This window comes from Procambarus clarkii, chromosome 25 (assembly GCF_040958095.1).
Source record: "Procambarus clarkii isolate CNS0578487 chromosome 25, FALCON_Pclarkii_2.0, whole genome shotgun sequence".
Taxonomy (NCBI): domain Eukaryota; kingdom Metazoa; phylum Arthropoda; class Malacostraca; order Decapoda; family Cambaridae; genus Procambarus; species Procambarus clarkii.
In genome coordinates, this window is record NC_091174.1 from 9,525,117 (window position 1) to 9,586,635 (window position 61,519).

The 61,519-nt window shown below is 38.3% G+C and overlaps 6 protein-coding genes across 8 annotated transcripts in view; 3 read left to right on the top strand and 3 right to left on the bottom strand.

Moving 5' to 3' along the window:
• LOC123756459 (uncharacterized) overlaps nt 1-3,506 on the top strand; it is a 5,836-nt gene extending 2,330 nt beyond the window's left edge. Inside the window, exons 1-2 of the mRNA XM_045739633.2 lie at nt 1-59; nt 581-3,506. The exon at nt 1-59 is cut by the window's left edge and continues 2,330 nt beyond it. Of these exons, the coding sequence (XP_045595589.2) occupies nt 1-59; nt 581-2,591 (2,070 nt within the window). The 3' untranslated portion in view covers nt 2,592-3,506. The remainder of the gene's footprint in view (nt 60-580) is intronic.
• Nucleotides 3,507-6,141: 2,635 nt separating this feature from the next.
• LOC123756458 (uncharacterized) lies at nt 6,142-10,854 on the top strand. The gene is made up of 2 exons (XM_045739632.2): nt 6,142-7,750; nt 8,300-10,854. The coding sequence occupies exons 1-2, from the start codon at nt 6,912-6,914 to the stop codon at nt 10,308-10,310; spliced, it is 2,850 nt and encodes a 949-aa protein (XP_045595588.2). The 5' UTR covers nt 6,142-6,911; the 3' UTR covers nt 10,311-10,854.
• A 1,786-nt stretch (nt 10,855-12,640) lies between these two features.
• Nucleotides 12,641-19,555, bottom strand: LOC123756457 (uncharacterized). Of its 2 annotated transcripts, XM_045739628.2 has the most exons (5): nt 18,198-19,555; nt 17,372-17,446; nt 15,438-15,745; nt 14,257-14,413; nt 12,641-13,815 (listed from the first exon to the last, which is right to left on the bottom strand). In XM_045739628.2, exons 1-5 carry the CDS (start codon nt 18,226-18,228, stop codon nt 13,193-13,195), a joined length of 1,194 nt encoding a protein of 397 aa, XP_045595584.2. In that variant the 5' UTR covers nt 18,229-19,555; the 3' UTR covers nt 12,641-13,192. The 2 variants fall into 2 exon arrangements, with proteins under 2 accessions (XP_045595584.2, XP_045595585.2); XM_045739629.2 differs by lacking the exon at nt 17,372-17,446 and having other exon boundaries at nt 18,198-19,553.
• Nucleotides 19,556-20,166: 611 nt separating this feature from the next.
• LOC123756456 (uncharacterized) lies at nt 20,167-29,715 on the bottom strand. 2 transcript variants are annotated; one of them, XM_045739627.2, is made up of 4 exons: nt 29,418-29,715; nt 29,113-29,295; nt 22,308-22,619; nt 20,167-21,782 (listed from the first exon to the last, which is right to left on the bottom strand). In XM_045739627.2, the coding sequence occupies exons 2-4, from the start codon at nt 29,222-29,224 to the stop codon at nt 21,610-21,612; spliced, it is 597 nt and encodes a 198-aa protein (XP_045595583.1). In that variant the 5' UTR covers nt 29,225-29,295; nt 29,418-29,715; the 3' UTR covers nt 20,167-21,609. The 2 variants fall into 2 exon arrangements, with proteins under 2 accessions (XP_045595583.1, XP_069187367.1); XM_069331266.1 differs by adding an exon at nt 28,352-28,614 and having other exon boundaries at nt 29,113-29,715.
• Nucleotides 29,716-34,357: 4,642 nt separating this feature from the next.
• Nucleotides 34,358-47,096, top strand: LOC138368632 (probable pyruvate dehydrogenase E1 component subunit alpha, mitochondrial). The gene is given in 9 exon segments (XM_069331264.1): nt 34,358-34,605; nt 38,291-38,359; nt 40,371-40,580; nt 42,025-42,166; nt 42,429-42,634; nt 43,528-43,588; nt 43,591-43,682; nt 44,831-45,079; nt 46,732-47,096. Coding segments are annotated over 9 exon segments (1,251 nt in total). The 5' UTR covers nt 34,358-34,554; the 3' UTR covers nt 46,903-47,096.
• A 2,420-nt stretch (nt 47,097-49,516) lies between these two features.
• On the bottom strand, nt 49,517-59,029 carry LOC138368360 (small nuclear ribonucleoprotein F-like). The gene is given in 4 exon segments (XM_069330888.1): nt 49,517-49,978; nt 51,571-51,668; nt 51,671-51,707; nt 58,856-59,029. Coding segments are annotated over 4 exon segments (444 nt in total). The 3' UTR covers nt 49,517-49,843.
• Between the last annotated feature and the right edge of the window lie 2,490 nt (nt 59,030-61,519).

The following is a 61,519-nucleotide window of genomic DNA, read 5'->3' on the forward strand; positions in this document are numbered from 1 at the left end:
GTGCCAGAGATCATTGTGGTGCAAGGCGACATTGGTGCAGGCAAGACCTTCCTCTCTCAGTAAGTGGCCATGAAACACAGTCACAGAATGCTTTAAGTATAAATCTATATTCATTTATTGTCAAACAGGAAAAAGACATTAACGTAATGAATCTTGTGAACACAGTTTGTAACAATATGCATAACACTTCAACTAGCAGTGAATTATTTGTATTAAATATGTCAAGAACTGTACAGACATTTGCGCATTTAGGTTGAATTTGTTTTCTCGTACCATAATGTGATTAATTAATTTATGTGTCACATATATATTTCTATTCCTGTCATTCAGTCATTATATCCATTATAATATTTGGGCACATGAGGTTGACAAGGTACACCCAGATACATGAAGCCGACACAGGTACACCCAGGTACATGAGGCTGGTATAGGAGCACCTGAGTACATGTGACTGACACAGCTATCTATAAAAAGTATTGTTTACACTTTTAAGTTTCCAACGCCACATTCCGTTATGAATGTAATATTTTATATATCTAGCTAGATAGTTATGATACAGTAACTGAATATTTTTTTCCAGACAAGTAATGGACTCGTGGTTGAAGAATGACAACAGGATTGATGACCTTGCTGGGTGTGACCTGGTGGTGCTAATCCAGTGTCATGATGTGTTCACTCGCGACCTGGTGCGACTTCTGCAGGATAATTTACTGCCTCAGACTATCCAGTGCTGTGAGGCTACTGAAGTAATGGGCATTCTTAACTCTTTAAGGATCCTGTGGATTATAGATGGTTTTGAAGATGCCTCAGCTGATGCTAAAGGATTATTAACTCGTCTCTTCAGCTTGGCAGGGCCAGAGCAGACCTTCATTGTGACATCTCGACCGGAATATACTCTTGCGTTAACCAACATCATTCCCAAAGGTAAAAATATTTGTGAAGTAACACTTAGTGGCCTTAGTAGTGGCGGAAGGAACGCTCTTCTGAAAGAATTAATACAGAAAAAGATTAGCAATGCATCAGAGTGTACAAACGAATATGAACAATTTAAAATATACTTGAAACAACAAAGTTCAGAAGTTCAAATGGAGCTCAGTAACCCACTTAAGTTAATACTCGCTGTTAAAATTTGGAAAGATAAAAGCGAGATTGAGTTAGGAACTACTCTGTCTGACCTGTACAGTGCGATACAAGATGTCCATGTCAAAAATATTATGGAAAAACTCAGACTCAAATGCAACCTACTTGAAGAGGAACTCTTGGAACGAGTTCAGGATTGGCTTAAAATATTGTACAAAGTTGCTTTTGATATGACAACTAAAAGCAGATTTATTATAATTGAGAAAGACGATGAAAAATTACTGAAAGGTGAAGGTCGATGTCTTCTGCCTTCATACGCGGACTGTTTGTCAACGTTCCTAAGTCTCACAGAGGGAGGAAGTCAGTACAAGTTTGTACACAACACTCAACAATATTACTTCGCTGCACAACACATTTGTGCGTTGTTGTCACGTGAAACATTTGATGAAAGCAAGTTTGCTGAACTGTTCAACGTCGATCTAGCTCAAACAGGGCAAATAGATCGTTTTTATGAAGTACTGCTACACACTGTTTCAAGTTTGATTACACAAGGAAAATTGAACAATGATACAACAAAGGTTTTGATAAAAATTCTGAGTCATTGTCAAAACTGTAGTTGGCTTGATGTGGTGCATTATGCTTCATGCACTGACACTGTCGTCAAGGAGGTTAGTAATTACATGCCAGACTTGTGGGGTGTCAATGACGCAAGTGTCAAAGCGACCTTGAAGTTACTACAGTACAAAACTCCCTCTACGATTCTAATTGTGATTCGAGAAGATCCAGACAAATTAATAGACTTAAAACCCTTGTTAAAACGGATTTCAGAAATTCCTGTATTTATTGACGTATGTTTCAGTTATTATTTTAACTATATAATATCAGATAAAACATGCGATGATTACATAAGAATACTTTGTGATTCATCAGCAAAGTGCGTCATATTTCACTTTACAGGAAAACTCAGTACTGTTGGGTGTTCTCTTATATCTCAAATGCCGCACATAAGAGTCTTAAAGTTAATTGTTCCAACAAAAATAATATTAGAGATAATTTTATCTCTCAGTTCTTGGGCTGAGGACCTAGAGGAACTTGTCATGATGATAACAATGACAAATTTTAACTCGCTGATTGGTGTTTCAGCAAGAGGAGACATCGTTCTGGACGTATACCTCTCAAACGCTGTAGACACCAATTTAGAGTCGGTTGTAAACTTTCTCCGCCGCATAAGTAATAGATACAGGAACATAGGCTTACATGGAGCTTCAGCTGAAAATGCGCTTCATTTCGTCCAGGGCCTTAAAGCAAAAGGTGTCAAGGCAGAATGTCTTCAAAGGATTGTAAACATAGACACCAGTGAAATAAAGGGCAGATTTATTCTCCCTTATGGACCAATACCTTCAACTGTTTCTGAGATGCAGTTTTTATATATGTGGCGTAAACCGGAGGTGAACCTTATTATTAGTGGCAATGTCTTATCTGTGACAATGACTGTACCAATGGATATATGATATTAGGTTGTACCTTTGAATTTAATCAACAAATTTAATTAAGTGAAACATGAGTTTGTTTACATTGTACTGCACAGTATAACATTTATATACAAACATTGTTTCTTCTTGCATTTTGGGGTCAAATGACATTATATTTATTCCTGAACTGGGCCCAATAATTAACACTCGGACGAATTTAACATCAAACATCCAAGTGTTTAATGGTTCTTCTTTAACCCAGAGGGAAGATACTAATCTCGCTAGACAACTATTAATTGAAGTTAGACTGCAATCACCTGTCCGAATACTTCGCCGCTCTCTACGATTAAATGCTACTTAATCGTAGAGAGCGAGGTTAACCCATGTTTATATATGTATATATTTTGCATGAAATCTTAGCACACTTGTGTCCTGTATGTCATTTGTATATCTTTCGTGTTGACGAAACCTCAAAACAAAATGGAAAGACTTTAAGTGATTTAGTGTTTCTTCACCAAGTAGATAGTGAAGGTATTTACGCAGAATGGAAAATATCCGGATATCCCAATACTCCGGATACCAATTGTAATAATAATGTGTTGAATTCCACGTGTTTTATAAATGTATATATATATGTCGTACCTAGTAGCCAGAACTCACTTCTCAGCCTACTATTCAAGGCCCGATTTGCCTAATAAGCCAAGTTTTCCTGAATTAATATATTTACTATAATTTTTTTCTTATGAAATGATAAAGCTACCCTTTTCACTATGTATGAGGTCAATTTTTTTTTATTGGAGTTAAAATTAACGTAGATATATGACCGAACCTAACCAACCCTACCTAACCTAACCTAACCTATATATATAGGTAAGGTTAGGTTAGGTAGCCAAAAAAAGCTAGGATAGGTTAGGTTAGGTAGGTTAGGTAGACGAAAAAACATTAATTCATGAAAACTTGGCTTATTAGGCAAATTGGGCCTTGCATAGTAGGCTGAGAAGTGAGTTCTGGCTACTAGGTACGACATATATATATATATATATATATATATATATATATATATATATATATATTATATATACATATATATATATATATATATATATATATATATATGTATATATATATATATATATATATATATATATATATATATATATATATATATATATATATATATATATATATATATATATATGTCGTACCTAGTAGCCAGAACGCACTTCTCAGCCTACTATGCAAGGCCCGATTTGCCTAATAAGCCAAGTTTTCATGAATTAATTGTTTCTCGACTACCTAACCTACCTAACCTAACCTAACCTACCTTTTTCGGCTACCTAACCCAACCTAACCTATAAAGATAGGTTAGGTTAGGTTAGGTAGGGTTGGTTAGGTTCGGCTATATATCTACGTTAATTTAAACTCCAATAAAAAAAAATTGACCTCATACATAATAAAATGGGTAGCTTTATCATTTCATAAGAAAAAAATTAGAGAAAATATATTAATTCAGGAAAACTTGGCTTATTAGGCAAATTTGGCCTTGCATAGTAGGCCGAGAAGTGCGTTCTGGCTACTAGGTACGACATATATATATATATATATATATATATATATATATATATATATATATATATATATATATACATATCCATATCCATATTAGTTCTCTATTGAAGATTGGCAACTGTGTGTCTTAATATAGGATGTGAGTGTGTGACAGACTTTGATGTCCGTTTTCAGATTATATAAAAAAAACTTCTTTGAAACCTGAAGAGCCTTTCTGAATCACTCAGGAAAGCTAATTATGTGCGAAATATTTGCTGCTCCATATAGTATATCTTTCACTATATATATAATGTGTCATGACTGAGGTCGCTATATTGAGAGCGATACAGCACATGTTCTGTTAAGAGTTTAAAAGCTCTTTCATAATTATGTTAATGTTTACGCGTGTTAAGACACACAGTTGCCAACTTTCAATAGAGAAGTAATATGAAGGGTTAAAGAGCCTCAGAGCGCAATTTGCGCAGATCGCAATCAATTTATAATCTGAATCTCTTATAATATTTACCTTTTTGTATTCTATTAGAGCCTATGGAGTATTGATATTAATTGCTTTTTCTATAACAATAAACAATTAATGTAATAATTAATTTGCTTTTATAAATGCGAATTGGTGAGCCTGCTTGTGCTTCCCCCCTCCCCTCCTTTCCTACGTAACATTTGTTTTCAACCCCCCCCCCCAAATCTGTCCTACCCCTCCCCCCAAATCTGTGCTACCCCTCCCCCCAAATCTGTGCTACCCCTCCCCCCAAATCTGTGCTACCCCTCCCCCCAAATCTGTGCTACTCCTCCCCCCAAATCTGTGCTACTCCTCTCCCCTAGTTTACAACGTGCTACCAGAACCTTACATGTGAATGTTACGTTCATGTCTTGTTCATCTTATTTGAACTGTATGACTGAAATTATTTTAGTGACGAAAGGCCTGGGAGGTGTTTATTAAATATATTAAAAAATTTGGACTGATTCATATTGAATGATGAGTTTAGATTAATGCTGTGTTTAGGCTAGTGGCAGATGGTCCAGCCCTGAGCCTCTGGTCAGACTTATTTACTCCCTCTGGGCTTAGCATGAATATATAATTTGTCTTTAAGGCTTCATAAACAGTGCATATTTACTAGGTGTGAATAAACCAGTATTTAAACATGGTAATTCTATTTTTATGAATGAGCATTCTCATTTGACACTGAATATTGCCTACTGTTTTTTTGTAAACATAATATTCTCTGAAAATGATTACTGTGATTTCTTTATGATTTTTTTTAGGATTCTCGTGATACTGTCAAGTATTAATAATGTTAATTATTACGCTGTAGGTATCAATAGCATTGACAATTTTTACATTTAGATTGTATCAATAAATTATATTTTTATAAAAATTGAGGAATATTAAATAACCTCTCAATTCTCTATTTTCCTTGCATTAATTTGTAATCTAGAAATTGGGCATACCAATTTTGCATACTAATAAAAAGCGATTTAAGAATTGAACATTACACCAAACGTGTCCAAATTTGTAAATTCTTTAATACAACACAGTACAGTGTTCACTCGCTCTGAAACAGCGCACTACTACAGGGCTCTATATGCAATAGCACAGTGCTCCATGACTATGCAACAGCGAAGTGCTCCATAGCTCTATACCAAATAACAATGAACCGCATGTTTTTGTGTCTTATTATGTTTGCTAAAGTGTAGTGTTCCATGGCTCTATTCAATAGCACAGCGCTCCACACGTCTGTATGCACTAACATTGTAAGGCATTCGGTTACATTGAAGCATAATGTTTGAAATTCCCGCCAGGATAGTATGCGCGCGAATTTATGGATGCAGGGTACCAGTGCCTTAAAGGGGTAGAAATAGCCTAAGCTACTCTATCCTTTTGAGATGTATTTTCTTGTTTCAATAAACATACTTGAACTTGAACGCAGAGTACCAAAGTACACTAAGCCTTTACCACTTAAAATAAATAAAAAAATAAAATAAAATGTTTATTTAGGTAAGGTACATACATACAATAAATTTTTACAAAGATTGGTTGACTTATAGGTAGAGCTAGTACATACAATGCCTAAAGCCACTATTACGCAAAGCGTTTCGGGCATAAACTTAGAGGCTAAGGTTTCAGAAAGGCAGACTATTGGAGACATAAATGTACCACAAGTGTAAATCAGACTTTCTATGTTTGAAATAATATGAAAATTATATATTTAAAATATTAGCTAATAATTTCCAATTACCAGCTGATAATTTAAAAAACAAATTGTTACATACTTTTGTTTTCAAGCAGTGAACTGATAACGATAACGCTTGCCTCCATCATACAAGAAAGATTCCTGTGATTCCCATCTGTATAAGAAGCGATTAATTATAATTTGTGTCCATATATATATAGTATCTGTGTAAACCATATAGCATCTTATTAAAATGATTGTAGATGATTCATGTTGGAGAGGAAAAGTCAGCAACTCATTAGACCATAATTGTATTGAAAATGACTCTTATCGCCTTCCATGGTAACATAACGAGATAACGATAAGCTGGGTGCTGCTAAGCTTGTCTGCTCGCCATTTTGTTGGGCTAGTTGTGAAGGAGCCTGAAGTTTGCCTGATCTTTTCCCTGGACAGAGTTTGGCTGCGAGTGTTGTACTGCTTTATCTAGTTCAGCAAACAGTTTGGTTTGCTACAATATTTATAAGTAAACTGAAGTGAATATTGTGTCAAGTGAAGAGAAAACAAACGCGTTTCACAAAGGATCACACATACATCAGTTCATTTATTTGAAAAACTTCTCAAAATGGTCAACTCTAACTTGCAATCTCTGCGTTCAAACATTAACTTCGACAGGTACAACAATTGTATTATTGTTGTGGCTCAGAGGGAGATGTGTCGAGTGTTTCTGTGGCTTTACCACCACCACCACCAGGAGGACCCGCGCCTCTATGTTGGGGACTGTCTGCTCAACACTCGCGGTGGAATGAAAGGTCTTTTTCCCCGGGAAAGAGCCGCTCTGGGCCGACGAGACAATCCGGTAAAAATGGACATCACGCTGCTGTACAAGCTTCTCCAGCGCACCTGCAACCTTGCTGAGGACCCACCAACATCATCTGTTTGGAACAGTCCAACTACGCCAGCTGAGGAACAGAGCTTAGAACACACATTATATAAGATAAAGGAATTGAGAAATGACTTAGATCACGAATCAATGAAATTTGCACACATGACTGAAGATGATCTTAAAGCTCGAGTTTGTGAACTTTGTGACCTGTGCTGCCATATTATACAAGAAACTGGTCCACGCACTGGCCGGACACCACAGGAGATAAATACCGCCATAGACAACATAAAGAACGGCCTTCAGTATATTCAGACCTCAAGGCCAGCCTCGGGTATGACTCCTCAGAAGTTTGCTATGATTGCTAAACAAGAGTACAAGGAACTGAGAGGGACCACGTTAGACACGAGCAGCTCATGTGTCATTCCAATAATTAAACGCTCAATCAGCATGACGGCCATGACACCAGAGGAGGAGGTGTCACTCTCACAGCTGCTCAAGTGGCGGTGTGTGGATGGCACTGTGCCAGAGATCATTGTGGTGCAAGGCGACATTGGTGCAGGCAAGACCTTCCTCTCTCAGTAAGTGGCCATGAAACACAGTCACAGAATGCTTTAAGTATAAACCTATATTCATTTATTGTCAAACAGGAAAAAGACATTAACGTAATGAATCTTGTGAACACAGTTTGTAACAGTATTCATAAGCACTTAAACTAGCGGTGAATTATTTGTATTAAATATGTCAAGAACTGTACAGACATTTGCGCATTTAGGTTGAATTTGTTTTCTCGTAACATAATGTAATTAATTAATTATGTGTCACATATATATTTCTATTCCTGGCATTCAGTCATTATATCCATTATAATATTTGGGCACATGAGGTTGACAAGGTACACCCAGATACATGAAGCCGACACAGGTACACCCAGGTACATGAAGCCGACACAGGTACACCCAGGTACATGAGGCTGGTATAGGAGCACCTGAGTACATGTGACTGACACAGCTATCTATAAAAAGTATTGTTTACACTTTAAGTTTCCAACGCCACATTCCGTTATGAATGTAATATTTTATGTATCTAGCTAGGCAGTTATGATACAGTAACTGAATATTTTTTTCCAGACAAGTAATGGACTCGTGGTTGAAGAATGACAACAGGATTGATGACCTTGCTGGGTGTGACCTGGTGGTGTTAATCCAGTGTCATGATGTGTTCACTCGCGACCTGGTGCGACTTCTGCAGGATAATTTACTGCCTCAGACTATCCAGTGCTGTGAGGCTACTGAAGTAATGGGCATTCTTAACTCTTTAAGGATCCTGTGGATTATAGATGGATTTGAAGATGCCTCAGCTGATGCTAAAGGATTATTAACTCGTCTCTTCAGCTTGGCAGGGCCAGAGCAGACCTTCATTGTGACATCTCGACCGGAATATACTCTTGCGTTAACCAACATCATTCCTAAAGGTAAAAATATTTGTGAAGTAACACTTAGTGGCCTTAGTAGTGACGGAAGGAACGCTCTTCTGAAAGAATTAATACAAAAAAAGAATAGCAATGCATCAGAGTGTACAAACGAATATGAACAATTTAAAATATACTTGAAACAACAAAGTTCAGAAGTTCAAATGGAGCTCAGTAACCCACTTAAGTTAATACTTGCTGTTAAAATTTGGATAGATAAAAGCGAGATTGAGTTAGGAACTACTCTGTCTGACCTGTACAGTGCGATACAAGATGTCCATGTCAAAAATGTAATGGAAAAACTAAGACTCAAAAGCAGCCTACTTGAAGAGGAACTCTTGGAACGAGTTCAGGATTGGCTCAAAATATTGTACAAAGTTGCTTTTGATATGACAACTAAAAGCAGATTTACTATAATTGAGAAAGACGACGAAAAATTACTGAAAGGTGAAGGTCGATGTCTTCTGCCTTCATACGCGGACTGTTTGTCAACGTTCCTAAGTCTCACAGAGGGAGGAAGTCAGTACAAGTTTGTACACAACACTCAACAATATTACTTCGCTGCACAACACATTTGTGCGTTGTTGTCACGTGAAACATTTGATGAAAGCAAGTTTGCTGAACTGTTCAACGTCGATCTAGCTCAAACAGGGCAAATAGATCGTTTTTATGAAGTACTGCTACACACTGTTTCAAGTTTGATTACACAAGGAAAATTGAACAATGATACAACAAAAGTTTTGATCAAAATTCTGAGTCATTGTCAAAACTGTAGTTGGCTTGATGTGGTGCATTATGCTTCATGCACTGACACTGTCGTCAAGGAGGTTAGTAATTACATGCCAGACTTGTGGGGTGTCACTGACGCAAGTGTCAAGGCGACCTTGAAGTTACTACAGTACAAAACTCCCTCTACGATTCTAATTGTGATTCATGAAGATCCAGACAAATTAGTAGATTTAAAACCCTTATTGAAACAGATTGCAGAACATTTTATATGGGTTATATTACGTTTTCAGTATTATTTTAGTAATATAGCAACAGATAAAACATGCGATGATTATTTACGAATACTTTGTGATTCAACAAAATGCGTTGTACATAGCGTTGTAGGAAAACTCAGTCCTGATGGATGTGTGCTTTTATTTCAAATGCCGCATTTAAGATCATTAAACTTAATTGTTCCAACTAAAATAGCACTAGAGATACTTTTAGCTCTTAGTTCATCAGCTGGAGAGTTGGAAGATCTTGCCCTATACATTACAATGACAGATATTAACTCACCGCTAGATATTTCAGCAAGAGGAAACATTAACTTAGACGTACACCTAATCACTGGAGACGTTCATTTAGAGCCATTTGTAAACCTCCTCCGGCGCATCAGTAGTAGATACAGGAACATAGCCTTGTATGGAGCTTCAGCTGAAAATGTCCTTCAGTTCGTCCAAGGCCTTAAAGCAAAGGGTATCAAGGCAGAATGTCTTCTTAGGAATGTAAACATAAACACCAGTGAAATAAAAGGGCAGTTTCTTCTCGCATATGGACCAATACCTATAACTGTTTCAGAGATGCAGTTCATTGAAATGTTGTGCAAACCTGAACTGAAAATTGTTTACAGAGGCGACGTTTTGGAAATGATGTTAGCTATACCAAAGGACATTCAAAACTAGGCTTTAATTCTGAATAATAATTATGATATTTTTTGAGCACTATCTATTGAAAAGCCGTTTTGGAATAATTATTACTCCATTTACGAGGAAAGCTTTGATTCATTTACTGATATTTTGTATATATACAAATTCTTTACAGTTTTAATACATAACAGTAAAGTTTTTCTCTTATGAGGCTTCAACTGAGATTACTAGTACTGTGCAAACAAATATTTTCTTAACATAATAAATGTAAAGAAAGCAATTAATTAAAAAAAAACAATGACTTTTGGTGCCTTATTCCCAATGAGAATTATTTTGAGGTGACAAAAGGCCAATTCCGTTGTGTCAGTTCATGTCAACATGTGACACTATCGCTGCCCCAACACAAAAAAAGTTGTTCCATTACAAAAATTTATTATATATGGGATAATATTAGCAATTGTTGAACTTCACAAGATTGCCATTTAATTAGCTAAATGAACCATTATGTGCCTCTGTAAACCTTTCTACCACCGCCCACGAGATGGCTACGCAGTGCATAATAAATGAATGAATGAATCAATCTCCTGGTCTTATTCTCCTCAGCTCATTCCCCAAGATAACAGCCTCTTGCATCTTACTTTCAAGATTATAAATATTCTGCCTTCTGGGGCCCAGAGGCCAGATTCACGAAGCAGTTACGCAAGTACTTAGGAAAGTTTTTGTTTGTCGTGGCGGTTACGTCGGGATTCAGGAAGGCATTTAAGAACCCAGATCTGGGGCCCAGAAGATTTTGAGAGCAAACCTCGACTGCATGGTCCAGCCACTTAGACTGGTCGGTACAACAGCAACCTCGTTTCTCTCTGGTCAGCGTTCGAACCACGATGATCCAAGTGGTTGATCAGCGTTCCTTCTCCATGAACCTATCCTATATTCCTCCTGTCCCATCCATGTGCTATGTAGTCATACTGGCTTAGCACTTTGCAGTAAAATATTGTATTTATATTATTGTTATTGTATTGTTAAGGCTTAGTTATTGTATTTATGTAATTCTACGTTCATTATTGTACTCTCATTTGTATTTTATATTCTCATTTGACTGGTTCCGTGTTTACATTATTCTCGCTTGACTCATCGCCGGCAGATCAGCTGTGACTCCTAACAACAGGTTGGTGTGCTGCTTCCTCTCCTTTTGCCGTGTAATTTCCCCTTAGTTGATTATCCAATTTGACTATTATTATAAGGAGTGCATTATCTGTGAATATTATGACATGTTATAATTGCAGGCTGTAACTAATTAGTAGTAGTAGTAGGCAATGTAACTTAATTATTTGATCATAAAGCCTCCAGTTAGGTAATTACATTTATTTAGCATTTATTTACGTCACGGTTTTCTGCCTATACTTTCCCATTGGCCCACAGCATATTTCTGAAGATGTACGTGTGTGTACTCACTTAGTTGTGCTTACAGGGGTTGAGCTTCGGCTTTTTGGTCCCGCCTCTCAACTGTCAATCAACTGATGTACATGTTCCTGAACCTACTGGGCTCTTATCATATCTACATTTGAAATTATGGTAAGAGTCTGCCTCCACCACATCATTGCCTAATGCATTTTATTTGTTAATTACCCTGACACTGAACCAATTTTTTCTACTGTCTCTGTGGCTCGTTTGAGTACTAAGTTTCCACCTTTGTCCCCTTGAGTTCGTGTTCCACCCATGCTAAATAGTTTGTCTTTGTCCACACTGTCAATTCCTCTGAGAATTTTGTAGATGGTGATCCTGTCTTCCCTAACTCTTCTGTCTTTCAGTTTTATGAGGTTTAATTCCAGTAGTCTTTCGTCGTAGTTCATACTTTTCAGCTCGGGGACTAATCTTTGAATCTAAATCCGCCAACAAAAAATCCAAATCCGGCAACAAAAAATCCAAATCCGCTAACAAAAATTTCCAAATCCACCAACTAAAAAAAAATCCAGTTCTGCCAACAATAATTTCCAATTCCACCATAAAAAAAATCCAAATTTTATTACAGATTTCATGTTTTCCCCGGCGGGTAAAACATGCGATCGAGTAACGTTTGATCATTTTATCCTTACATTAACTATATTTTCTCAGTTTTGCCTGGAGGTAGGAAAGGGATATTTGATACAAGTCACTTCGTACACCAAACGGTTCGCTTACAGATTGTAAAATTTACCTGACCTTATCCAACTTAACCAAGCTTAACCTAAATTAACCTACCCTGACACAGCCTAACCTTAGGTAAAACATCCTAACCTAACTATATATATATATATATATATATATATATATATATATATATATATATATATATATATATATATATATATATATATTGTTAGATGATACTTGAGGTTAACGTTTGTTAACAGTTCCATAATATGTAAATCTCAAATGTGTTTCTGAATATATTGTAATATGTATAAGTATGCACGTTTCTCCAGCGCAGCCTGGTGGACAATCTCGGGGAACGGGCTCTGTAAGCCGGGTGTGATCCCAATGGTTCAACCTGTCCTAATAGAATGTCGCATTTTGACGTATACTCTGCCTAAGGCCAAAAATTGTACTAGAAATTGGTAGTAGCTCGGGAAATTTACATACTTTCCCGTTTTCTGTTTTGGGTCCTCTGGTAGAGTAGGAATTGGTGTTTTCGTAGGACAGTTTCTTGCCGTTGGGAAACCTTAGGAGGACGGGCTGTTTGACCTTTATTGTTTAAATGGAGCAGCTCTATTGTTTAAATAGAACAGCTGTTCGAACGACCTCAGTGCAGGTGGTTGAACGCGCATCGTGATAAGCCTTTACGAATGCAGTCGTTTTTTGGGTGACGTCTGTGTTACGGTGTTGACCTATGGTGTCAAAGTTTCGACAGATGTTTAGCCTGATGATGCTCCAAAGAGCGTCTAGATGTCGAAAAGATAGGTTGCTCGCTCGTAAACATGTTCCTCGCTGTCTCCCGTGTGCTGCTGTTGCAGTGTTGAGGCGTGCCTGAGGGTTGCTGCTTCAGCAGGGGGAGTGTCCGGTTGGGGCACTGGGGAAACCTGGCAGCTGTGGGTGCCCGTCGTGACCTCGTGCGTGTCGAGGTTCGGTGAGTTCAGGGAAAATTCAGGCAGTGTGCCAACGCTCCCGACGGAGAACGATGGGCTGGTAGGCACGGATGGGACCGTAGCTGGCAGGACCACTGAGCTGGGCATGGTGGTGGTACTGCCAAAAGAAAATTTAGATGAGATGGATGAGGTGGAGAGGGCAGCCGCAGCTCGTTCACGTCTGTGTAGGAAGACAGTGCGCGGGGAGGGCACTGGCTTCCTCTGTTGGGGCTTGGGAGGCTGCGGTTCCTCCTGCAGGGGCGCGTTTTGGCCTGTTTCTTCGTGAGAATACTCAGCCATGGTCAGCCTTTTGTGACTCAGTATCTTGGCGATCCTCCTCCTGCTTACTATCCACACCACACCCGCCGATACCAGCAGCACACTCACCAAGGATGCGGTGGTCATAATACACTTCCAGCTCTTGCAGATGCTGGAAACATCTGTAGGAGATCAACGTGTGATACATAAAAACATCAAAGAAAATTGTCTGTGGGAATACCTCTCGATGAAAGAAATTGCACATAACAAGGTTAAGCTGACATACATTAAAACCCCGAGTATATTGAGGTATGAATTTAATACATTTCCGGAAATATACAGATAGTAGTAGGCCATATAATAATAATAATAATAATAATAATAATAATAATAATAATAATAATAATAATAATTAGTAATAATTAATAATAGTAATAATAATTAATAATAAAACAGAATAAGGATAAGTTGAGTGTATGGACAGCCAGTAACCCTAACTGTTATGGAACAGACTGAATATGTGAGTAACACTTACCATAATAACGGCAGGTTGAGTGGGCGTGGCGGTGACATTAACTAGTAGAAAAGGACAGAATGAGTGTGAGGTGCTCGACAACACTCACCACTGACGCAGGATAGGATGAGTATGAGTTGACCAGGCGGGGTACTCTCAACTGTCAGGTTGATGGCGCCAAGATCAACTTCACAAAATTCTGATAACAATTTTTCCACTTGATCTCCAGTTGTATCGTGGACCAGAAGTTGTTGATTTGACGTGATCTGAAACAAATTTCTGGAACTGTCATAACTAATTTAATTTGAAGTAGGATGATTAAGTTTGTATTTCTAGTTGAATATCTAAATAATGGGTGTCAATACATTGGCTTTGTTTGGCATTTATACAATGATGAATTCAGAAATTATCATAGTCTGAGCTATGTTAGCTTATCATAGGCTAAGTAATGTAATGTCAATCCTGACCTTAAAAGCTTCCTAGAAGGTTGTAACAACCCATGAGCACCACACCAGAAACAAATACCTATTTGATATTCCAAGAGTACGACTTAATCAAACTAGAAATGCACTACAAATCAAGGGACTCAGAATGTGGAATGACCTTCCCAATCATGTTAAAGACTGTACCTCTCTCAACCAGTTTAAGATAAAAACTAAGCACTACCTAATTAACTCCATGTAACCTACCTCACCCCTAAAATGTCAACCCATATCTGCTATTTTAAACAATGCTGTTTGTCGACCAAATTGTATATTTGCTAGTTTTTCTGTCATGTTCCCCCATTTTTTTAATTTTATGTTATCTCAACACAATTTATACTTTAATCTCAATTAGAATTAAGTTTTAGTCTTAGTGTTTTTCCTGCCCGAAACGCTTTGCGTAATAGTGGCTTTAGGCATTGTATGTACTAGCTATATCTATAAATCCATCAATGTTTGTATCACACATTGTATGTATGTACTTTACCTGAATAAACATTTGAATTTGAATAAGCGTGTTAGTGTCAATAAAGCCACATCGACATTTTGAGGGCTCGAGTTTGCAGTCATCTACAGTGTTTTTGTAACATGAAATGTTCAAAACTGTTTCTGTTTTTATCTGCGATTGCCTAGGTAAGAAAACTGTGTATTTGAAGAGAAGAAGTGATAAACTCTCAAGAAAGAGAGAGAAGACTCCTTGCTGCCACCTTGATGTACCCGTGTAACAAGAAACGAGAATCTCATAAAGACCAGCATCATTCCTAAGTGATGCAAGAGACAAGGCAGACTTATGTCCGCCGAGACATACCTGAAGCTTGAAGAACCGAGATATTCCAAAGGAATGGCCGTCGCTCCAGGAGATGATTGTTCTCGCAGGGGTATTGTTGAAACACTGTATTTCCAAAGTGTTGTTTTCGCCAACATTCTCTGTTCTGTGGTAGATGCGGACGAAGGCTATCTGGTCGTCTTCTCTGTTGAAGGTAAAATTGAGGTTCCAAATTGAATTATTAGCCCGAGGACGGACGCCAAGCTCGATGTCCAGGACCTCGTGCGTCCCATTCATGTAGCGAGAGAGGTTGAGGGGCATTTGTTCCATCAGTTCCACCTCCCGGCAATCTGTAGACCACTCAGTTATCAGCGCCTCTTCCTTCTCTCGTCTCCGTTTATATTGTTTAATTTCATGTGTCTTAGTTTTCATATTATTTTGATAATTTAACATTGTGATAATGAACATTTTTAAAATACAATTATTAAACTTTGACACTCCGATTATGACAATTTGATATACGGTTAATGAACTACTTTACGTACACAAGAGTGCTTGGAAGGGGGTGGGGGGGGGGGGAGGAAGGGAATTATCAGGGGAAGCGCCAAGCCATTACGACTATATAGCACTTGGAAGGGATCAGGATAAGGATTTGAGATGGGACGGGAGAAAGGAATGGCTTCAGTGGAATCTGAGGTTGTTGATTGATAAAGATTAAGCCACCCAAAACGGGGCACGGGCATGAATAGCCCGTAACTGAGGTTGTTTAACTTTACCAATTCATAAAACAGGAGGTAAGGTGCAGGATTGGGAGTTCCTTGATCGGTGGTTCGAGTAGCCTCCTTTATCCAGTTGATTTTTTCATCAGTATTATTAGTATTATTATTATTATTATTATTATTATTATTTTTATTTTTATTATTATTATTATTATTATTATTATTACTACTACTACTACTACTACTACTACTACTACTACTACTACTACTACTACTACTACTACTACTACTACTACTACTACTACTATACTACTACTACTACTACTACTACTACTACTACTACTACTACTACTACTACTACTACTACTACTACTACTACTAGTTTTCTGTCAAAATTATGCTGTATAAGAGAAAATGAGAAACGGAAATGGCAGCAGCAGTGACACAAATAATCACTCGTGAAACGCGTGAGTGATTCCTTGAGCTTGCTTTGCGGTCTGTGTTTTTGTTGGCCGTGGACTTATATTGCGATCCGTGTGCTTGGGTTGCTGCTCCTGCTTATATTACAGCCCGTGTGCTTGTTGCTGTCCGTGTGCTTGTGTCGTCGTTCGCGTATTTGTGTTGCAGCGCTTGTGTAGAGAGCTGGTGGCCATTGATACAAGCAAGCACGCATGCAAAAAAAACTGAGTTCAAACGTTGTAAGGAATGAAGGAAATGAATTTGAAGAATGTACACATCTATCGTTTGTTTTAGCCGAGCAACTGGATTAACATGTGTTAAGATCCAGATATACGAGGGATGGTGGAGTGGACTTGGCGCTTCACTGATATACCAAGCCGTCCTCCTAACAGTACGTCTTATTTTGACGTATACTCAACCTAAGGCCAAAAACTGTCGTCCTTAAAAATGGTAGCAACTCGCGAAATTGACCTAATGTCTCGTTTTCTATTCGTGGGTCCTCTGGTAAGTTTAAGGTACTTTAGTACGGGAGTTTCTTGAGGTTGGGAACGGTGGCGAGAGCAGGCTGGATAACTGGACCAACAATGTTGTTGACAATGAAGGGCACTATGCTGTATGCAGTGGACTGAAGCAAGCATCGATGCTGTAGCCACTGGAGTGAACCAAGTAATGATAGCGAAGAGTGAGAGGAGAGTTTTGGCAGCACCTGATATTACAGGAGGAGAACGGTGCACTACACCTTACACAAACACATGGTGGTGGTACAGTGTGGCGTGGGTCACATCACCCTTCACTTACCTAACTCCCTCGAGCCACACCTTACGAAGAGCTCAAGTTGTGTCAGCAACAACACCACCAGAATTACCTTCATCTCTGTAACAAAATTATTACACATTCTTAAACTGCTGTAATGTTTGCATGAAAAGAGTTGTGGAGGATAATTACACAGGTACACGAGAGCGAGGGAATCAGCGATGCAGAGAGCACATAAAGCATCTTAATGTACATACTTATCAGTTCCTAAAGAAATTTTAATATTTACATCTACAATTGCCTTGACTTTCGTCGACCGTTACAAACCGCATATTTCGTGTTCAGACTGATTCACTACTAAAATATAATTAAAATGTATTCAAGATTTATACATTAAAGCATTTACAAGAAATATAGTTTTTATACATATTTACAAGAGTTCTTACATTCTTGTACAGCCACCAGCACGCATAGTGTTTCGGGCAGGTCCTTAATCCTAATTTTCCCCGGGATACGACCCGCCAAATTGTTTAACAACCTGGTACCCATTCACTGCTGGGTGAACAGAGGCTACAGTTAAGGATTAGCGCCCGGACAATCTTCCAGAGCCAGGATACGAACCCAGGCCAAAGCGCTCGCGAAGCGCAGGGCAAGTGTCTTACCGCAGCGCCACGGGGACTATCCGTTTAGTGTTAATTATCGAAATAAAATACTAATACACCAACCCCCTGGAGCGACGTCACGCTGGTTGTTTAATGGTTCAGATGCGGGGGCTCAGGAGCTGGAACTCACTCCCAGCAAGTACAGATAGGCAAGTAGATCCAGTACAAACCCAACAGACCAACTAGCACAGGCGAGTCGTATATCTCACCAGTAAACAATGAGCATGAAGGACGGGACATCTGGTGGCAGCTTCCCCAGCCGCGCCTCAGCGATCACTGCCTCCTAACACATGCTTACATGTGCCGCTCTAGTTTTGGAATAAATGTTCAAATAAATTAAAATGTATATACTCCCGCTTCCGGTTCCTCCGCTCTGTTTTTCATTGTCCCTCCCTCTTGCTGTCTTCCTCAGGCGCCATCTCCCTTCCTCTTTCTTATTTTCTCGTTTTCCTTCCCTTTCCTATCCTGTATCCCTCTGTATGCCTTTTTTCTTCTCCTTGACACCCTTCTTTATCAGTCTTTCTCCGACCCAACATCTTTACATCTCCCTCTCTTTACCTGTCACCTTTCTCCGCATCTCTATCTCTCCTCCGCATTTGCCTCCATCTCCGTCTCCCTCCCTTCCTCTGTCTCTTTCTCTCTCTCCCTCCTTCCCTTGACAGATATCTATGGTGAGGAGATATGCATCGTGATAAAACTTTGTTTATGCTCTCAGAGGCGGAAGTTGCATCTGAGCCACGAGAGATTAAGATGATACGATCTTGTTTGTTCCCCAATATGTGTTGGGATTCTTCACACTGTCAAGATGCAATTTCAAACATTTTCTGATGCTGTACACAATTTGAAACGAAAAGAGAAGTCGTATTCAAGAACAAATGAATAATTGATCTGTGTATATTCCAAAACTAAGCAGCTTGAAAACTATATAAAGTTAATTATTGAATCTATAAACAACATTTATTTGAAGAAATTTACTTCAATAAAAAATAAGAACTTTATTTGCATAACATTAGCACCCTAAAGCCCACATATGCTCATCTTAGTTAACTCTTCAATAAAACTAATAATCTTTGAAAACGCATCCGTACTACTCGGTACGGACAAAAGCAAAAAGCCGTCTGTACGACTTTGGCACAAACAGAGATACTAATAAACTAGTTAAGGGGTTTCCGTTCAGTGTCGATAATAGTGAATCCAACGGACAAATTTAACGTGATTGATACATCACATTAACGTGATGTATCAATTATAAAATTTGTTGGAGCCATGAGGAAGATTTGAACCTTGCACATTTGGTCCTCCCGAGCACACGCCTTAAACCACTAGGCTATAAAAAAAATAATAATAAAAAACCACTAGGCTACGATATGTTACAAAAAGTAATGTAACCTAACCTGGGATTCAACTGAATTCTCTAGGGGTTCCTGAGGCATCTTCTGATAATATATATAGTATCAATATATGTTTTACTGGCCTAATGGTAAACTACACATTGTTTGAAAATATATATTCACCTTTCAAATTATAAACTGAACGTTACTCACTTTATGCCAAAAATGTAAGTGATATAGACTGCTTTATACCTCTCACATAAGTAATTACAAATAAAGTTTAGGATTCTGAATCCTAGGAAAGGCTACCCAGTGGGCAAAATATGCAAGAGTAACGTTAGTTCAACGCTGAACCAAGGGTGATAACGCTGAATTGACGTTGCTAATGCACATTTTGTCCTCTGGGCAGTCGTTCGGCCGAGGAGGAACCTGGATAAACGCAACAGCTATCTGCCCCCTGACACTGCTAAACAAAATAATCCCAGAGTGTATCAGTAAACACCTAGAGAACTGAATAATTAATCTGGGTATAGAACTCTTAGTCTAGGCGTGCCGTAAACAAGCTGATTCACAATTTATTACTCAAACGAACCAGAGTATTGTCTTTGGGTTTCTGGAGAAATTAATGCTTCGTGAATTGGTTTTGTTAAGTGCCGAACCCTCTGAATACCTGGAGAGTTCAAGCAGCACTCAGGCATTAGCTGTGCAAATTGCAATACTACATATAAATTGTAATTACGTGTAATTACGTAAGTCACACTATAATACCCATGTGTGGCTTAGTCTTAATCAAATCTGCCGTAAGACTTCATGTAGCAGTAAAGTTAAGAGGATAATGAAATGCATGTTGTTAACAACAACAATATGTATATTCTCAATAAATTACAGTAGGTCAGTAATCCGCGAGGTGAAGCTGGAGCCGGGGTGTGCAAGAGGTGCTGCTGCCCCGCGTGGCCAGGGCTGCTGAGCGACCTGTGACAGGACAAACACAGCCCGTCCTCCTAAGGTGTCCCAACGTTGATTGATTGATTGATTGATGAAGATTAAGAATAGCCCGTAAGTGGTAGATTTTTTGGAGTGAATGTGATTTCTATGGGGGGTAGAAATAGCCTAAGCTACTCTATCCCTTTGAGATGTATTTTTTCTTGTCTCAGTAAACATACTTGAACTTGAACTTGAATGTGATTTCTCTATGTCAAGAAAACGGTCAATTTAAAGTGTCCTCTCCTAACCTATCAGAGGATCCAAAATATGAAACGGAACAGAACGTCGCTTTCGCGAGCCGCTTCCATTTTCAAGTACAATTTTTGGTTTTATGTAACGCATACGATCGAAATGCGACGTTCTTTGTTAGAGGACAGGTTGGGCTACAACTCTCCCAATCCTGATCACTCCACGTTTAAGCTCTGCGACCAAGAACCGGGTCATGATCTCACACTACATTATTGAATGTACATTCATTAACCTGCCGGTATGAGGTACCTGTAACTTTGAAATATATATTTACTTCCCTGTTCTTCACTCCCTTATAATGCACCTAAAGTTTGCCACTGCAGGCTACTATCACATCTTCCTGTACGATTAACCATCCTGTGAGATACATATTTTTATTATCACTTAGCCTGCTCTTGACACAAACTATAAAACCCTTCATATAATGTACAGTAGGGTAGCTGCTTGAATGTGGAAGCACCTATGTTGAAAAAGGTGTCTTGTGTGGCGAGAAGCAGCAGGTACCTGGCGTCAGGGTAGCTTGTATTGCTGGAGAAGAGACGTTCCCCTGATGCTGGTTCGAGGCTGGGGTTCCGTTTAACTGGTTCTGGGCCAAATCAATCGGTTCTCGCAGCTCAGCTAATGTAAAAAAGTGCCAGGCGGGTTTGAAACTGGTGCATCAAGGGAGAAAAGCCCACTAATGGTGGAGGATATTATTATTATGGCCAATCACATAGCTCGTAGGAACACCGAGTGTGTCATGCTATTAGTGCTGGTAAGATGAAGTTTCGGAATGGTTACTACAATTACAACAAGCACAGAACCCTCCTCAAGGCCATTTTTGTTTGCAAAACAGTGAGAGGAGCTGGAGCCCCCTAGAGCTGAAATTGATCATATATTACTTCTCATAGCCTTGTTTACATAAGGAGTTTGTGGAAATTGTGACCAAATTCTTAAAGGGTTATCTATATATTCAAACAGATACGGATTAAATTAATTTCTAGGGTAGTTACTCGTGAAGAAACTGACGCTTCAAGATCTCATTTTCTGTGGGAAGTGGGTGATAGGTCTCGGTTTTCTAGGCTAACTGAGCGTTACCTCTGGAGCGGCGTCGCCAGGCCACGCCTACCCCTAGGCCTACCAACAATACCACGCCCATGGCCACGCCCACACTGATCAGCACGATGGTGATATAGGGGTACGGTACTGTGCCCCACCACGCCCACGCCGCCTCCGTCGCCTTTTGTCTGTCTGAAAATATAATAAATGGGTGGAATGGTAAGCAGGTGTCTTCCATCTTTTTTAAATTTTTGCTTCCAGCCAGAAAGCAAGTTTATTGCCCAGCCTCCACACCCCACATTGGCACCAATGATCTCGTTGTTATGACGCCATGTAAACTATCGATCAGTCACCGAGCTTGTGTCGTAAAGTGCAAAATATGAATTTTATATTACAGTGAATTATATAGCAACCATTTGACCAATCCGAACACATCCATCTAAATAATTGCCGCCCTTATCAGAGACATGAGGCCTGTACTAATGGTTATTGAAAGTTTCCTTTAGTTCTGAACTAAAGCAAACTTGTTGGTTGGCCTATTTAATAACCTTCACACATCAAACAATAACTAATCAGAAACTTTTATTACTATATTTAAATTCAATACGTCAAAGGGATGTCAAACATGTTCTCATTTCGGAAGCAGACAACTTTTGACATATTGTTAACCAGTGTTACCAGAACGACAAAACTCGTTAATAAATTACAAACACTCACTCTGATTGCAGGAGATAAAGCCGTAGGAGCCATTGCTCAACACCATGAACTCGTCCTTACAGTCTGAGGCTTCTGGCTGGGTGTCGTCGTCATCGTCCCGCTGCTCGAGGAATTGCAAGGTATTGGGGAGAGTGGAGGAGACGACTTGGTACACCACCCCGGCTCGGAGCCCGCACGCCTCCATGTTGTGGGTGACGCCATAGAACGACAACCAGAACTTTGGGGAGAGGGACACCTGCTTCTTCAGGTTCAGCCAGCCAGGTCTGTGTAGACTGACGGGATGACGATAAGGTCGGCTGGGTAGTGGGCAATCTGGGAGAAGGTGAAGGTGGTCTTAGTGATGGAGGTTGGGTGTGTTTAGTGGTGGTGTTAATTCCCGTTGTCGGGGATACGAAGACTGTACTAAATCTTATAGAGGTCCGCTTAGGTCAACTACTTACCTTCCTTTCACAGCTACAGCCCATAACCCTTGTTTAACTCCCAGGTGCCTATTAAGTGCTAGATAAGCAGGCGCGTCAGATGAAAACGTGTCCAATTATCCAGGCTGGGTGGGGTTTGAACCCGGGTTGCTCGATTGGGAACCGAGGACGTAGATACTGTCCTACAGAACGCAGTTAGTGGTGATTATGGGAGTTAGCAGTAATGGCAATGGAAGTATCTGCGGTCGGGTTAATGGTGGCAGGTTATGGGGTTAATAGTGTGGCTGATTGATTGTACTGGTCGCTGATATTATAGGTTTCTGCGGTGGGATGTGTGTGTACGCTTGGGTAAACTGCCCATACAAATATGTTTTAGTAGGCATTTATAAACCCACGTAACGAAATAGGAAAGAATTACTACTCCGGACACAGTCATAATTCCGACACAGATGTACTTCGGGTGACTTGTGACGTAAGTGTTGGTCTGTAGTTTCTCACGAATTGTTGTCGTATGACGCAGGCTTTTGGTGGGTATTTTCACGCGAATTGTTTGTCATGTGACGTCGACATTCGTAGGCATTTCCCCAACAAGACGACTGGCAACGCAATATTTTCTTTGACTGCCCAGTTCTCATAATAATAATAATAATAATAATGATAATATATTTGCAAGAAGGTACTATGGGTTGGTTAGATTACATAAGATTGGTATGTTTACATTCATGCAAAGCCACTAACACGCATAGCGTTTCGGGCAGGTCTTTAATCAAACATGAAGATTAAGGTAAGATGAAAAGGGTTTAGCAAGGTTTTTGTATCTACAAATAACTACAACATAAGTTGACAGAGGTGATTACACTGGTATAGATATATGTCTCAAGTACTGATATTGGGGAAGTGGGTAGTGCAAGGTATAGTGTGAGTTTGAAGCACAAGGTAGTAAACTATGAAGATCAAATTAGGTAATTTTTTATTTTACTTTTGAACAGGGCATGGGTTGGACAATTTTTTAAATCATTAACATTTAGATTAGCATTTAGGAACAAAGTTTTGTTCACGTAGATAGCACATGAGAATGTGTGGAGTGAGTGTATGTTTAGCATGTTAAGGGACTCATAGTTGAAATGACATGGTAAATATGATATAATATATATGGTATGGTAGAGTCCACTATTATCGGGGACAGGAAGCCTGCTAGACTTAACAAGGTTTCCCCCTAGCCAAGGGTAAGACTGTCAGCTTGATCACCCATCCGGTGCTGGCCCTAACGTGTGTGTGACCGAGTGACGTGATCAATTACGAAGGATAAAAATGTGTACACAAGTGTACACAAATGTACACATATATATGTCTGCTTACACCCACTGTTCTAAACAGTATTGTGTGCCAGGAAGGCACATCCGGACGATATCTTAAAGAGTTTCACAGACACCATTAACACATGTACCTGGTGAACTAAGTCAAGAGAAACACGCAGCACAACCTATACTAACATTCTTCACTATAAACAAAATTAAGGCAGCATTAATGTACACGATAACTATAGAAAACGAGGATTTGGAGTGTAAACATTACAGGAAAAGCAGCAAGGAGCCCAGCCTGAGAACGGAAGAAGACAACATAAGAAAGAAACGCAGTAACTAGCGTCAAGTGACGGGCCCCAGAGGAAGCTGACGACTGAGCCATCTGGCTGGGATCACCAAGGAATTCTAGGAAGACAATGCTGCATCTTCCGTTTCTTTATATTTGCAGTTTATATATATTTAATAATTGCAATTCGTCGTGGTAATTTATTTGTGGTATCTGTCATTTCCCGATTTCCAGCTATACATCCATATATGTATATATATCACAGGATATCCACTCACAGGATATATATATATATATATATATATATATATATATATATATATATATATATATATATATATATATATATATATATATATATATATATATATATATATATATATATATATATAATGTGTGTGTAGCGGTTGAGTCCTTTATGGAGATTTGGAAATGCCATCTTCGCGAAGGACAGAGTACTTAAAAACGACTGTCATTCCTAAAGCAGGACGTTTGGCTACCCTATCTGGACGTTTCTGATTGTAATTGGGGCTGAACATTTGTGAGAGTATGTGTGTGTTTGTGTTTTGAAGGGGGGAGGGAGGGAGGGAGGATGGCGAGAAGGGAGTGAATGACCTGAGTGGTGGTGCTCGCCTGAAAGACTGCACCTACTATATCCAGGTGTTGTTGCTGTTTTAGATTCAGCTACGCTGAACACAAAGTTCTAAGCATCACAGGCTGTGGTGAGCCCGTCGTACTTACCTGGCACGGGAGATATGCTAAATCCAGTTGTGGATCTTCCTTACAGTCTTTCCCGCCCTCTCGTGGTTATTCCTTTGCTTACATTTCTCCCCACCACAATAATTATTGTGACTCATTAGAAATATAAATTTCTAAGTCATTAGAAATGTGTGTAGAATAATAAATCCCACATTGTTTGAGTTAGGAAAATACTATTTGTCAAATATAGATACTGTTCTTAAAAGATTCCCCACATATTGCACCCGCAAGATAACGTAAGATTTTAAGGGTTGACAGATGTTAATCTTGTTTGAAAAGCTGTTCAATTGAGACAGTTAAGCAAGTCCCAGCTGTGTCTGGGTACAAGTGACAGGATGAACAACCCAGCGGGTTTTCTTCCTATTGGGGAGTGTTATACATGCGGCTATGGCAGTGTGTCTACTCACAGGATAAGTGGCGCTGCCCAATGAAATCGGCCCTCGGGGCAAAATTTAAAAATTTAAAAAGAATAATTATCGTTAGGTGACATTATGAAGTATTTTAACGAACAGTTTCTAAAGGAAATGAGTAGTTAACAAATTGAAATTGAAATTGAAATTGAAATTGAAATAAGTTTATTGAGGTAAAATACACACAAAGGGATGAGGTAGCTCAAGCTATTCTCACCCCGTTAAAACGTGCATCGGCCGGGAATCGAACCCGGGCAAATGTGGTTATTAATAAGTACATGCCAAACCAATAATTAGATATTAAAGATAAATCAATAAAATAATATTGAATCGATAAAATAATATACATTATAGATAAAATAATAGAGAAACAAAACAGATATATACGAAATATAGAAGAATAAATACAATCAAATAGTTAATAAGTTTCTGGCAATATAGAGAAATGAAGCCTGATGTTACTGCAGGTGCAGTCTACACTGAGGCGAGGCTCAGTGTTGCCAGATTGGGCTACAAATAGCGAATTGGGCTACTTTTGGGAGCCCCGCGCTCCCAAATTTTTAATTTCGCTACTTGCTACTTTTTGGGCTAATTTAGAAGCAAGATGTGCTAATTTTGGGCTATTAATGTTAAGAATGTACGATTGCGAGTTACATGAAAGTAACTAAGCTATAAATAATTGTGATTAATAATAATTGTAAATATTAATTAATACTAAATAATATTATTTAATAAATTAGTCCCAATTCAAAGCAGTTTTCTTCCAAGCACAGAAACTTGTAAATATAAATACAAGATAATAGATAGATCGATAAATAAATAGACAACTTTCAAATATTGCACCAAGTAATGGCGAGAGGAAAAAACTAGACAGTATACATTACATTTGAAATTAATAATGGATGAATGGTAATAAATTGGTATATGTTTGTATGTATACCAGACAAAGTCCATTTAATGGCAGAATTTAGCCATTTTGTGTAAAAACTTTTATATCTCATATTATTAATTATAACAGTAATCGAAAAAGTCTTAGTTTGTATATACAAGAGATGAAACAGAGAGCCATGAGCTAGAGCGATGTGCTGAGTCCATAAGGAGGCCAAGCTTCCAGAAATACCTTCCTGTGATTGGCTGTTGCGGGGAATACCAACACTCTTTTATGAATAAAACTTAAACTAAGAAATAGGTCCTTGTGCACAACAACAAGGTTGTTATGAAAAAGAACAACAACTTCTGTTTTGCACCTGACAGAAATCTCCATCTAACTGAATAATTTACTCGAATAAGAGGGCAGAGCAGTGTATCATTATTTGTGTCAAGGCAACCCCCAATAATGACGTCACAAGTTAGGTAGCCAGCCCATTTTTATATAACATTTGTTATATCCTGCAATATTTAATTATCACTTTATTAACACTTTAAATAATTAACACTTCACTTTTTGGGTAAATTAAAGTTAAAGCAGAATTCCATAAGCAGGACTGTTGGGCTAAACTAAGATGAATTACTAAGTGGATGGCACCTATAGCTGATTCCTTCCTGTGATTGGTGGCTGTTGATGGGAATGCCAACGCTTATATGAATAAAATGCAAAATAAGAAATACGTCCTTTTGCTCAATAACCTTGTTGTTGTACAAAAGAACAACAATTTCTGTTTTATACAAGACAGAAATTTCCATCTAACTGAATAATGTAGACCAATAAGAGGACGGAGGCATTGTATCGCCGATATTATTTGTGTGAGGCAACACCCACTGATGACGTCACAAGTCAGGTAGCCTATAGCCCATGTTTCTGTAACACTCGTTACATCCTGCAGTATTTAATTATCACTATTAATACTTTTAAATACTTAATATTTCACTTTTTATGTAGATTAAAGTTGAAGCAGAATGTCATAAGCAAGGATGGTGTGCTGAATAAAGAGGATTTATTAAGTGGATGGAGCCTTTAGCTGATCCCTTCCTGTGATTGGCTGTTGTGTGAATGTCAACAAAGAGTTTCTACCAATGATATGTCATTTATTATGCACCCCATACCATCTGTGGGCGGAGCTTGGAACCTCCTACCCGAGCACAACAACCCACCTTATGGGTTGCTGTTTGGCTATTTATAGTGCGTTGGAAAAAATAGAGATGGCGTTAGTTGTATTTTGTAGGGTAATTTGTTATAAGTGTAATTTGATGTCAACAGATGGCGTAAGCTGTATCTTATGGCCACTATTGACCAGCCAGTTGATAGTGTTCTCTTCTGCCGACAGATGGCATCAGCTGTGTTATTATTACTTCCGAATTCCCTTTAAACACTGATCTACAAATCCCTTGTCTTATGATAAGGTTTTATACCATTTATGATAAATATTAGATAATTGGAGTTATGCAATTACTTTTATTTATCAACTGTTCAGGATATCATCATATCACGTCTGGTTAGGACGTACTGCTCTCGATTGATTAAGATTAAGCCACCCAAGAGGTGGTACGGGCATGAATAGCCCATAAATACTGCTCTTGTAATATTATTCAGGGGGTGGGGGAACTATTAAGTGAAAGCGCCAAGCCATTGCGACTATATAGCACTCGGAAGGGGCCAGGATACGGATTTGGGATGGAACGGGGAAAAGGAATGGTGCCCAACCTCTTGGGCGGTCGGGGATTGAACACGAACCTGTAGGAAACGAGACTGTCGCTCTACCGTCCAGCCCAAGTGGTTAAGCGTAATATTATTAAAACAACAATTTATGCATATAATAACAGCATTTCACACTAAAAATACTTGGATATATCGAAATTTGGTAGTGAATTCCAATCTAGGAATCTCCTATGACTAAACTGTACTTTTTAATTATTTTTATGTACTTACTACTTATTATCAAATTATTGAGTCACTTCTGGGGTGTGAGTTTTCAGTCGCATATAGTCCTGGGGACCATTCAGGCTTGTTTGCATTTGTGTTCCTCACGTGTGCCCCAAAGAATGAGGTGATTTGATAAAATGCTATGCCCAAGATTACCATCCGAGTGCCGGCGGGGAAGTGGTTCAAATAGCTTCGGCTATCACTTCCTTTTGTCCGGTCGTGATGGTCAAGCGGATTAAGGCGTCCTGTAGATACCAGTTGTGTTGCTCCTGGGAGTATGGGTTCGAGTCACTTACAGTCATATATATATATATATATATATATATATATATATATATATATATATATATATATATATATATATATATATATATATATATATATATAATATGTGTGTGTGTGTGTATGTGCAGAAATAATATTAATACAACAATTAACATCGTGTAGTGTACTCTATATATCAAAATATATTACTTTGAAACCCATATCATTCACTAAAAAAAATTGGGCTACTCTTATTACAAATTCGCTACTTTTAGACCGTCAGTTCGCTACTTTCAGCAATTTAGATCTGGCAACCCTGGCGAGGCTGCCGACCCAGTCATCAGTCACTCAAGTAATATCTCGAGGTCACGCAAGTCCTCCTGCCTCTGTGTGCCACACGAAAAGCACCTTGAGAGATTCTGTTAAAACACAGAATTAAGAGTTAAACTAAGAGTTAGGTTACACAAGGAGGATATTCTCAGGTGTGTGTAGTTATGACTTACCATGAAGGGTCCATGCTGGTAACTCTGAGGTGGCCGCTGGAACAGAACACTCTCCCCGTAGCACCGACGTTAATATTACACACACTAGTAAGGTGTCGTACCTCAACCCCATTGATTCCTGTCTTTACGAGTTCTTATATATTCATTTAATAACTAATTATAGTCTCTCGCTAATTTCTGGTCCTAGAAAAACAATTTAGGACACATTATCCAATGCCGTAAATTATTAATGCAGCCAATTACATCCCATATACACACTAGAAACACAATTAGCTTAAATTCCGACTAAAATATCTGAATATTACACAACGTTGTGTAATTGAGTGACTGGTAGGGAGAGGTGAAAGGCTTGCGTGCGACAACCTCACCGGACGCTGATACACTGGTAGGACTCATCAGGACGCCCTTTCTTCTCCACCCTGAAACAAACCAACGGTAATCCTACCTTCCCTCCGGCACACCACTCTCTTGCTGCGCCATATACTTACTACGCTCTAAGGCGTACATTCTGTTTTAGGCACAAGAATTGTAGGATATATTTTCGCTGATGGCTATGAAGTGGCAAAAACGGTATATGTGAAGCGAGTCATTTTGGGCGACCAGTCACGTTTTCTGGCGGCCGGAAATGAAGTGTGATTTTCCACATAATTATTTTCGTCTGGACGTGTAGTCAGGCTCTGATAACTGCTATCTAATTTTCCCCTCTTCACATGCCCAAAATACGTTTTAATATTACAGAAAACTAATATATATACAAAATATCATTTATTTAGTCAAAATTAAAGTAGCAATTTTAACTTTGTACTTTTTTTAGTGGAAACAGTAATTCGGATATGGGCAAAATGTTTATATTGAAACCTGTTGAAAGGAACACTGTAACAAATATGTTGGCTTATATGCCTCAATAGACCTACTGGCCTGCGTACTTCAGCATATGGGTCATATGCTAAAGTAGGTATACAGTTCCATATGCCGTAGTATGTATACTAGACATGTGAGACAGATCATATTCCTACCTAGAACTGTTCACTCGTGCGTTTATAACATACTAAGGTATTTACTTCAGTAATATTCCTAGGCACTGTCGCTGGGTTACGAATTGTAATCACAATTTTGAAGTAATAAAGCATGCAATAAATACATTACACATGTAAAATGTTTACCGTGTCGAACATTGGGGCTCGGCTCAGCTCCTGAAGCCATTATATATATCACAGTGAGCTTCATGCTGATTAAGGTAAACTAAACTGTAGATGTATTGTTGATGTAAGTAAGTAAAGTAAATTTTATTCAGTAAAGTACATACATAGTTGATTTACAAACATAATGTTGGATTTATAGATAGAGCTAGTACATACAGTAAAGCCACTAGTACGCATAGCGTTTCGGGGTTTCATGTATATGTTAATAAAGTGTTACTGTACATCCACGGTAGTGTGGTATACAGTTGATATGGCACGGCGTGGATCACCTAATTCTCCTGTGCACGACTGGCAGCCACAGGGATGGCACGTTCCATTGGATAGTTGGCTTCGGATCCTGCTAAGACTAGCCCAGTAGCGCAGTTGATAGAGCAACTGTCTTCCATGCCGGAAATCGTGTTCGAGGCTCCTAGTGCCCAAGCTGAATATATGTGTAGCTATATATGCAGTATATGTGCCGTCCAGGGACGGCTTTTCCCTGTCCCTGGACAGAGAAAATTTAAACACCACGTCCCTGGACAGGGGAAAGTTAAACACCACGTCCCTGGAAGATAAAGGAGTAAGGGGAGACATGATCACCACCTACAAAATTCTCAGAGGAATTGACAAGGTGGACAAAGACAAACTATTTAGTACGGATGGTACGCGAACAATGGGGGGGGGGGAGGCACAGATGGAAACTGAGTACCCAAATGAGCCACAGAAACATCAGAAATAATTTTTTCAGTATCAAGATAGTAAACAGATGGAATGCATTAGGCAGTGATTTGGTGGAGGCTGACTCCATACACAGTTTCAAATATAGATATGATAATCCTGGTAGTCCTAAATATGATAGTCCTAAATATAGTTTGTCCTGGGTTTGTATCCTGGCCGGGCAGGATTTACTGGGTGCAAAGCCTTAACTGTAGCCTCTCTTTACTCAACAGTAAAATGGGTAAACGATCTGGCGGGGTCGTATTCCGGGGAATATTAAGATTAAGGACCTGCCCGAAACGCTATGAGTGCTAATAGATGTACAAGGATGTAACAACTCTTACAACAAGCTGAGTACAAATAAATAACAAATAAATAAAAATTAAATAAATAGAGCCCAATAGACTCAGGAGTCTGTATACCAGACTGGTGTCACCAGTTGATTGACAGTTGAGAGGCGGGACCAAAGAACCGAAGCTCAACCTCCGCAAGTACAACTAGGTGAGTACAGAGGCTGCATGTTCCCGAGTTAGTTTAGTTTAGTTCATTTATTATGCACCCCATACAAAGCACATTAAGGTGGCGTTATAATTGTTTGGCCGAAAAAATTCGGCCAAACACGAAAAATTTATAAAAATACTACAACGTTCTGGCAACACCGTGGTGCAAACCGTTTAATGTTATGATAATAAATAACGTAATTAGAGCAAATTTTCCAGCCGCAATTGCCCGAAATCTGGTCCTCGCGGCTCGGGTGCGCCGTAGGGTGATGCGTCATACGTTGTAAGCGTCTAGTATTTCGCAATAGAGTGGAGAATATCTTGTTATGCATATACAAATTATAAACACACTCGCTGGCAACTGTCTTCTGTGAGAGGGAGGGGCTATAATCCGATTACTCTGGCTTAGTCACCCTCTCAGTGTCTGTGCCGGCGGTCGCATGCCTGACGCGCTCGCACAGATCGTATTTTCTTGCATATACTGCACAATGGATATAGTATCGGACAAGAAGAAAGCTCTAAAGGCAAGAGCTCTACGCGTTAGCCAAGTAAAGAAGGAGCGTAAAGCCACACTGAGGCAAAACAAGAGTTCCCTTGAGTGAAGAGAGAGGGCAGCCTCCCGCCCCCACAACACACTACCTCGCCTCACACCCAGGCACCCACACCTCCTGTGGCACCTGCCACACCTCTGTGGCACCTGCCACACCTCCTGCTGCACCTGCCACACCACCTGCGGCACCTGCCACACCACCTGCGGCACCTGCCACTCAAGATCTTAGACCTGCAACTCAAGACGTTCTCCCTCTTGATGTTGCAAGATGTTGCATATTTCAGACCAATTATATTAGGTTAGTATGTATTATGTTTTATATCTTGATACTATATCATAAATAATTGTAAATATAAAGCTGCTGTCTTTTTTTTTATTTTTTTTTATTTTTTTTTTTTATTTTTTTTTTTTAATAATTTTTTTTTTTTTTTTTATCAGGCAATCTTCATGGAACTTACACACCTTACTGAAGGAATGCCAATCTACAAGGGTGGTAATTTTGATTGAAATTGGTAGTTCATCAACCTCAGCCAAAGGTGGCTGAACTTTGACCTTCATTTTTTACAGGTAACTAATTTGCAACTATATGGTTGAATAACTTTTTTATTTATTATTCAATTTACATGGAACTTGCACATTATATGTAGAGTCTGTGCCTCTAAAAACTCAAGTTATATATTTCCCCTAAGATCATTTATTGATTTTATATATATTTATAAACATCATTTTGTTGCATAATTTTTTGGGTGAACTTTGAAAATTTGTATTATTGCACTAAATAGGTTTGGGATAATAATGCCACTAGACAACCTTTATTATATAGTATTGTGATAGCTGAGTATCATAGAAATAATATCAGTTGATATTTGTATTTGTTATATCAACTTTAAAACATGTAAAAAAATGGTTAAAAAAAGTTTTTTTTTTTTTTCTCCCTCTCTATTTAGGCTGCGATGCTGAAACTTGGACCACTTGCAGCGCTCTTCACGTGTAACACGTCAATAAATTTTCATTGCACTAGAACAACTTTTATGAACCCTAACTATCGCCCCCTTAAATTGGAGATGCAGGCAGGAATGAAAGGGAAGGTACTCCACTGGATAAGGGAGTACCTAAGCAACAGGACACAGCTAGTCACTGTGAGGGGTGAGGTCTCGGAGTGGCGGGGAGTCACCAATGGAGTCCCACAGGGTTCAGTCCCTGGACCTTTACGTAATATACGTATAGGTCCAAGGACTGAAGTTTCTGATATACGTAAATGATCTCTCAGAAGGAATTGACTCGTTCCTCTCAATGTTTGCTGATGATGCAAAAAATTATGAGGAGGATCAAGACAGAGGAAGATAGTATAAGGCTACAAGATGACCTAGACAAACTGAAGGAATGGTCCGACAAATGGCTACTAAAGTTCAACCCAAGTAAATGTAAGGCATTGAACCAGGCCAGACACTGGATACCGAATGGGAGATGAAGTCCTTCACGAAACGGACAGAGAGAAAGATCTAGGAGTTGATATATAAACCAAACGCCAAACCTGTCTCCTGAAGCCCACATAAAAGAATATTATCAGCGGTCTATGCGAGGCTGGCTAACATCAGAACTGCTTTCAGAAACCTGTGTAAGGAATCCTTCAGAACATTGTATACCACATATGTAAGGCCAATCCTGGAGTATGCAGCCCCAGCATGGAGCCAGTACCTAGTCAAGCACAAGACGAAGCTGGAAAAAGTTCAGAGGTATGCCACTAGACTAGTCCCAGAACTAAGAGGCATGAGTTATGTGGGCAGGCTGCGTGAACTGCACCTCACGTCGCTGGAAGACAGAAGAGCTAGAGGAGACATGATCACCACACAAAATTCTCAGGGGAATTGACAGGGTAGACAAGGATGGATTATTTAACACGGGTGGCACACGTACAAGGGGACACAGGTGGAAGCTGAGTACCCAAATGAGCCACAGACATATTTGAAAGAACTTTTTCAGTGTCAGAGTAGTTAGTAAATGGAATGCACTAGGAAGTGATGTGGTGGAGACTGATTTCATACACAGTTTCAAATATAGATATGATAGAGCTGCCCAGTAGGCTCAGGAATCTGTACATTAGTTGATTGACGGTTGAGAGGCGGTACTAAAGAGCCAAAGCTCAACCCCCGCAAGCACAACTAGGTGAGTGCATTACTACTATTATTTTTTCGTAATAATGTGTGTTGAACACCCAATCACCACCAAGTCCAAGTCAGCCTCATCTAAAAATATCACACACATTGAAAACCAAACTATAACCATAGTTATTAATCTAACATAACATCATTTAAATTTATTGTAAATCAAGCTTAAACCTAAAATAAGTAGTATTGACATGTTATTTTGTTAACTAAAAGCTATAATATTGGTTGACATGTGTTGCGGAGTTGATGCTGCCTTGACGTGGCCGACCCACTCCAGCTGACGGCCACAACACTGACGGGGTCAACACGCTGACCAACACTTAACAATGTTGTCCAAACTTTTAAGGTCTGTTGTTGGCCAGGGCCAGACTAGCCAGGTGAGTGTGAATGCCCTCATTTGAGTGTACAGTAACGACGTTTTTGAGAGCCTTGTGTATGACTGGTAGTGGAGATGCTATGGGGAGCCGGATGGTGTCTTGCAGACGACATACTTAGAGAAAATATTGCAACCGGACGGTGGTCTCGTAAATTATCGGCAGGTCTGGGGGTATTGGTCGTTTCCGACACGAGATGATTCGACGAAACTCGTTTTCTGTCTATTAAAACCGTGTATATTGGTATGGTAGGATGTTTAGCTGAGGTTAGACTGTACTTCGCTCGGGTGGGTTAGATTAGGTTAGGTTAAAGTAGGTTAAGTTAGGCAAGTTTCAAAATGCGTTAGCGAATCGTCTTGTGTACGATATGACTTGTATCCGGCAGGTATATATGTATATATATACATGTATACATTATGTAAATATGCCAAATATATATATCATATATATACAAATATTCATAGGGAAGTGCAGATGTTTTGCCAACTTTCTTTACAATATTTTTTCTCTAAGCGGCTATTGGCCGCAGATCTTGTCTGATCATGGCATAGTGCATCTCTACTTCTTAATGTCTTACCTGTACTTTTAAAGTATTATTAGTAAACCTGTTAAGGTATTAATATTTAAATGGTGTATGTTTATTTGCAAATATGTGAAGTAACTAGATAAGTGGGTAAGATGTCCTGGACAAAATATATTGATAATAATAATTTTTAAATTTAAGCTAAAATACATACATAAATAGGATGCAAAAATATAGGATTTACATGTAAGGCAAGTACTATTCTTAAAGCCACTAATACACTGCATTTCAGGCATGATGGAAAGATCTTAAAAACTAGACTTAAAACTAGTTAAGATCAAAAGTGAACTGAAGTAGAGCAATGGCAAAAAAGGGCAATTATTACATGGTACAGCAGAAATTGCAACAGGGTAACAGATAGTAAATTTCACTAATTAAATGGAAGGAATACAATTTCCTTAAATATTTACGTGGTGGATACCTGCAGCTTTACAGGTTCAGTAATTAATGTTTACTAGTAGCAAAAGAGATTGATATTTAGGGAGTAAGATAGGGTACATAGAATTGATAAGGTACAGTAGTATTTTTTTTTAGTTTTATTTATTTATATATACAAGAGTTCTTAGTTTTTTGTAAAGCCACTAGCACGCACTCACAGCGTTTTGGGCAGGTTCTTTCTTCTAATTTTTCCTCGGAATATGACCTGTCAAATCTTTTTAATAACCAGGTACAGTACTTAGTTTCTCATTTAAACTGATCATCTTAGTCTTTAAATGACAAGCTGATCATTTAAACTGATCAGCTTGTCATCACCAAATAAAACTGGCTTGAGGTGTTGAGAGGCATTCAGGTCATTGTAGATGTGACAGACAAGAGGACCAAATATACTGTGGAACACTAGTGTTAATTGGTAGGGTGAAAGAATTAGCATCATTCATAGACATACTGTATACAGGAGTCTGTCACTGAGGTAAGATTGCAGGGAGTGACCTTGGACTCCAAAGTGTTGTAGTTGAAGAAAGTTTTCGTGGTTGTCAAAAGCCTTACGAAGGCAACAAACCAACAGGATACTCATTTTTGTCAAGAGCTGCATATATAAAGTTAATCATACTAATTAGAGCATCATTGGTACTTTTTGGGGGGTTGGAAGTCATATTAGAGTTAATTACAATATATTATATTTTGCTAGATAGGGGTAGAGCTGCTTGTAGATTAGCTTTTTACATATTTTAGATAAGGTTGGCAGGAATGATATTAGTCTAAAATTGTTGACTTCAGTGAGATCACCACTTTTATGGGTAGGGGTTACTGTGTGTGTGTGTGTGTGTGTGTGTGGGAGAGAAAATTAGGGTTGGTATCTCGACAAGGACACCTGACTTGGTTTTAAATTAAATTTTAAATTAAAGGATTATATCATTAACATCCTGAGGAATTGGTGGGGGTTAAGTACAGAGACCTGGGATAGCTTCCTGTAAGGTAGGCCTAAAGCCTAAGTGAAAGATGGTTCATAATAAATAATAAAAGTACTTGAATATCAACTTAAAATAGAACACAACAATGGATATAAATAGGATACGTTTACATGTATGAAAACCTTGCTCCTTGATTCTAATCCCGATTTGAAACTCTTCTTTGATCGACATAATAAAACCCATGAGCACCACACCAGAAAAAAATATTACCAGTATTCATAGGCAAACTAAATCTGTGCAAACACTCCATGCAAATAAGAGGACCCAGTGTATGGAACTTATTTTGTAATTAAAAAAATTTCCAACCTATACTTTATTCAAAAGTAATGCCAAAAAGTACCTAATTTCATCCTCATAGTTTCTCACCTTGTGCTACCCAATTTAGTACCTAAGACATGCAACTTCATCAGTATAATCGATTCTATCAGTTTGTAATGCAGTTATGTTGAAATTAAATTGATACAATGTTCCCATTTCATTTATTGATTAGCATAATGACCTGCCCGAAATGCTGTGCCTGTTAGTGGCTTTGCAAGAATGTAATGCTCAAACCCCAATTTATGTACTGTACTTTCACAGCATGGTATACCTTCTTTTATAAATAAATTAAATATAGGTTTGGAAATGATTATTGATTCGTGGAACAGATTACCAGGTTACATAATAGTTGTGGGATCAGTGTGTTTCAGGAATAGGTTAGGTGGATATACTGTAAATAAAAGCTGCCGTGTGGGCCAATAGGCCTTCTGCAGTTTCACTAATTGTTTTTTGTGTCAAACATATGGGTGTCACCCGTATTCAAATGGTTGCCAGTCCCTAGAAATGGTAGTTTAATAAAAAAACATAATTTCTTGTATGTTATGATAAAGGATATCCAAAAATGAAGAGCATCTGCATATATACCACTATGGTAGAATTCCACAATTAATTTGGAAAATATTTGTGACCAATGTGTTTGACATCCAGGTGTAGTCTCTTATGGGTATCATTATGAAAGTACAGTATGCTTAGATTGTTAAAATATGATGTTTAAAATGTCACAAGAAAATTAAACCAAAGACCCCGCTGCCCTGCTAACATGTCAAAGTTGTCTATATACTGTACATATATGGGTTAGGTTATGTCAAATGTGAAAATCTCTCTCTGTATGTGAACTGTACTTTACTGTAGGTGGCCAAATTGTCATTGACGTGTGTGTGTCTCATCTTGCTTCAGAATCTGAAGAGAAGGATATAGTGGAAATGTATATTCTTCACATCACTTTCTTGGTTTTTAATCTAGTGCAACAAAGATATTTCATGCATTCACTGAGAGACATTTGCTTCTTCATGGTGTCCTCGAGTTGCATCTTGAACCAAGGCTGCTGTTGCACTAGCCATTTTTCTTTTCTATCCTTCATTTTACTGTCTGTATAACAGTGCTGTATCTGTCAACACAATTGCATTTGTTCTTCAACCATTAGACGACATCCTCTCATAATACTGATTGATGTACTGTATCAAAATTAAGATTTGTCATGGAATGATAATAGTTAAACAGTATTTAGCTCTTCAAAATTATCATGATTAAATACAGTTCACTGTTAGCATTTGTAATATAAAGCTAATGCAGAGTAAATAAGTGTGAATTAGAGTAAACTGTAGTAATTATAAATGACAATTTTAATTTCTTCCATGCTACACAAATGGAACAGTACAGTGCATTGTCCGGCGCTCACAGTGCTGCATCACTCATGTGGACAGACTTCTGGGAATTGTCAATGGTATATACTCATTATTTCTAATGTGTCATATTCAGTGATGGCACATTGTTCCAATTAAAGCACAGTAGCTTTCACATTGTTGGACATTAATGTAGCCAGGCTTTGGGCTCTCTGTATAGACTTTAACTAAAGGAAATTGAAGATTAAACTTGCTCATAATTTTTTAAATTGTTGTATCATTCATAATCAACATAAACATATTAGGAAGGTACAGGGAATAATGTGACTAGTAGCCATATGGCATCTGGTGAGCACCAGTTTCCCAGCAGACACTAGTACTGTACAGTAGTTATCACTTGACATGGATGGTTGCCACTTGCCATGGATGGTTGCCACTTGCCAGGTATTGGTGCTGGAAAACACCTCTAGGAGTTGCCACAACAGACACGTTTGCTCATTTTGGACAGTGCCCATCTAGTTGCAACTCCCTCATTGAAGAGCACTATAATGATTTTATGCACTTGTGAAACAATTCATTGTATGGCGCTCTTATGACAACTGATGGTTTAATTATTGAAATATATCATCATTGCTTTTATCTTCTTGTCAAGATTGTTAGAAGAAACAGAACATCGCCTGATTAGTTTAAGACTTGCACATGCAGGACACGACGGTTATTTACTGTTGAACAAGATCGCTTTTCATTTTGTTTCTGGCTATGAAACATGAGTTTTACTTTTTCAAGACCCAGATTCATGAATGCTAATACTGAAGTAGTATAACAAAATTGGTAATGTTAAAAATTTAGTATTTTATATTTGTTGCTTACATAATGTACAGCATTTGAATATGCAGACAGCAAGTCATAATAATGTAGTTGACGACTGCACTCAACTGGCACCTAATGGGGAAAAAAAAAATACTTTTTGGTCTGACCTTGATTCTTATGCTATGTGCTTCAACCTTCTTGCTTTTTATCCGACATTCTTACCTTTTGCCAGTTGAAATTATATATAGACTTGCTTTCACTTTCTTTACACTACTTAATAATGGTCCAAGACAGACCAAAATGTTAACACTTCCTTTATTTTCAGATGTGTTGGGTGAATTAAAGTTTATATAGTACTCAATATACTTTATTTTTCTGAAGGTTTATTAAAAAAAAATTATGCTATTAGGGGTGGGGAGGGGGGGGTAGAACTGTGTACCTATGCACAAGAGCTGATAGGTTCACCACCTGTAGGCAAGTTCTTCCTTTGCATCCTGCTTGAATTGTCATGTGCGATGTGTACAGTATAGCCATCTTGGCCTAGCTTCTTTTCTTTTGTTGGTTATTTAGAACTGTATCTGTAAATATGTGCAAGTTCACATTTAAGGTATAGTGTGATATATATAATTTATATATAATTATATATAATTATATATCTACATACACTGAGTTTGTGTGTGTGTGTAAGTATTTGTATTATGTATAAACAAACTTTGGCCCACCTAAAATTACAATGTTGAATACGAGCTGATCTTGGAGTGTGGGTGCAGAAAAGATCAGGAACAAGTGTATTGTGTTGGGTGGATGGGATACCATTATACTTGTTCATTAACTACTTGCTTTTGGTTGCTCAGGATGGAGTTCAAATGCTATTTTGAACATTGAACTGGGAATTAATTGGGGGGAGGGGGGGGGGGGAAATATATTAAAGTATTGCTACAAAAATCTTTACTGTACTTGGTGTTCTTAAATTCTTGTGAAGCTTGCATTGATGACACAAAATGGGCCAGTTGTGTGGAGACAAGTGCATATAATTAATTAATTTTTATTGTCGGTTGCCCTTTAAGTGACGTCTTCTTATTTTTACAGATCTTTATGAACTTAGTTTTTTAATAGACTATAATTTAGTCATTGTATTTGTAAACAACATTTATAATTATATAGACTGTATCTTAATTTCATGTTCAGTACATATCTAGTGTATTGTACTAGCATACAGAAGTTAGTCTAAATATATTTGATATTGTGTGTGTGTGTGTAGTACTTCTTTGTTTTAATTGTGCTTTTTTGTCTTGTAACCAGAGGGCACTGGCACCTTTTATGACTGCAATAAGAAGGGGTGGCACTGCAACTGAAGCCACCTTTGAAAATCAACCATATAAGCTGCACAAACTTGATGAACCTCCCAGTGCTTCAACCACTTGCACCAGAGATGAAGCTCTCCTCTATTATCGCCAGATGCAGATTATTAGACGTCTTGAGGCGGCTTCCAGTAATCTTTATAAAGAGAAGGTTTGTTATGGTGCAGAATTTTAACATGCATACACTTGTGAAATGAATGATTTTATATGCTCTTGAATGTTGGTGGAAAAACCCTACCTATAGTGCTTTATTTTCCGGGAGCCGGTCGGCCGAGCGGACAGCACGCTGGACTTGTGATCTTGTGGTCCTGGGTTCGATCCCAGGCGCCGGCGAGAAACAATGGGCAGAGTTTCTTTCACCCTATGCCCCTGTTACCTAGCAGTTAAATAGGTACCTGGGGTGTTAGTCAGCTGGCACAGGCTGCTTCCTCGGGGTGGAGGCCTGGTCGACGACCAGGCCGCGGGGACACTAAAGCCCCGGAATCATCTCAAGATAACCTCAAGATAGTCTTTAATAGAAAATGAATTATGATGTACAGTATAAGGTGTGAGAAAACTATATAATTTATATAGTTGAATGTAAGGTTCAGTGTGTGGATGGCATAGGTAAATATGCTAGAACCTTATTATAGTAGACTGATTTTATGCAAAGGTACATTTCTTGATACAATATTCCAGATATGGTACTGTATATTGATACATTACGGTACAGTGTATTTAAGGTGATTTGTGCAGACTGACTGGCAAAACCAAAATGAAAACAGACCATATGATTTAATTTTTTTTTTTTAATAATGTAGGCCCAATGATTTTTCCCTTGTCCAAATATGAATTAGTGGTTTTAAAACTTGTTTCAATGCAATTCATTATTTATGGAAATATGGTTCATATTTTTTCTCGGGAAAACTTGTGGTATTTCCATGGAACTAGGTAATTTACTTGTAAAATAAACAATTTCCAAATGGAAAACCTGCTATACAAAAAATTCAAAATATCCAGTAAGCCTACTGGCATTGTCACACCTCAGATTTTTTTTGGTTTAGATTGTCTTTGAACTATGTAGGGAATACCTGATGATGCCTTCAGCACCGAATCTATGAACATAAGTTATCAAACCATACAGGTTTGCCCCTGAGAAAAGTTGCATTCTCTCACAATATGGGAACATTGTAAAGTCAAGAGGTACATTTCACTGTACCGCACTGACGTCCTGCTCTTTTCAACTAAAGCATGTAGTCCGTATAGCACTTAAAGAGTTTAAGTGCTGTACAGGTTCCACTGTATAGCACTTAGGAGGGACATGGGGATAAGGATTTGATAGGATGAACGGAAGATAATAACTTTCTTTGTAGGTTTTTTGAACTATCAACTTTGCTAATATTTTATATTATATAATAGCAGTAGTAGGCAGTCTCGGGAGACTGTGGAGTTGCGCTCTAGTTGTTGAGGCTGGAGTGTTTATATACTGTACATTTATGATTGTGTGTGTATTATGTGTATGTATTGTGTATATATCTCAAGATTGTTGTAATGAATTTTAGGAAAATTATAAAATGCTGTACTGTACTTGACTGTTGATAAATAATAAATTGCAGGCAATTCGGGGGTTCTGCCATTTATACAGTGGGCAAGAAGCCATCTGTGTAGGTATAAAAGCTGCTTTGAGACCAGAAGATTCGGTTATTACTGCATATCGTGATCATGGATGGGCCTACGTAATGGGTTGCTCAGTCACAAGTAAGTTAAAATGTTTCTCCATGAAATTGGACATGCTGTATTTCTTGATTAGTACCTTCACTCGTGAAAATATTAGCATTTTACAATACTGTTCGATATTGTAGTGGAGCAGTTTTAATATTAAACTACCAGCAGGGTACTAGTATTCAGATCCAGGTTGAAGTATAGTATTCTGTGAGCTTCTATACTCTCATAAATAAATACAAATTATGTCTTATAATATGATCTTTGGTTCATCATCTTACAACTGTGTTTCTGGCAGGTGTCATGGCAGAGTTAACGGGGAGAGCACAAGGTGTAGCTCGGGGCAAAGGAGGATCCATGCACATGTACACTAAGAACTTCTATGGTGGCAATGGCATTGTTGGGGCTCAGGTCCCAGTTGGTGCAGGTGTTGCGTTGGCAAACAAATATCTTGGGAATGGTGGCATCAATGTGTCGCTGTATGGTGATGGGGCTGCCAATCAAGTAAGTAGATAATATATGCACTTGACTCATTCAGTCTAGTGTTAGGGTTTGTGAATTTGACTTTTGGGAGTATATTCTCATGTATGGTAGTGATTATGTATTTTGGTATTGTTTTATTAGTAAAGTTCATTCTGATAAAGGGTTATTCTATCATCAGAATTTCTTGTTAAAACATTTCCTCCAAGTTTTGAGACACCTTGATAAATAGACGAGTTCTATCAAATTTAAGTCTGTTGAACAGTGCAGAATTTCTCCAGATATAGTTGTGACTTTTTATTCTTTCAATCATGTACTATCCCACTGGCCTACTATCGGTATCTCCTGTTAAGTTATTGTTTCTGTGGATGTACAAAGAAGTTGGGCAAGTGTGGTCAACACACAGGATGTTGTCAGGAACGAGGCTTGGTGGAAGTATTTTGTAGTAAGGTGGTTATTTCGTTCAATTGAATTACTGGATACATGAAAGGAGTGGAAACAGCATAGAAATGCAGCTAGTAAATTACTGTACTGAGAAAACCTACAATGTCCTATACAGTATCATATTTTGACACCTGGATGCTAATCTCTAGACACCCAAGGGGTCATACTTCTGAGAACCAGGTTTTCTAGGAGTGTTGCTGAATAGTATGGAAATGAGGAGATAATATAGGCTTAATAAATATTATTATATTGTCAAAGTAATAACAGGTGATATCTAGCTGTCTAGAGATTGACACTAGAGTTGTGGAATTTGAATACATGATAATTCTAGACATCTGTATTTTTTAATGTTAGTACAGTATTGTATAATAGGATTATATAAATAAATTATTCTTAATTTTATTAATCTTACCAGTTTTATGCAATTAGAGTAAAATGCTAAACAAATAAGAAAAAAATATATATATTTACAGGGTCAGCTTTTTGAAGCTTACAACATTGCCAAGCTGATGAATCTTCCATCTGTTTTCATCTGTGAAACAATGGCTATGGTATGGGTACCAGTGTGGACCGGGCGTCGGCCTCTACAAAGTACTACACACGAGGAGATTATGTTCCAGGAATTTGGGTAAGTAATTATTGAAAGAAGGCTCTTGACCAGTCTTGCCTATGTGTAGCATTTTACTTGTTAAAGATTAAAGTTTCTAGAAATTGCTTAGAATCCCAGTATGGAAGCAGGATATAATAGGTTCTATGTTAGTCAGTTACTAAGAATCTTGAGACATGGCAGTGGGGAAAGCAAAATGTAGAATCATTCTGAGAAATCAGACAATTGATTCATTGTAGTTTTCGTGTCTAATGGAGGTATAGAAACTTGACAGTTGAAAACAAGACAATTGAATCACTGCATTGAGGAAGGTAATGCAGTTTTGGGGCAGGTTTATATTCCATTAAGTGTCCACGAATTAAGATTTGTGGTAACAACCAAGAATAATTCCTACTTTCTAGTTGTAGGAGGAAGGCCATGTTGATAAGTTGCATTTGATCACACTTCATTAGATACTGGTGTTAGATGGCTGGCTATTACCATGTTTCCTATGGTAGGGGATAGGATTCTTGGCAGTGGGACATGTATGAATTGAAATACAGCATTGTGTAGTGGGCACACTGAACAATATCTAAACAATTGTCAAATTTAGTTGACCCAATAGCTAAAACATTCCCAATTCCAGGGGGTAATTCTAGTAGTAGTCTCTCTTAGGAAGCTTTACAAGAATGTGTATTTTATTTTAAACACTTTGTTGGTTTTTAGAAGTATATTTAATAGCATTGCAATTTTCATTATTGTAATCCTATTAAATCTCTTCTTTGTATCTACAATTAAGAGACTTAATATCCAAATTACATTTAAATATTTAGCTTTAGGGTTTTTCTTACCACCTCCTTCATATTCGGATATCTCGACCAGATGCCGTTTTCAGTTGTGTGCACACATGATCAAAATACTGTAATGTATAACATATACAAATTGAAATCAATTTATTTCTGATCAGTTATCTTTGGGCATTTCTAAAAATATTTTTTTATATAGAAAATGGTAATGGAGATGAAAGTAACTTCGTTAGAATGTGCATGAATACTAATTAGGTACCCTAATTATTGTCACGAGCAAGAATTAGGTGCCCAGACAGTTTTTATGGGCAAGAACTGGAAGACCTAATTATTTGTAACAATGTCATTACTTTAGTGTTTCTTAATTAAAGTTTATATTTGCAGATTGATGGTATGGATATTCTGAGTGTTCGGGAAGCCATCAGATACTGTATTGACTATTGTACATCAGGGAAGGGTCCGTTGGTTCTGGAGGTTGCAACTTACCGTTATCATGGACATTCAATGTCCGATCCAGGAACGTCATACCGCACTCGTGATGAAATTCAAGAGGTTCGCCAGACACGTGATCCTATCATGCTCTTCAAAGACCGCATTATTGGAGCAGATCTTGTTACTACTGAAGAGCTAAAGGTAAGTAAACTAGGGATAGTAAAATAGGCCATGTGTCGTTCCTGTGTTACAATGAGCATGATTGTATTGGTTGGCAAAGCCTGGTATAAACAGCTTTTTGTGTATGCTATTTAAATTGTCACAGGATTACATTCTTCAGGGCTTGGTAGTACAGTTGGATTCATTTTTGACAAGGAAATCCTGGGCAGGACAGAAATAGTTGGGAATATTTCATATCACTAATGCATCTGTTTACCTAGCAGTAGATAGGTACCTGGCAGTTAGTCAACTGTTGTGGGGTTGCAATCCAGGAAAGGTCAGTAGTTTGACCTTGAAGGGGACCTCAGTGTAATCCTAATGTGTTTATATATACACAGGTTGCCTGTCCCCAATAAAATGACTTTTTTGTTTAAAAGCTCAAATACCATCATAATCAACTTTTAATATAATTATTGAATTGGGTATTTCATATTGAAAATCTATATCATAGGTATTTTTTTAATTATTGACTATGGGAAAAGTGGATATACTTAATGTTAGCCTCTGTGCTGCTTTATTCATTCCTTACCTATTCCATCATTCCTGCATACTGTAACTAAATAACACTGTACTATTGAAAAGGAATTGAAGATTGGGTTATTTAGTTACAGTATGCAGGAAATGATGGAACAACTAAATTCAATGGAATAGGTAAAGAATATATAGCAGCACTGAGGCTAGCATCAAGTATATCTCCACTTTTCCCATAATCAGTACTTGGAAAACCCTATGATATAGGTTATTTTCAAGTTGAAATGCCAAATCCCATAATTAAATGTTGACTTAGTATTTGAGCTTTTAATAATTCATTTTGTGTTGGGGATAGGCAACCTGTGTATATATAAACACATTAGGGTTATACTGAGGTCCCCTTTTTAAGGTTGAACTACTGACCTTTCCTGGGATGCAACCCCACAACAGTTGACTAACTGCCAGGTACCTATTTACTGCTAGGTGAACAGATGCATTAGGTGATATGAAACATTCACAACTATTTCTGTCCCTGCCAAGGATTTGCAATCAAGTAGAAAAATTAACCCAACTGTACAATTCATGAAGTTTACTATGTTAATGATTTAAAGAAACTATGTAGTAAATAGATACGGTTAGCCTATGGGAAATAATCTTCTATAACATTTAGCAAGTTTGATTGTGAAAGAATGATCATACTCCTTTGACTGCAGTGCCACATAATTTGCCTATAACTAGTGTTTGTGGTGGGTGTGTCGTCCATAAAATGGATTGGTTTACCCAGCCAGCTGTGTATTCCCGTGAACTGGTGTTGAGAGTACAGTATAAAACGATTGATGCTTCTTATAGGACACTACCCCTCTTTAGTGTGCATGTTGCTTGCCACTCTACTGGTGTGCGCACACCATAGTCACACTTCATATCGTGTGTAACTGGCCACACTAGTGGCCTTAACAGGGACAGGAATCTGATGGCTTGTCAAAGATCCTCTTCAATTTTCCTGGTAGAATATTAATAGTAGTGTAAGGCTGAAATAAATAACTTAGGCTAGGGCTTTTTATATCGGATGTCAAGCATTTAATGTCTACCTGTATTAGGACATGTAATGAGATCAAGTGTTCAGAAATAAATAATTGTTAAAAATTATTTTCTTGCTTTTCTAGAAAATTGACAGTGAAGTACGAAAGGAAGTTGATGAAGCTGTAAAGATTGCGAAGATTGATAAGGAGATTCCAGTGCAGGAACTAGCTACTGATGTTTATCTGAATCCTCTGGAAACTACTATTCGTGGCACTACACCATTTGACCCATACACACCACCAGCGCCTGAGTAAAGTTGTCAATTTACATTAATGTGCTCCTGTAATTTTTTCCTAAGTGTTATAGGATAGTAGTCAATTTTAATAAATATCCAAATTAAGTAACTTGTAACATTATATCAAATAAATTACCTTTACATGTATATTCAATACACATTTCCCTGGCATTTTAAGTTTATTTTATTCAAATATTTGCTAAAAAGTGTATACTGTATATATGGTTATAGTACAATAATTGAATTGGTGGTTCAATTATTGTACCGATTTTGGTCACCTCGTTTAAACTAAAGAAGTTTAATTTCAACTTTTCAAAATAAGAGTTAAATTATGTTTTTATAAAGGAATTTAAAGCAGTAGCTGCATTACTTTTAATTGTGTACTTTTTTTATCTACCATAGGGATGTTTTAATTCCTTTGTATTGACCTTCAACCCATGAAAGTTGAAAATATAACACGAATATAAATATGCACAAATGTTAAGTGTTGTACATATTATTAATAAAACTATATTGCTGTTGACATATGTTTTATTAATAATAATTGCATCTGCATTTTTTTTGTCCAGGAAGCCATTTGTTCCCCCAAAGTGCAACCTTTTGTCTCTGCCTTTGGTTTGTCAAAATTTGTGCATCAGTGTTGCTGCTGCTTCAATCTCACGAGGCTGAGAAAGAATCACGTCCCTAGGTAGCATAAACGTGAACTGACCGGGACTCCACCAGCCAGTTATCAAGGGCAACTCTTAACACCCAAGCACCAAAGATGAGCCAAGTACGTGAACGTTCGCACAAGCCAGGTTTGGTAAAAGTAGAAAGCGGGTAAACTTGCTGCCCACCTTCAACTAGTTAAAGAACACAAGATTTATACGGATGTACAGAGTCCCATTTCAGGACAGGAAATCAACCAAAGAGATTAAATTGTTTTGGATTACATCTGAAGCCACTAACTCAAAAATGACCAAATACAGGTGCGAGGAAGCCAACCTGGAATGACCAGGAAGGGATTAACCAAATCCACCTCAGTCCGAGGAATCATAGAACCAGGAGTTTGCAAACAGGGCGAGCAGCCCCGTCGAAGGGACGAACCATAAGCGACCGCCTTCCAAAAGGAGCAAGCACAGTGCCCAACACACAGAAGGGCTGGCTGAGAGAAGTGTTTGTGACCCAACCTATCTGACTACACTGATGCCTACCCTGACCAATAAGGTAACATACAACATTGTGTTGGGGTTCTGGGAGTTCCATTTCCCTGAGCCCGGCTTGACTGACCCCAGGCCAGTCCTAGCCCACTGTCAAAGACCTAAAACAAAAGCCAAAGCCCCATAATGGGCCAACAAGCCTTAGCTGCTGAAGAGAAGAACTGGGTGACCATGTCCACAGGAGAGCAAGGCTACATGCCAAATTGGGGACTGGGCCAACACAGCGTGTCGACATGAGTCGGGCGGTGAAGAATGTGGCCAGAAATACAGCTTTAAGTGCAAGATGGCAAAGACCACCACATGAGGGCCTCCCACCCCACAAGCACTAATATTGAGCCAATTGGTATGCAGATCGAGAAAACCCAGGAAGTTGATGACAGGACCCCAGATGCAGATGGGACCAAAGGTCATCCACCCAAAGTGTTGCCAACAATAGGGTAGGTGCAAACAGGCAGTCATTGAGAGGCACAAAGGACAGACCCTCAAGATACTGGAACTGTCAATACCTCACGCACAACTCCAGTAGGCTGGTATGACAAAAACGGCACGTAGCCCCAAGGTGAAACAAAGAACAATCTGCCAGCCAGGAAGACTCCAGAACCTCGTAATGCATCCAGAAAGGAGACTACCCAAGCTCGAAGAAGGAAGGGTCCATCAGCAAGGCATAAGCCAGATCTTGCAGGAGGTATCCTGCGAGAGTACATGAGGTATCAAGGAGGTACAGGAAAAGGACCTTTTAGCTGCCACACTAACAAGATATGAAGGAAACTTCTGGAAAGAGGATCTCAATGGGCCCAAAAGCACACTGAACTCAACCCCGAGTCCAGGGCAGATGCTTCAAAGTAAGAAAAGGCTAGCTGAAAGTAACACCCGGAAGTCTCTATGGGACTAGCAAGCTGTCTTGCCAGAAGCAGGGAAGGGAAGATACTTCATTGCTGTCCACCGGCATCACAGGTAAAGAAATCAATGCAGTTGGTTTACAAATAAAAGATACCAGGGTTCGATTTTTATGGCAGACCAAATGTGTTTGGGCATGTCAATTTTCCACCTAATATCTCTGTTCACTTAGCAGTAAAGATAATCAAGTTGACAACTACTGTGGGTTGAATCCCGAGGGAAAAAAGTTGTTTGAGGGGGGTGCTTACCATCCCTAAAAATGGAAAACCAAATTTGGAGAAGGTATTCATGTCTTTGCAGTGACCCCCCCCCCTCCTCAAGAGCTCATGTGGGGAAGTATACACAACCACTGAATCTACTGGAAGACCAAAGACCGATAAAGGTGACAACTCTTCAGTACTCACCTAACCTGTGTCAAAACTGACCAGCGGCCTGACTGTTTAGGCTAATGAAGAATGAGATTCAACTTTTGCCAGTAATGTCTAACATTCTACATATTTAAGTTGCATTCATATTAGAAGGGATTACATAAACAAGTTTTTACAAAGTTACATTATGTATATAGCATTTTGAATATAAACTGAAACAAATTCATTCTTTACAGGTCCAAAAACATTTACACATGTTTATACAAATCTTATTGTAAAAACTGCAAGTGTTTTAATAAGTAATCAAATTTTCAACATGGTTGCTTACATCTAAAAAACACACCGATGCTTTTAGTTTCAGAAAATCTATTCCAGATTCAATGCATTCACTGGTGTACTTCAATAAGTAAACCAACATTTACAACACACTTAAACTAGCTAATAAAAAAATAAAATAAAACCATTCGGGTACATTTTGGTATCATTCGGTAGTTTACTATTCCTTCATTTGGCCTTCTTCTTCGTCATCATCTTCAGCTCCACGGATGTAAAGAACATTGTTACAGCGGACGAGCACCTCTCCTAAACTACCGGTGGACTGACCATCAATATATTCCTCGGTGTTAGCAAGCTGAAATTAGATTTTGAGCAATTAACTTTTTGGTATAAGGTTTGCACAGAATTATAACCTACAGGTACTAATAGGGAAATATGGTGAAGGTGCCAGAGGAAGTAGGAAGATGGAGGAGGAGGAGCAGAAACAGGCTAGCAAGTCAAGCCATAATTCCTTAGAAGATCTGGAGGCATGACATTGTGCAAAATAACAGCTTTGAAATGAAGGGTACTGGGTATGCCAAGAATTCTATGAAACATCCTTGCCTATACACATAGGGGCATAACAGCTGACCCCTCTGTGTTCAAAAACACCCCCCCTTTCCTGTCCTGAGGATTTCTCATTAACTGGGTTGTATTTCAACAGACTGCAAGCAGTGGAGACTTCATAGCCTGGCTGACTAGACCACCACCAGCAAGCCATGTTTCTGACCAATCTGCAGGAACACTGATACTCTGACCCCCCAGGCAACAGCAGATTACACAAATTACTCATGATCACTCATATGGAATACACATGTTGAAAGCCAATTTCAATAAACTAATAAAAAATAGATGAATATTAAAGATTCTACTACAGTAATATAATTACCTAGAATTACCACATATTACCGAACCAAATTATTTGACCTTTTCTTTTAGTACCAGCAGTGCAATACTTCACACTTAATTGCCACAGTTCTTCAAATTTTAACAAGCTTCAACATAAATATTATCACAGAAGCTTTGCTACAATTTGCAGTTACGGCTGGGAAGGAAGAAAAATTTGCTGCTATGTGCAACTCCCCCAAATACATTGAATAAAAATGTTACATACCAAAATGTTTGTCCAGACATCTGGCCTTTAGAACAAGAGTTTGAGCCTAATAATTACTAGTGTTTAGCAGTGAAAGAGGAAATCATCCAATCTGGATCAGGAACAATTATATCCTGTTCAAGACATTGTCGCCATTATGAGTACTAAAATGATACAAGGTATAAAAGAGCACTGTTATCCTTACCAGAAATGTAAGAAAATAAAAAATGCAAATAAAGAACAATGTTTACTTATTTTCTTGCAGTTTTTGGCCTTTCTTCAAGAGATATCTTCTTGCACAGCCCACATGTTTGACGTCATGTGGGTTTTTTTTTTTTTTTTTGTATTTTGAAATTTAAATTTATAAAATGAGTATGCTAATGTCTTGCACTTATGTTGATTTTTGAACATTTTGGAAACAATTATACCTTAGTAGCAAGTACTAGTACATGACCATAGAGTTAATCTACATTTAATAAGCTACTAATTTAAAAATGGAGAAACTTTATAACTGAAAGAATATATATTATGATAGTTATCCTTCAAGTTGAATTCTCTTCATTCTAACATTGCAGTATATCATGCCAATATAGTCTCACTGCTGTACAGTAATTCTAAGCCACATATTTTTTACAACTGTACACCAGTTCACTTTCGACTACCGTAATGGTCAGCATGAATCACATACAAATAAAGCTTCCAAATCAAAAGTAAACTAGATAATTATCACTATTATGCTACATGTATCAATACAGCTTTTTTTTTTTGTAAAAATGTACAGAAATCATGTAAACTCGGTTACAAAAATAGCTTACCTGAAGATTCATGTATCCATCAACTGACACAAGGATGCCTTTGTATTCATGACCCCATTTGAGCTTCACAATGACTGCTTGACCAGTCAGCTGGTTCAGAATGGCTTGGGGTTGATTGGGGTTGGAACAGCTACAGACTGCAAAGTGGAAAACAAAAATACAATTGGGAAATGCTCCTTGTAATAAATCTCATAGGTTCAGAGAAGTTACAACTGGATATATGTAGTGACAACTTATTATATTGGGCTAGTATACTGTGACCCAAAATTTTGGAGGGAGGTAGGGGGAGGGGGGGGGGAATGGATTATTAGTTTCTAGTTTCCAAGAACCTATCCATATGCAACGAGGAGTCACAATAACGTGGCTGAAATATGCTGACCAAACCACACACTAGAAAGTGAAGGGACGACGACGTTACGATACGTCCTGGACCATTCTCAAGTCAATTGTGGTTTGTTGTAAATTCAACCTAGCCAGCTAATCTTGAACATTTGCAAATATTTGTAGGTATCCACTTATCGCTATGCTACCCACTATCTTGGTAGAAACATCTACAACAGTAAAAATGCATTTATAAGAGTGATTTGTATAACGGTGTAGAAGTCTAATGGTTAGAAAAGAAGTCGACTGTGGAAATACAGTACAGCATTTAGGGTATGGTCAAATTATACACAAGTACTATTTCAATAGAGCATATCAAATTTTTTCAATCTTGTATATATCAGGTTAACCTGGTTTGGGTTAAATTAGATTACGTTTTGGCAGGATAATCAAGCAGATACCCACTAGATGGATACAGTACTCGATACTGTATTAATATTAAAGAATTGCAATTATACTGACTTGGCTAGTTGGTAAGTCCTTTAAATCGTGCCAAAGTCAGATCCTGCTGCATGAATTGTGTTCAAAATGACTTTCATACATACTAGGTAATAAAGGGGCTGGTATACAAATACTGTATTCAAATTCATGTTTTACAATTCTTATTTTATATGCTATTTTCATTTGGAAATTCATAGGCTATGCAAATGATCTTAAATTCAGGTTACATTTAGCCAGCAAGTTATAATTCAAATTTTATGCAGCGTTGACAATAATGTCTACTACTTTCGGCACAGCCAGCATTTTTACTGTTAATGTCCAAATATTAGCTTAAAATTTATTTGGGTTTCTCGTTTGGTAGAATTCGCAGTAACCCAAACTCCTATTCCAGCTCAAAAGTCAAGAACTTGAACATGGATTCATTAAGGTTGACTAAATAATTCAGGTAACTGGAATCTTAATTACCAAGCTCGTACATTATAATCACTATGCAAATTGTAAGTCGTTTTCAATTTAAGTCTAGCCACAAATTCAAGGACAAGGATAAGAAAATCCTTCTTAGGTGCCTTAAAACTTAGTGTTAAGATGGGTAAATAATTTAAAATGATTAGTTAATAATGATTACAGGTTTTGAGAATGAATCATATACATTGGTGATATTAACAAGTAGAATATGTATTTATAAAAATATTCAGCATAAATAGCCACAACACATATAATATATTTAAAAAATGTCTGGAAGTGTATATTAAAGATCAAGAAAGAGTGAAGTGACCTTTATTTGTGAGCATTGAAGCCATTAACCTAAGGATTGTGAATACATTTGCTACAGACCAAAGGGGGCATTGCATTCTTTGAATATTAATGATCTAATGCTGGTATCCTCTCCTCCACTTAAAAAAATAGCACAACTCTCAAGAGCGCCTAGAAGTGCTTTGTGCACTGCAATGGTTAGTATAGTGAGGCCTACGATTATCACTAGGAGGCAGAAATGGTTCTTTTTTTCTTCTACAAAGGCTTCCAGAGGGAGACAGGTAACTTTGTACCGAAGACAATTTTCCTAAACGATTTTAAAACTTACCTGAACCCAAATAATGTTATCAGGAGAAAGTACCAAGCCATTAAGACTATATAACACTTGGAAGGGGTCAGGATAAGGATGTGGGATGGGACAGGGGAAACGAACGCTGCTCAACCACTTGGACAGTCAGGGATTGAACACCGACCTGCATGAAGCGAGACCGTCGCTCTACCGTCCAGCCCGAGTGGTTAGACTTACCTGAACCCAAGCTAAACTATCACAACCTAACAATACATATATAAGCCGTTCTGTAACCACCTCTGCCATACCCCTAACAGGGAAGTCTACAACAATCTCTGCCTCAAGACTCGAGATTAAAAATGAGTCAAGTGTTCCTAACCAGAATAACACGAACCATAAGACACCAGTGCATAGATTGATGACTGATAAGAGAGTAAGCCACCCCCCAAAGAGGTGGCACGGGCATGAATAGCCCCTAAGTGGAAGCTGTGATACTGTAGATCTGTGAATTACTAGCGCATATCTTCCATTCACCTGGGCTCTAGGAGACTCGAACCACAGAGGCCGAAGCTCTATTGACCGATAGAGCCAGTGCTCTAGACCATATAGTTTGGCTGCCACAGGTAGCGTGGAGACAGCCAACATCGCCAAAGCCTCCCTCGTGGGCGGCCATCCTCGCCTCCACCATTTGGCTCTTTTCTCCAGCGTTACTAGCCCCCTAACACCCTGGGGGCCCTGTCCCAGGGTGCTATTATCGTGGTGATCAAGTACAAGCAACCAGAGTGAAGCCAAAACTCACCATTTTGTAATATTTTTGTACTAGAGTTGAGTCCCTCGTCTGCTGGGGTTCGTATTCACTGTGTTACAAGCCGGTTTAAGCACCACTCGCGCACAGTATAATAACTATTCAATATATCGTAAGTTCTTTTACATTTTAACCATTTATATATATAAATATGTATAATATTTTATTATTCAGAAAGTTTATTAATTACTAATATAACAGTCTTATATGAATGATTTAAAAGTTTGTTATAGCGTTATTGTAGCGTCCGGATTTAGACTCCCAAGCCAAAACGATTTCTTGCTAATTTCAAGCTCTTTTTATAAGTCTATAATTTTTTAACCTAAATTAGTTTAAAACTATTACAAAATTATAAAATAAAAAAAGGGGTGCATGAAATATGTATGAGTATAATATATGAAATACATTATTTATATTAAGGGTCCCCTATAGTCCCACGACTATATATATATATATATAATATATATATATATATAATATTATATATATATATATATATATTATATATATATATATATATGTCGTACCTAGTAGCCAGAACGCACTTCTCAGCTTACTATGCAAGGCCCGATTTGCCTAATAAGCCAAGTTTTCCTGAATTAATATATTTTCTCTATTTTTTTTCTTATGAAATGATAAAGCTACCCATTTCCTTATGTATGAGGTCAATTTTATTTTATTGGAGTTAAAATTAACGTAGATATATGACCGAACCTAACCAACCCTACCTAACCTAACCTAACCTATCTCTAAAGGTTAGGTTGGGTTAGGTAGCCGAAAAAGTTAGGTTAGGTTAGGTTAGGTAGGTTAGGTAGTCGAAAAATAATTAATTCATGAAAACTTGGCTTATTAGGCAAATCGGGTCTTGCATAGTAGGCTGAGAAGTGAGTTCTGGCTACTAGGTACGACATATATATATATATATATATATATATATATATATATATATATATATATAATTATACTGTATATAATATATACCAGTATAATTATATATATATATATATATATATATATATATATATATATATATATAATATATATATATATATATATATAATTATACCAGTATAATCTAATAATATATACTGGTCTAATAAAATAATTTGACCAGTTAATACTCTCACTCGTTGTGTTAGGATATGTTAGCTTGATAAAACTGACTGTTCATTGTTGAGAAATGTGTTAACAAACAATATATCTGACTTATCAAGACTGGGGGATGGGATGGGGAGGAATGGTGCCAAACCACTTGGACGGCGGTCGGGGATTGAACGCCTAGGACTGCTACTGTGCATTTAAATTACTAACTTACCTGAGGGTCTATATCCCTACATGTCAATGTTTGTGTATACTGGTAATGTGAGGAACATACAGAAGATAAGGGTAGCTGAACACCACAAAATGCTGATGGACAACTTTATTAAAGTTGCATAATGAAATGTGTAAGTACTTCATTCATAATGATGTGCTGCCCGAAATCTTAGCGAAGTATCAAAAATTTGCTTACTGTAGGTAATGCATGCACATGACTGTAAAACTGCCGCCCAGTTGGGTGGGTGTGGAGCACATGACTGTAAAGCTGCCGCCCAGTTGGGTGGGTTTGCAGCAAGACTAGTAACTGTGTGACTCACTATAGATGTAAAGTGCCTTTTATAGTGACTGTTGTGAGCCTCTTGTTGATCACCTGTGACACAAAGATTATTGATGTGTGTATTTGTGTAGGTGATTAAATATGTATGTGTATGTATATATGTATACGTATATATATATATATAATATATATATATATATAATATATAGGTGATTAAATATGTATGTGTATGTATATATGTATACGTATATATATATATATATATTATATATATATATTATATATATATATATATATATATATTATATATATATATTATATATATATAGGTGATTAAATATGTATGTGTATGTATATATGTATACGTATATATATATATATATATATATATATATATATATATATATATATATATATATATATATATATATATATATATATAATTTTGTAACTAGCGTCAAACATTGTTATTTGCTTAGCTAAACGAACTAGAGGGTTCAGTTCCTGAACCGATTATGTGCCTCTGTAATCCTTTACACCACCGCCCACGGGATGGGTATGGTGTGCATAATAAAGAAAGAAATAGAAGAAATTGAAATTGCATAATACGGTTATTGACATTCAATAATAGTAAGATAAAGCAATGAGGACCAAATGGGAGACCAGTGATCAGATGAATATTACAGACTCAAGGGTAGCCTTCTCTTCTTGTATATAAATGAAAAAATAAATTCGTTTGTTTAATTCTAATGCTTGTAGGCGAGAACAGTTGTGAACGCCAGCTAGCGCACAAGTACATGAGCGCCCAAAATACTTTTACACAAAAGACATGTACAGACAGGCGTGTGGCTTCTGACTTCTTTTTTATTGATTAATATTAAATATTAGGCGCTTACCTATAATAGTTATCATTTTATACATGTATAACTCTCACATAATAAATATAAAAGGAGTTTATCCAAAAACTGACAGAAGTGTTGTGTTTTGTGCGTTGTATCGTGTTTGTAGGCATTCGGGTGTGTTGTGTTTACGCTGGCGGGCGGCGTCCTTACCAACTCCGAATTATGTCTATTACATCACTAAACTTCATTTAATAACTATATGCCTGTTAAATAGAAGATTTTAATTGTTAATAGCATTATATTGTCGTTTTAATATGGAACACGTACACATATGCGAAACGTCGAAAGCTGGTGTCCGAAGTGGTAAAAATATTAGTGTGCGATGGTGTCAATGTACGGAGTGTCTTGTATCCGTGGCACAGTTGGGTTCGTTTACGACTCTCAATCGGGAATTCCCGAATTGGCCTGAATTTATTTATTTATATTTATATATACAAGAAGGTACATTGGGTTTATGAGAGTACAACGCATTGATGTTTTTACCTTCTTGTAAAGCCACTAACACGCATAGCGTTTCGGACAGAGTATTATTCAATTTAAGTCTAACCACAACTTCAAGGACTTGGATAAGCTTCAATCAAGCTTAAATTCTATTCCTCGAATTTACCTGAGGGCCTCTAACACTAGTGGCCTCGACGAGGACAGGAAGCCGGCGGCTGCTTGTCGAAGGTCCTCCCATATGATCTTATCCAGTTGGATTTAAAAAAAATAACAGCGTTTTGGCATTTACGGCTACTGCGGGTAGGCGGTTACATGGGTTAATAACCCTGTGGTTGAAAAAGCATCTCCTGTTATCAGTCCTACATTGGGTCGTATTGAGTTTGAAACTGTTGCTCCTTGTTTGTGTTACATCAGACATTTTGAAGAAATTTTTCGTTTTAACATCCTCCAAATTGTTCAGTATTTTAACAGTTTCAACGAGTTGCTTGTCATTCGAATGACAGTCAAGACAGAGCTGTAAGTTGTGCAGTAACATAGTGTCACTCATCACCCTCCTTACAGCTACTGCTTGAGGGTGTACTTACCTACTTGTACTTGCCTCTCAACTGTCAATCAACTGGTGTACAGATTCCTGAGCCTATTGGGCTCTATCATTTCTATATTTGAAACTGTGTATGGAGTCAGCCTCCACCACATCACTGCCTAATGCATTCCATTTGCATCTACTCTTACACTGAATTTTTTTAACTGTCTCTGTGGCTCATTTGGGTATTCAGTTTCCACCTGTGTGCCCTTGTTCGCGTACCACCCGTGTTAAACAGTTTGTCTGTATCTACCCTGTCAATTGCCCTGATAATTTTATAGGTCATAATCATGTCTCCCCTCACTCTTCTGTCTTCCAGTGTCGTGAGGGTATATTCCAGTAGTCTTTCCTTGTAGCTTCTGCCTCTCAGCTCGGGGACTAGCCTGAGGACCTCTGAACCTTTGATGACCAGACCACACACTAGAAGGTGAAGGGACGACGACGTTTCAGTCCGTCCTGGACCATTCTCAAGTCGATTGAGAATGTCATACTTTATACTTTAGCCACGTTATTGTAACTCATCGCCTGCTCTGAACCTTTTCTAATTTCGTCTTGTGCTTGACTAGATATGGACTCCAGGCTGGAGCCGCATACTCCAGCAGTGGTCTGACATATGAGGTATACACTACAAGGTTCCGAATCATTTCTTACGCAAGTTTCTGAGGGCAGTTCTTATGTTGGCCAGCCTCGCATGTGCTGCTTAAGCTGTCTTGTTGACGTGGGCTTGACGAGACATGTCTGGCGTGATATCAACCTTCAGATCTTTCTCTCTTCCTGATCCATGAAGGATTTCATCTCCTGAATGGTACCTTGTGTTGGACCTCCTGCTACCTGCAAGGTGATCTCCATCACCTTGCATGGTATACAAGTTAGGGACACCGGCCTGTAGTTTAGTGCCTCCTGCCTGTCACCCTTTATATTAGGACGCCGTTAGTTGACTTCCAACTTTCTGGCAGGTCTCCTGTTTTCAGTGACTTGTTATACACCAGAGTGAGTGGCATGCAAAGTGTTTTTGCCTCTGTTTTAGCATCCATGGTGAGATTTCATCAGGTCCAACAGCTTTAGTCACGTCAAATTCTAGCAGATACCTCCTAACCTCATCTCTGGTAATTTCAATATCTTCCAAGGCTCCTTGGTTTATTGCTACCTCTCTTAGTTCAGGAAATTTTTCTTTCTCTATTATGAAGACCTCCTGGAATCTCTTGTCGCATTCTTCACACACCTCTTTGTTATTCTCTGTGTACCCATCCTCTCCCTTTTTAAATTTCATCGCTTGTTCTTTCACTGTTGCTCTCCTTCTGATGTGGTTGTATAGCAGTTTTGGTTGGGTCTTGGCTTTATTTGCTATATCGTTTCTTAAAGTCTCTAGCCTTCTCTTCTCACGCACCGAGGTACTCCTGTCTGGCCCTCTGGTATGTCTCTCTGCTCTCGTGTTCTGTCATTTCTGTAGTTCCTCCGTGGCCTTGTACTTACCTGCCTTACTTCCTTACATGCTTGACTAAACCACAGATTCTCCTTTTGCTTTTCATTATTTTATCTTTGAGCCGAGATAAACCTGTCTCCTGCTCCTGACACTTCTGGGTGATGTAGTTCATCATGCCTTGTACACCCGTCTCTCTCAGCCTTGTTTCCTATAGTATTCACATTAGAAAGGTTCTTATTTTATCATAGTTACCCTTCAATATGCCAGCCTCGTGCTTTATGAGCCTTTAATTGGGTAGGTTATTAGCATGTTGGTTAGGTTGGTTAGGTTAGTTAGGTTGGTTAGGTTGGTTAGGTTGGTTAGGTTGGTTAGGTTGGTTAGGTTAGTTAGGTTGGTTAGGTTGGTTAGGTTAGTTAGGTTGGTTAGGTTGGTGTAGGTGTTCACGGGTGGTGTGGTGCACATGTGGCGGTCGGGGTATGTTGGGTGTTGTGGTGAGAGTGTTAGAGTGGGTGTGTTGTGGGTGTGGAGGTGTTGCGTGGGTGAGGTGTGACCACGTGACTTATCAATATCGATGGAGTCCTCTAGAGACTCGTTATGTGGGGCCGGTTGGGATTATTGCTGTCGGTTGTTAGTGGCTGACAACTGGATGGTATATTTCAGCTGTACGTGTCTTGTTTGTGTGTGTGTGTGTGTGTGTGTGTGTGTGTGTGTGTGTGTGTGTGTGTGTGTGTGTGTGTGTGTGTGTGTGTGCGTGTGTTCTCTCACCTAGTTGTGCTTGCGGGGGTTGACCTTCGGCTCTTTGGTCCCGCCTCTCAATTGTCAATCAACTGGTGCATAGGTTCCTGGGCCTATTGGGCTCTATCATATCTACATTTGAAACTGTGTATAGAGTCTGCGTCCAACACATCATTACCTAATGGATTCCATTTGTTAACGACTCTGACACTGAATTTTTTTTCTAATATCACTGTGGCTCATTTGGTTACTAAGTTTCCACCTGTGTCCCCTTGTTCGCGTTCCACCCGTGCTAAACAGTTTCTCTTTGTCCACCCTGTCAATTTCTCCGAGAATTCTGTAGGTGGTGATCATGTCTCCCCTTACTCTCCCGTCTTCCAGGGACGCGAGGTATAGCTCCTGTAGCCTTTCCTTGTAACTCACACCTCTCAATTCTGGGACTAGTCTGGTGGCATACTCCTGAATCTTCTCTAACATTGTCTTGTTAGACAAGACAAAGAGTGTGTGTCTTCTGGAGACACTAAGACATGTTCAAGATACTAACGATTGACAAAGTGGATATAGAAGCAATGTTCAAATTAAGGAACAATAGAACTAAGAGGACATAATTGGAGACTGGAAACACAGATGAATCAGAGAGAAGTCAGAAAGAACTTGTTCAGTCTAAGAGTTATTAAATAAGTTATTATTTTATTATTTTATTTTATTATTTTTATTTTATTTTATTTATTTATATACAAGAAGGTACATTGGGTTAGAGAGAATACATAGCATAGTATTTACAATCTTGTAAAGCCACTAGTACGCGCAGCGTTGTGGGTAGAATTGGAAGGAACTAGAAAGGAACTAGAAAGAAAGAAAGGAACTAGAAAGGAAAAGTGGAAGGAACTAGACGAGGAAGATGTCGAAGCCAATTCAATACACAGTTTTAAATATAAATCAGAAAACGAGGGAAACGAGTCATTGAACTAATGACGGTCGAAAGGCGGAGCTTAAGAGCCGAGACTTGACCGTACAAGCACAACAAGGTGCCAACAAGGCGGGTACACACACACACAACCCTTATCAGCTCCACATATCTTGGGCTTATATATTAACAATGTAATCGTGGGTCCTGAGTGACGTAATGCTGACGTCACCCTGACGTTACTCTGACGTCACTGACGTAGTCTCAGCCAATCAGGCGTCTTGTGTTGCTTGAACGTACTTTTGTTTTGTTTGGTGGACACACAAACAAGAGCGTGAAAATGATACATTATACACGAATGATACAGCCCCCGTCAGTATACACGAATGATACAGCCCCCGTCAGTATACACGAATGATACAGCCCCCGTCAGTATACACGAATGATACAGCCCCCGTCAGTATACACGAATGATACAGCCCCGTCAGTATACACGAATGATACAGCCCCCGTCAGTATACACGAATGATACAGCCCCGTCAGTATACACGAATGATACAGCCCCCGTCAGTATACACGAATGATACAGCCCCCGTCAGTATATACGGCTATACACTGCAGCAAAAACGTCCTAAAGTATGCATACTGTGTATGTATATACTGGTGTATAGCGAGGCCAGAACCACACACACACA

Coding starts and splice junctions, on each gene's coding strand:
- LOC123756458 (XM_045739632.2), top strand. CDS start 6,912: ATGGTCAACTCTAACTTGCAATCTCTGCGTTCAAACATTAACTTCGAC. Junction 7,751..8,299: donor GGCAAGACCTTCCTCTCTCA/GTAAGTGGCCAT, acceptor ATTTTTTTCCAG/ACAAGTAATGGACTCGTGGT.
- LOC123756457 (XM_045739628.2), bottom strand. CDS start 18,228: ATGTCCCGTCCTTCATGCTCATTGTTTACTG. Junction 17,447..18,197: donor TTCATGCTCATTGTTTACTG/GTGAGATATACG, acceptor ATTTTGTTACAG/AGATGAAGGTAATTCTGGTG. Junction 13,816..14,256: donor CATCCTATCCTGCGTCAGTG/GTGAGTGTTGTC, acceptor GATCTCCTACAG/ATGTTTCCAGCATCTGCAAG.
- LOC123756456 (XM_045739627.2), bottom strand. CDS start 29,224: ATGGGGTTGAGGTACGACACCTTACTAGTGTGTGTAATATTAACGTCG. Junction 22,620..29,112: donor ACCAGCATGGACCCTTCATG/GTAAGTCATAAC, acceptor ACCTTCTCCCAG/ATTGCCCACTACCCAGCCGA. Junction 21,783..22,307: donor CTTTATCTCCTGCAATCAGA/GTGAGTGTTTGT, acceptor TTATATTTTCAG/ACAGACAAAAGGCGACGGAG.